Source organism: Chanos chanos, chromosome 7, assembly GCF_902362185.1.
Source record: "Chanos chanos chromosome 7, fChaCha1.1, whole genome shotgun sequence".
Lineage (NCBI taxonomy): Eukaryota > Metazoa > Chordata > Actinopteri > Gonorynchiformes > Chanidae > Chanos > Chanos chanos.
Window position 1 is genome coordinate 18,925,989 of NC_044501.1, and position 72,089 is coordinate 18,998,077.

General features: G+C 40.4%; 2 protein-coding genes and 1 pseudogene across 2 annotated transcripts; all 3 read left to right on the forward strand.

The window, feature by feature from the left end:
- The first annotated feature begins 1,340 nt into the window (after positions 1-1,340).
- On the forward strand, positions 1,341-4,195 carry LOC115816554 (UDP-glucuronosyltransferase 2B13 pseudogene; annotated as a pseudogene).
- A 13,781-nt stretch (positions 4,196-17,976) lies between these two features.
- On the forward strand, positions 17,977-30,817 carry gaa2 (alpha glucosidase 2). The gene is made up of 20 exons (XM_030779522.1): positions 17,977-18,089; positions 19,314-19,969; positions 20,241-20,386; positions 20,529-20,694; positions 20,789-20,885; positions 20,984-21,103; positions 21,219-21,337; positions 21,451-21,582; positions 22,618-22,728; positions 22,894-23,007; positions 23,245-23,329; positions 24,126-24,243; positions 26,396-26,532; positions 26,653-26,804; positions 27,074-27,222; positions 27,313-27,454; positions 27,680-27,778; positions 27,891-28,055; positions 29,931-30,077; positions 30,209-30,817. The coding sequence occupies exons 2-20, from the start codon at positions 19,322-19,324 to the stop codon at positions 30,269-30,271; spliced, it is 2,910 nt and encodes a 969-aa protein (XP_030635382.1). The 5' UTR covers positions 17,977-18,089; positions 19,314-19,321; the 3' UTR covers positions 30,272-30,817.
- Positions 30,818-36,425: 5,608 nt separating this feature from the next.
- micall2b (mical-like 2b) lies at positions 36,426-56,379 on the forward strand. The gene is made up of 17 exons (XM_030780104.1): positions 36,426-36,701; positions 37,152-37,200; positions 40,530-40,671; positions 41,937-42,058; positions 42,579-42,709; positions 43,625-44,080; positions 44,782-45,012; positions 45,601-45,773; positions 46,445-46,505; positions 47,517-47,728; positions 49,370-49,437; positions 50,336-50,459; positions 51,041-51,143; positions 51,403-51,476; positions 52,541-52,655; positions 53,402-53,448; positions 56,177-56,379. Exons 1-17 carry the CDS (start codon positions 36,559-36,561, stop codon positions 56,269-56,271), a joined length of 2,346 nt encoding a protein of 781 aa, XP_030635964.1. The 5' UTR covers positions 36,426-36,558; the 3' UTR covers positions 56,272-56,379.
- Positions 56,380-72,089: the final 15,710 nt, after the last annotated feature.

The window sequence follows — 72,089 nt, forward strand, 5'->3', positions numbered from 1 at the left end:
TTTATTTTTTTAAAGAAAATAGCCAGGTTCAGGTGAAAGAGTAAGGTCAAAATGACTGCATTACCCACAGCAACCCAATATTCAATTATAATGCTGTTATAAATTGATATGGATCAATTTATACCTCTTATTAGATTATACATTCTCTGTTTGGTTGTTACGCTTGCCTTTTGGGTGACAGCACAAAGAGAAGGAGAGGAGGATTGAGGGGGAGAGAAGAGAAGAACTAGGTGAGAAAGAGGACAGGTAGTGAAGACCACATAGTTATAATGCCAAGGCAGCTTCTGTTTTGACCACATTCATTGCAGTGGACTCCGTGATGATTTCACATAACTAAGCACTAGTAATTCATTAAAAGTATTATTGTTGCAAATTAATATCATATATAGAAAAATATGAATGTATTAATTGTTATCCACTGAAATGAGTAGGGGGTTGAACACTTTTGAAAGGCACTGTATGCATGTCACATGCTCATTAGAGGCTGAGCCCCCCTAAGCTCTGCTCCTAGAATGGCCCCTGGTAAACGTTGAAATTTTTTTTTTTTTTTCTTCCCTCATTTTGGGCGCCCCTAGCATTTGCCTATAACACCAATGCGATGGTCTGGGTCTGTGTTTATTGAATATAGAAGTCAGTGGAAATGTGTTCATCACAGAAGTCGTAACTGACTAGAGTGAAATGTGCTTTATTGAAACCATGAGAATATTGAATTAAGTGATGGACTCTAGTGAACTTAGGCGAGGAACTGAACGAAACATAGAGAACTGAGATGCATAGAACAGAAATGTGTTGTATTTACATGGCTTTGAGTTGTTCAGTGAAACAACCAGAGAAGCAGTCAGGAAGGAAACAAGACGCACCGTGTCCTCATTGCTCCTGTTTTTACCTGCTTGATAGTGGTTACTTTTTGTTACTATACTCATCCCTGGGACCCGTAACACACGGCAGAGCAGCAGTAGAAGCACAGGTTTAAATGTATGGTAACAGTATTGGAAACTGATGAAAAAAAGTTTCATCATGTTTATCTCTCTGGAGGTAAGTAGATGAGTCTTATAAGTACAAATATATCAGACATCACGATCTGACCTGTTTGGTACAGTTTTGTTTGGTGCAGTTTTGAAATTTGCTCAACGAAGACACCTGGCACATCAGTCTTTTCAACCGTCTATTCAAAAGATTGATTGAACTAAATAAATAAACTGTAAAACTGCTTTCTTTAACTTAAAAGACTTCCTGAAATGGCACTGAAACTGTTCATGGCTTTTTTATGATATCTGTGATTCCATGAAATCATGTATCATTTACTACTTGGCATGCATGACTAAAGGCCAGTTTTGACTGTACCTGTCCATTTTGGTATTGTTCAAGTTAATACACATAAAAGTGGTCAAACTCTTTTTGGATTTTGAGGATTTTGTTGAAAGCTAAACAGGCTGCAGTGTTGGTGCAGTTTTGAGTGCTACAGCAGCTTATGTTAACATGTACAGATCATGTTGAATTAGCTTTTATATTATTATGTGTCTCTTTACATATTTAAATATAAGACAGTTTGTAGGGACAGATAAAATCCAATATCTTTGTCCATGAACTTCGACATAAAACATGCAGACTGCAGAAAGCCCTGAATCACGGGCCGAATAGTTGCTCAAGAACACTGTCCTCAAGGGGGTGTGACCAAGACATAAAAGCCTGTCCTCTCCTCCTCCCTTCATTTTACACCTGTTTCCTTTAAGCAGTGCACCCTACGTTTTCCTAAACATCACTGCTGTCAAACATCACTTTATACCGCAAATGACTTTATTAATATTTGTATATTATTTTCATATTTACTTTTGTCTGCTTCCAGGTATGCCAAACAGAACTGAAATTGCCACTAAATACAGAATTCATTGAACCTAAAAAAAAAAAGTAAATAATCGTAATCGAAAAGGCTTTCATATTTGTGATTAAAATCTTCATGGCTACTCATTTGATTATAACTGTGGTGCTTATATTGACACCTCCAAAGATGCAGGTAGTTTTCATGTATGATTATAAAAGTAACAGGTTCTAGAGCAAAATTTATGAAGTGCTTGTAATATTCTTGTTGGAATTTATGCATTTGCTAAATTTAAGCTTTTTTTATTCATAAATTTCTGCAGGCCTCTGGAGCATTGGCTGTCTTTTTTTAGTATTTATATCACTTTGAAATATCTAAGAACCTTGAATAAGTGTTTTACTGGTCTTTGTAGTAAATGTACATGTAGTAGACTTTCCTAGTTTTCTCCATTTTTGCGATTTCATTTAGATTCAGGCATTTTTACAAGAGGATACACCTAGCTGAAGTAAGAAAACCTGAGGTGATTAATTTTTGTTGTTAATTTTGTTTTTTGTGTGATTTTGTGGGGTCAGATGACTTAATTATTTTGCACTTGATTCATGACATACCACACTACGTATGACACATGACATATTTCTACACAAAAATTGTCCATTTACAGATCTTTGGTTTAGACCTTTGTTCTTTAAAAAAATCTGCTGATCTACAGAATTGGCAAAAGACTGTAGTCTCTCTAACATCAAAAAGTTAAAGAAAAAAACACCCCCCCCCCCCTCTCTGTACTACAGGTACTTCAAGATGCGCATATCACATCTAATGTTGGTGACCCTACTGGCAGCCATAGCTCCTGTACTGCAAGGAGGAAAAGTTCTGGTTTTCCCCGTGGAAGGAAGTCACTGGATCAATATGCAATATATATTGGAGGGCCTCCATTTGAGAGGTCACAACATTACAGTCATAAGACCCCAAGACAGCTGGCACATCAAAGAAACATCTTCTTACTACAGTACTATTCAGCTGAATGTTGGTGGTGGACTGACTGAAGAGGATATTAAAGTGTATGTGAATAAACTGTTGCATATAGTCAGAGAAGGATCACATTGGGCCCATATAAAACTACAGATGGAAATGATCTCAGAAACTTCAGAAATGTTTGAGGATGTTTGCAAAATGGTGACCTACATGTTTGAAGACAAGGAGTTGATGCAGACCCTGAGAGATGCAAAGTATGACCTGGTCTTGACAGACCCTGCTTTCAGTCCAGGCACTCTACTGGCTCACTACCTCAAGTTACCTTTGGTTTATAATGTGAGGTGGACTGTCCGTGGTGAAGCTCATTTTGCTATAGCTCCCTCACCGCTCTCATACGTACCTCTTCCAATGTTGCAGTTGTCTGATCGTATGAGTTTTTTACAAAGAGTTCAAAATACGCTAATTTACCTGATGTCACCGCTTCAGATAATCATGTTAGAAAGGCCTTTTCGAGAGCTCTGTGAACGCTACTTCGGACCAGATGTGAACTACTTTGAATTATTTCAAGCAGCTGATATCTGGCTGATGAGGGTCGATTTCATCTTTGAATTTCCACGTCCTACCATGCCAAACGTCATTTACATGTCCGGGTTCCAGTGTAAGCCAGCAAAACCTCTTCCCCAAGATCTGGAGGATTTCGTGCAATCGTCTGGTGAACATGGTGTAATAGTCATGTCTATGGGGACTTTGTTTGAACAACTACCGCACGACATGGCCGATGACATTGCCGCTGCTTTCGCTGAACTGCCCCAAAAGGTGATTTGGAGACACACTGGGGATAGACCGTCTGCCCTTGGAAACAACACCTTACTGGTCAAATGGATTCCACAGAATGATCTTCTGGGACATTCAAAGACAAGAATGTTTATATCTCATGGAGGAACCAATGGAATTCAGGAGGCCATATACCATGGTGTGCCATTAGTGGGCCTTCCACTGATCTTTGACCAACCAGACAACCTTTTTAAGATGCAAATTAAAGGAGTGGCCAAGATTGTAGATATTGCAACCATGGACAAGAACATCTTCCTGCAGGCTTTACAGGAAGTGCTCAATGATCCATCCTATCAGACAAAGATGAAGATGCTTTCTGCTCTACACAGGGATAGGCCAATGAATTCTTTAGACACAGCCCTTTTCTGGATTGAATATGTTATGAGACATAAGGGGGCTGCTCATTTGCGTACAGAGTCCTACAAAATGCCTTGGTACACTTACCACTCCGTTGATGTCATGTTGTTTTTATTGGCTTCTGTTTCACTCATAGTTCTTATTTCCATTGTCGTAATCAGATATTTGTGCTGTAGCATATGCTTGAAAAGAAAAAGAACAAAACAGGAGTAATTATAAGTAGAATATTGCTGTTTTTTGTGTTAAACTTTTATTTGTCCATCAGAAAATGAAAAATTCTCAAAAGCAATACTATGCAATACTATGAACTAGCCTTAAAACACTGAAATTTGTAACCAATTTTTTTTTGGGGGGGGGGGGGGGGGGGTTGATTTTACTGTTTTTGTGTTAAATCAAGTTTAATGTTTTGCAATCAAGTTTTTCATTTTTCTGAGTTCAAGAGCTCTGCCCTACGTTTTCCTCTTACATTTGTGAAAGAATACCTCTGGAAAGGCAACAAACCATTGAAAATTAGTTAATTTTATTGCTTTTGGTCACAATTACACTGTTGGTGCGATTTAATTTTCTTTCTTGAATAGTTTGTCAGGTCGTAATTTAAAGGGGATTCATTTCTACTTCTTTTGTGTTTGGTTTGTGTTTTTGAGCATTCTTCATAGGGCTGCACAATATGAACTGAAATTACTTCATAACTGTAACTTGTTAAACAATGTAACATATGTCGTGCACAAATCATGATAAAATTTGTATGTTTGTACATCAAAAAAGTGCAAATACAAGTTTGGGTTTTAATTCCAATCCCTTGGATTCAGTGCTTTATTAAGTAGGTTTGACATCATTTTTGCTCCTATAGGCTTCAAGTGCATTTTATATGTAATTGTATATGATTTATAAGATTGATCCTCTGTTCTGCTGCAAACAAATAGACAAACCAAAATTTCTCCAGAACAAGTGAGCTCTTCCTTTTTTAAAATCAAAATTTCTATTATCATACCTGTCCTGTTTTGACGTGGCCTGTAAGGCTGATATTGGGCTCTAAATAAACTTGAACTTGAATTGAGCTTGTCATGAGGGTTTAGTTAAACTATGAAGTGCACACAGAGAGTACACTAGTAATTTGTTGACATTTGTTGTACATGCTTGCATTCTGTCAATAACATGGCCTCTTGTGATATACTTTATATAACATATTACTAGAGCTGAACCCGAATTTTTTGAACATTTGGAAATTTGTTCGTTGGGTAGGTATTGGGTTTTCAGTTTTGGGATTTGGATATTCAGGATTTATTTTGTTTGTTTTTTTACCACCTAAATGTATGCCATCAATAAAGATGAACTCCAAAATAGTCAGCACACTCTTGTACTATATTTATACTTTTAATTGCACTGTTAAAACGTGGACATATATACCATCTTAGCTTGGGCGCCTGACATCCCTCTCACAACAGTGAACGTCACGCTTCAGCTCACCCTGGCCTTTTAAGGGGAGAGAAAATGCAGAAGACCTCAGCTGTGTGTGAACTCTTTAAAATGAGCAATGAGAGGACAAAGGCAGTGTGCCAAATATGCAGTTTGAAATTGGCCCACCACAGTGGCACAGCAAGCATGAAAAATCACCTGAATAATGTTAGTAGTAGGCTACTGACGGTGTAAAAAATGGAGACCATACTAACTTGCAAACTTAGCTTAGCTAATGTCTGTCAAGTCGCCATGATGAAGCTTCTTTTATCCGCCATTTACTATATAACAGTGACGTTACACTTGATAAAAAATGTGCACTTACTTTGCTTGGAAAATAGTTACAGCTGATCTGAATACTTAAAATCAAACATAAGCAGTAATATGGGAACATCTGGGGCTAAGGCAATTATTGGCGTAAAAAAGGTAGAGTAGCCCAGCCTAATAATAACTTGTCCATAGGTGCATCACAGCCATCAACATCCTCAACCACACACAAAACTGCACAGCAGACCTTACAGTTCCAAAAACCTATATTGGAGAAAAGAAAGGGAGATAACAGATGCCATAGTAGAGTTCATCACTATGGATATGAGACCCATTAACGTAATCGAAGGTGAAGGCTTTAGAAAATTAATGAAGAAGATGGAGCCTGACTGCACAGTCTCTTAATGCACCAGTATTTCACACGAGCATTCTCTGAAGTGCAGCGATCTGCAGGACCAATTTTTAACTCTGGTTGAAAACTCAACTACATTAAGTTTCATAAGACATTTGAACCTCGGCGTACATGGTTGTCACCTGTCACTTTATAACTCAGGAGTGAGAACTATGTGCCTTCGTATTGGAAACCAAAGTAATGAAGGTGAGCCATACGGAAGTCAACATTGCACAACAGCTTGGAGAAGTGGTGGAGGCCTTTGCCATTCTGAATTACAAGCGAGTAGCTGTTGTTCATGACAATGCCAGTAATATTGTAACAGAGTTCTGTTACTGTTACTTCTGGGGTTCTACAAGGCATGCTGAGAGTGGATTTCTGTTTTGCAATAATGTTGCGACAGAGGTTTATGTTTGAGAAAAAAACATTGTTCAGTAATGTGTTGTGTGTGTGCTTGTTGTTTACAGTTTATTTACTGGGGAATGGCGTAGACATGTTTGTTACTGTTTTGGTATTAACTAGAGCACGTGGGTATATCAGTGGTGTAATTAGTTTATGTTAATTTTGATATACCAAATGCTGTTTGATTATCGCTTTGGTGACTGAAAGACCCCCAATAAAGCATAATTTGTCACAGTATGGTGCTGTGTATGAGGACACTGAAGAAAGAGTCTGCAGCTCAGGATACGACCTACAGCTGTGCATTAATACAGCTCTAAAACAGGACAGAATATGTTGCACAGTTTTGGCTGCCAGGAATCTTGTGGGACACTTCAAAAAAAGTGCAAAGGCTACAGCTGTCTTAAAGGCAGCAGAATGTAATAGCACACAAACTCATCCAAGACATTGCTATTCATTTGAACTCTACATATGAAATGCTTGACCGACTGCTGGAGCAACGATGGCCAGTGACAGCTGTTTTGTGAGATCCCAGCATCACAAAGAAAGGAGGTCACATCCTGGACCTGACAGGAGACCAGTGGAAACTGGCACAGAAGACAGCAGAAGTGCTGGGGCCCCTAATCATGCTCACAGAACTCCTATCACAGGAGGAGAACTTGTCGTTGTGTGCAACAGAGCCATTGCTCTTCAACTACGTACACATTATGTTATCATGCCTTGTATTCAGTTGTGAAATTATAAATAGTGTTTGAACATGACATCAAATGCAAATGAATAACAATTTAAGGCACGTTGTTGCATCCTACTGTTTATTCTACTGTTCGCCTTGCATGGAGATGGTGTTTCAACATAAAAGTCCCTCGCAAGTTCATGCATACTGAAGGGTAATTTTTGTACTGCAAGTAGAATATCGGTGTAGTATAAGGCCATGTATGGTCAACAAATATTTATACTTTATGTTCAGTTTCTCTTAAAACAATAGTAAAGGATTACTCATGATTGCTTTTCTGAATAATAACAATAACTTTTGAAAAAACTTTCTGTTCAAAGGTTCGACCTACTATGCCCTGTATGTCACTAACCGGGCATCTAGACATTTTACTTCAACTTAGATTTCAATAACTTACTTTTATCAGTGAAATGACCATAAAGGTATGATACATTTCTCAAAAAATTGTGAAATCGAAATAAATATCTAAAATGTGTCTGAGTCAACTTCAGAGGTCAGGCTTGGTCCTAGTGACTAATGGATGTGGACATTTCATTTCATCTTAAATATCAAGAACACCTTTGTATTGATGAAATAAACATAAAAAATACAGGTGTGAAACTTCCCAGAAATTTGTGAACACAGATTATATGTCAAAAAAGCGATTTTTGAAGTCAGTTTCAAAGGTCGAGCCTAGTCCTAGTGACCAACCAAAGGATGTAGATATTTCCTTTCATCTTATGTCAGTAACACCCTAGTAATGATATAATAAACAAATAAATGCAGTTGTGAAAGTTGTCAGAAATTTGTGAAATCAGAAAACATGTTCAAAAAGCACAAAACATTGTATTATGTTAGGTAGGTGGTGAAACATGAAAAAGGAGTGTTGAATAAAGATGGTTAAGTTGATCTCTACTCACAGTGTTTGTTTGTATGTGGGTGTTTTTACGGGAATGTGGATCTCTCAGATCAATTTGAGAAGTGCCTATGGTTTGCATGTTCCACATTTTATCATAAGTGTGTCATGCAGCGTGGGACTCGCACTGGTCTGGTCCTGTTCTTGACATGGTCTCGTCCTCCCTTGGTCTTGGTCTTGGTCTTGGTCTTGACTTGGTCTCAACCCCTCAAAGTCTTGGTCTTGTCTCAGTCTTGATACACTCTGGTCTTGGTCATGATTTAGTCTCGGTTTAGGTGGTCTTGACTACAACACTGGCATGTGCTGAGAAGGAGTTCAGAGAAATTGCTTTCCAAAAGATAGGTCAGAAAACAAGTAGGGTTCAGTACACAGAGTTCATGTATAGTGAAGGCAAGGCAATGGAGTTACACAACCAATCCAGAGTTCAGAACACAAGGAACAGGAATAATGAATTCTTGGCTATAATCTTAAACCAGGAACAGAGAATCTTACACAGAAAGACACAGCAATATCTTCCATGACATCTAACTCACCAAAATGCCGACTGAACTCTGTTGCCACTTTGTCCAGGTGAGCACAGTACTGTTCAGGTTGAAAAGCATCCTTGTCTTCGATGGCCTGTGACATTTTCTCTTGGCTTGGGAAAGTGTGTCAGCCTCCCGTTCTTTAAATGTGTGGTCCAAACACTGACCTTGACCTTGAATGCATTCACTGCACTTATCGTGTGGGGCAGGTTCCTCATGCTCCTCATTGCTTGTTGGCAGAAATGTCTTTATGTAAGGCAGCAAGTCAACAAATCGCTGTAGCACTTTGCTGTGACTCAACTCACTGGACATCAGCATGGAGAAGTAGGTCTCCATAAGCAGCATCGAGATCATCCAATAACACCTTGAATAAGCGGTACTGAAGCCCTTTTGCTCAAATCAAGTTTATCACTTTGACCAACAGTGTCATTACATGAGAAAAGTCCACGACCTTTCCAGCCAAGGCCTCCTGATGAATCACACAGTGATAATTCATGAAATCAGGAAAATCAGGGTCATTACAGCGCAGTGCTATAAAACCATAAGCTGCGCATTGCCAGGGTCCTATCAGTAGTAATTGCCACTAGTTTATGAATGGGGATGTCATTTTCATGGACATATATGTTTTTCAAACTCTTTTGTAAATATCCTCACCTCTTCTTCTCTCCTTTAAGTACAAAAGAGTGAAGAAGTCCTCCTTTGTTGTAGAATCCTAGAAAGCCATTCTGACAAATACAACAAGCTGAGCTGTGTCCATTACATCCAGGGATTCATTGAACAGCAGTGAAAAATATTCACAGAGTGACAAGTCCTTTAACACTTGTCGATCCACGTCCTCTGATAAAATGCATTTAAGCGGTACACCACAGATTGCCGTTTGATGTTGTCTTTGTTTTTGAAGTCGTTGAAAACAGTCTCTGCGGTAATGGCCATTGCTTCCCTGAATAAATCGCCATCTGTAAAAGGCTTCTTGTGTTTAGCCAAAAGGTGTGTTACACAAAATGATGCTTCACTAGCAGTGTTATTCTGAGCAGCAGGTTTTGTGAAAAGTGACTGCTGGGCCTTCAACTCCAATTTCAGCTCATCAACATTCCTACTATGGATTGCGCTCTTTGGTGGGTAGCTGTCTTTGAATCTCTGGTAGTTGGTGTTGTGGTGCTGCTCCGGATTTCCTCTTTTAGACAGTGCTTGTGTTTGGTAGCACAGCATACAGTACATACACACTTGTCTTTCACCAAGGTAAAAAGAAATTCCTCTTTCCATTTTGGATGAAAATTGTATGTTTTCACCTCCTTTCGTGGAGCTTCTGCCATGCTAACTAACTGTTAGCTACCTCGCAGGCTATCACCAGCAAGTGCTGTATACTATCTGCCTGGCTGCAAAAGTGCATTGTGAGTGATGTCAGCGGTAGTGATGGCTCAGGTCAATCCACCTTATTCCTGGGGGCGCTACTGTGGAAACGATTATGGGTGTAACTTCCAGTGAGGCAGCTACTTTGCTTGCTAAACTTACTTCATCATCATCATCATCATTTTCTGCCGCTTATCCAGGACTGGGTTGCGGTGGCAGCAGGCTGAATCTAATTCTCCTGACATGTCCTGGGTCTGCCCCGGGGTCTCCTCCCAGTTGGTCGTGCCCGGAACACCACAAGGAGGCATCCCGATCAGGTGCCTGAACCATCTCAACTGGCTCCTTTCAATGCAGAGGAGCAGTGGCTCTACTCCAAGCTCCTCCTGGGTGTCTGAGCCCCTCACTCTATCCCTAAAGGTGCACCCAGCCACCCTGTGGAAGAAACTCATTTCCGTCGCTTGTATCCGCAATCTCATTCTTTCAGTCACTACCCAGAGCTCGTGACCATAGGTGAAGGTTGGAACAAAGATCGACTGGTAAATTGAGAGCCTTGCCTTTTGACTCAACTCCTTCTTTACCATGACGGTCCAGTACAATGACTGCATGACTGCCACCACCGTCCCGAACCGCCTGTCAATCTCCCGCACCATTTTGCCCTCATTCGTGAACAAGACCTCGAGATACTTGAACTCCTCCACTTGAGGCAGTAACTCAATCCCAACTCCGGAGGGGGCAAGCCAGCTGCAAACCGCCCCAATGCGTGCTGGAGGTCTCAGTTTGATGGGGCAAACAGAACCACATCATCTGCAAAAAGCAGGGACGCAATCCCGAGGCCACCGTGCTGGACCCTCCTAACCCCAACTGCGCCTTGAAATCCCAATTCCAGAGTCCCCTGCGCTAACCAAGCCCAGAAGGCCTCCTTCTTCAGCCTGACGGCTTCCCTCACCGGTGGCGTCCACCGGGTCCTTGGGTTGTCACAATGACAGGCACCGACGACCACCTAGTCACAGCTCAAAGCTGCCACCTCAAAAATGGAGGCTTTGAACAGGGTCCATTTGGACTCCATGTCCCCAACCTCCCTTTGTATCAGGGAGAAGCTCCTCCGGAGGTGTGAATTGAAGACCTTCTGGACAGGGTCCTCAGCCGTTCCCAGTTCACCCTCACTATGCGCTTGGGTTTACCAGGTCTGTCTGGCAGCCTCCCCTGCCATCTGATCCGACTCACCACCAGGTGGTTATCAGTTGACAGCTCTGCCCCTCTCTTCACCCGAGTGTCCAGGACATACGGCCGCAGGTCTGATGAGACAACTACAAAGTCAATCATCAACCGTTGGCCTATGGAGCTCTGGTACCTGGTACACTTATGAGCCACCTTATGCTCGAACATGGTGTTCATTATGGACAATCCATGGCTTGCACAGAAGTCCAACAACAAAGCACCACTCGGGTTCAGATCGGGTAGGCCGTTCCTCCCAATCACTCCCCTCCAAGTCTCTCCATCATTGCCAATGTGAGCATTGAAATCTCTTTGTAAAACTACTGCTGGTGTCGCCAGTCCCCGGATGGTGTCTTCACTAGGACACTTTCCAGTGTCTCTAGGAAGGATGGGTACTCAAAGCTGCCGTTCGGCGTGTACGCCGTCATAACAGTCAGAGATTTCCCCCCTGCAACCTTTCATTCACTGGGACAAACTCCAACACAGCAGCGCTCACTCCAGGGCTAACAAGTAACCCCACACCTGCCTGTCACCTCTCACCCCAGGCAATTCCGGAGAAGGATAGAGTCCAGCCCCCATCCAGGAGTTTGGTTCCAGAGCCAAGGCTGTGCGTAGAAGTGTGCCCAACTATATCTAGTGGGTATCGCTCCGCCTCCTGCACAAGTTCCAGCTCCTTCCCCCCCAGAGAGGTGACATTCCACGTACCAAACGTTTCTGTACCATAAGTCCAGTCCGCCGGGGCCCTCGCCCCAACCCGCCACCCATGTGGCATCGCACCCAGCCCCTATTTCTCCCCTCGCAGGTGGTGGGCCCATGAGAGGACGGCCCCACATGGCTCATTCGGGGCTTAGCCCAGCCCGACCCCGTGGTTGGTCCAGCCACCAGGCACTCGCCTACGGGCTGCCCTCCCAGGCCTAGCTCCAGGAGGGGTCCCAGTCTCCCTATTCCGGGCGAGGTGCCTGTTTCTCTGTGGGTGCTGTTCATAAGGGCTTTAAGAATCGCTTTTTGTCTGGCCCCTCACCTCGGACCTCTCTGCCTTGGGTGACCCTACCAGGAGCTGCATGCTCCTGGCAGCACAGCTCCCAGGATCACAGGGGCTCACACACCCCTCCACCACGATAAAGTTGCAATTCTAGGAGGGGTAAACTTACGTCCAATAGTCCAAGTCCTTACGTCCAATAGTCCAACAACCACATTTAAAACCCAATGAATATAGTTGGTAACGAATGCTTGATCTTGAACAGAACTTACAACATCAATCAACATGTCTCAATCAAAATTATACAGCCAGAAGTACAGAAAAGAGTAGGAGTCTGTACCTGAATTTAAAGGGTGGCTGAAGCCAGTAATTGGGGGTGATTGTCAGGCATACTGTGCATACTGCAAATCAGATATGCTTGCAAAAATGTATGACATCAAAAAATATTGTGCTACAGCAAAGCATATCAATAAATCAAAACCGGAAAACCCCGCAATGCCGCAATGCAATCTACACTACCTCAGTCCAAGAAAGTGGATAACTGCAAAAGCACAGAAGCTACTGTGGCAATGGTCATTGCGGAGTATTGTTTGCTGCTAGCATGCGACCATTCAGGTATGGCTTGTAAAGCTGCCTTTTCGGATTCTGTGGCAGCAACAAACTTCCAAATGCACCACACCAAGTGCACAGAAATGATTAGGGGAGTACTCGCTCCTTATTTTCTCAAAAGGGTAACATCAGATGTGGGGATGAGAAGTTCAGTCTCCTTTTGGATGAGTCCACTAATGTCAGTGTCTCAACATACCTGGGCGTGGTGATTTGGTATTTCAGTGCTAAAAAAAAGAACAGTTGTGTCCAAATTTCTCGGGCTGGTTGAATTGGAGGTGGGCAATGCCAGATCAATACCAAAGGCAATAGTTGAGTTTCTTGAGAAGCGTAACCTTAAAAAAGAAAATCTTCAGGGTATTGGCACTGATAATAGGCGCTTTCGGACTGAACAGTTCTAGGGTCTAATTCGATAGGAACCACCCCCTGTGGAGCTTTCCCTAGAACTACATTCGTTCTAGGGCCTTTTTTCTGTTTGCTTTCGCACCACCAGTAGGAGCGCTGAAGTGACGTAGGCCGGCCGACGGTATAGCAGCTAAGAGCTGTTGTTTACGACTAACCAGGATAGCTGCGCATTTTGAAGTACAAATTTAATGACTTTTAAGACCTTTTAAATACCTCCAAAAGGAAAAAAAGAACCATTACTACGGCAAAAGAAATCGACAAACTAGACTACAGTATACACAATGAGTTTTATTGAATTTGAATGACAGAAATATTGATTGCACATTAGATAACCTATAACTGCCTTCTCATTAACGAAAATAAAACTGTATGGCGATAGACCCAGTCCAACCACCACAGTAGTAGTGAATGACTTGATGGGCATAGTACTTTTCGGGTGCTAGCATAGTGCTTGTGCCTGACCCTTGCTCGCAGCATCGTGGGTTTTTTTTTTTCTTCCTTTTTCCCCGCTGCAGCCCTCAAATCTTAAGCTGGATAAACACATTCTTATTTTAGGTTAAAATGCGGATCACAGCCACACAAGCGGACACACAAGCACCTACCGAAGCGGAGTGTATGCTACCTCTTCAATGTACAAATATACATTGGACGTTGCAAAATGGTCATTGTTGGGGGATATAAAATACCAGTAAAATAAAGCGTAAAAACTATGTGCCCCCTCCTACAATTCCAGACATTTTGAGACATGAATATCAAAAGCTAAATGAATACGTTCTAAGACTTTATATTTTGCACGGATCTTTAAAAATGGCGGTTGCAATCATCGTATACCTGCGTCTGGACCAGTGGCTGTACACCTACGTCACAAGGTTCCTATTGCGCTGCGAAAGTACCTACCCTGAAGTAGGAGCTGAAAAAGCCCCTCAAAACAGCGTTCTAAGAACTATGATCGTTCTAAGTTCCTGCAGTGCGAACACGCGAAAAAGGGGGTACTTTCTCCAACAGTTCTAAGAACTATGGAAAAGTTCCTCCGGTGCGAAAGTGCCTAATGTGTCTGTGATGACTGGGGTGCACAACAGGGTGCACAAGATTTTAAAGGAAGAATGTGCATTGCACAATTTGGTGTTCGTCCGCCATTCTTTACAATTGACTGTCAGAGCAGCATCCAAAGAAACCATCCCGAGGAGTGTCGAGTACTTAATCAGGGAAACCTACAACTGGCTTTCGATTGCCCCCAAACGGCGGAAGGTGGACAAAGCAGTGCATGCCACCATTCATTGTGGCCAGAAACCCCTGCAGATCACCAAACCATGTGCCGCATGTTGGCTATCAGTTGAGCTTGCGGTAACTCGTATATTGAGCCAGTAGAAAGAACTGAAACTCCACTTTGAGTTGACCAAGGCCAGTGAGCACTGCTACATGGCAGGTGTGCTCCACACCATGTACATGGACAAGACCAACTATGTCTACATGACATTCTTGAAATCAATCCTGTCCAATGTAGCGGCTGCAGTGAAGTCATTTTAGGGAGAGCAAACAGATCCTTTCAAGCTTTTGGACAATCTGGTACACCTCTTAACATCAATTTGCAGCAGAGTAATTAACCCTATGGCAAAAACTGATGTCCTGAAGGACACCACTGATGAACATCTCAGGCCATCGCCATACCTCGGGTACCTTTTCAAGAGCACAGTGTCCCAAACTTAGTCTTGCACCAGAGGATGAAAAGATCATTCGACGATGGTGCAGCAACTACATTGTTACTTTAAGCAAGGAGCTGTGAGCAAGACTCCCAGACAACCTAAAAGCCCTGTGAAACATAGCCTCGTTCAGTGATAAGGGAACGCTAAAGCACAATAAAGGCACCACTGAAATTATTAAAGTAGCTGAGCTACTGGGATACCAGCCCCAAATCATTGACAAAATTGTTTCCCAATGGAGAAACATCCATCTGTTTAGGTGAGACTCAAGTGAATAACTACAGAGACTCTTTGGGATTGAATCCATTTGAAGAACAGTGCGAAGCTGCACTCACTGCCTTCTCCTTGCCACACTCAAATGAGGAGGCTGAACGGCTGTTCAGCAAAATGAATGTAGACAAGTCAAAGAAATAGAATGTCACTGCACACTCTCAACTCCATACTCCTGGTATGGTATGGACTGAAACTTGCTGGTGATACCTGTTACCAGCATAAACCAAGTGAAGTTCTGCAGCAGTTTGGAACCACAGCAGCATACAGCTTTAAGGCCATTCCATCCTTTTCTGCTGGTTCCAGCTCAGTGACAGTGCAGTTGGACAGTGAAGATGAAGAGGACTTCCATGCCAATCTATGATTCATCATATTTATGTATGCAAGGAGTGGACTTTCTGGAACTGGCAGCAACACACAGGTGATGGTGGCAGTGCGCTCTGCAGTGTGAGTGCCAATATCTGGGAGAAAGCATTGAGCTGCTAACCAGCCAAGCAGCACAACAGCCTGGAGAGAGCTGGAAAGAGGTGCCAAGCACACACACTATATTTGAGTTAAGTTGCTAGCTGCAGTTGTTCAATAAGATAGCATATATGATGTACCTTGTTATTAGCTTGTACCTATGATTGCTGATCAGTCAGGTAGCATGTTAATTAACTACCAATACACTGCTTAAAACTGTAATTGTTTAGAATGTGTAGTTTTACTAGTTAATAAGTAAATAAAATGTAATTGTTCAATTATGTGTAATGTGTAATTGTTCAGTAATTCAATGTGTTGTGTTTAAAAATATAAATATTTGATCATAAAATGTGTTGTGTGTGTATATAACTCTTACAAATAAAAATATGTGATAATAAACAAACGAATCTAAACAAACAAATTTCAAATAATAATTTTCACCGAGATGGTATGTCAATTTGAGTAACGTCATTGTGTATACTGCGTAATGACGGAGTTTTACGGCATCACGTGATGACGTCATCGCGTAATGAAATCACAATGTCATTTGGCAACTTTTAACAACAAATCAACTTGCCTGTAGCAACTTCCCCTGAAAATTAGTTGGCAACACTGCCCTCAGTTTGTGTCGACATTCCAATCGTATTTTCAACTTGCACAATGGGTTTTTATATCGCTGTAGATTCAACAGTCTGAAACATCATTTCTGCTACATTATGTCTTTAACTATCAAAAATTAACATAACTCTGGCTGTTTAAAAATGGGTAACCCACAGAGATTAGCTTGCAAGCTGGCTAACTTACCTACCAACCTGAAGTTGTGACAAGTTCCATGAACTAACGTTACCAAATATTTTCAAAGCAGGTACAACATGTTTGTGTGGAAATGTATACCTGTGATGTCACATTACAAATATTTTTATAATTAGTTGTGGTTTTCATGCTGGCTTTCACAAGTAGCAAGAATAATCCTACCTTATCCTTCTTCTGACGACCTTGAGTGGCAAGGTTTTCTTCCTGAGTCCTTCCAAGAGCGTTTACATTCACGTGTGCCTAAAACACTAGGTTGTGAGTTTTATTCACACTGTGGGTGTATATGTTTGATCAAACAACTCCAAAACTGACACAAATTTATACTAATCAACACTGAAGGTTTATCTCTGCAGAAATAACACTTTTTGACTCTGGAAATTTTGCTGTGCACACATTTGTGGAAAATATGTCCAGGCAACGTGGAAATTGATTAAAGAACCGATCCAGGCCACGAGAAAACAGCGCTGTGATTTCAGTAGGCTAGGGTAGTGGGAGCTCCTGTGACACTGAGCAGACTTGAACATTTCAAAGTAGAACTGGGGTCTTATGAAGAGCTAATTGGTAGCTCTCCATTATTTAAGACTCATAAATTAGCTATATTAACAACAGCTATTATCAATGTCAGTGCAGGTGTCAACCATGAAATGTGAGTCTTTCTGTGTGAAGACTGTGATTCTTGTTTAGCTCAAAGCGTCCCCTGACAGTCAAAAGTCAATTTAGACTGTAGGCTACTATGTCGTAAAAAACAAAACAAAAAATAATGGATGCAATGCAACAGTAGAGCATAGGCCAATGTGACGTTCCTTAGATGTCACAGAGGAGTAGGATAAATATTTTATTTTCGTAGACTGACAGTTTCTAAACACGCAGTACATTTGAAAGGTCACAGGTCGCTTGAGCATTTTCAAGAAGTTCGAAGATCTGTGACATTTTGACACTTTCATGAGTTCATTATCAGTAACAATGAGCCTTCATCAGCAATAACTTTGTTTAATGTTTCATGCAATGACTCTCTTATGTGTGAATGTGCGTATTTGCACCTGTTATCTCTCAACCTACCTGTAATAAACGCGCACTTCGGAGAACCTTCTCCTGCCCAAGGTAACCAATTGATCTCCTTTTGATTCTTATTGTCCAATCAGACAATTATGTCATAAATCAATTATGTCATAAATCGTGAGCTCTGTCTCTCTCTTGTGGATATTTGTGATATTGCTATCTTCAGACCATAGCCCTGAATTTAAACTCGGCGTTCAGTGTTATATTTTTAATGAAGTTAAGTTAATCAGACATCCCAGTATCGTCGTAATATTCGCAGTGGTTTGGATTCAAGCGAGAAGAAGCACATTGAGAGACAAATAACGTGAGGAACTGCGTTCACTTAGTCTCACGTTAACATGTTGCTATTTCTCTTCCTTGCCAGGAGATGGCGAGAATGACTCCGCAGAGTTTTGAGCTCAGCGAGTGCGTGAGGAGCAATACGCAGAGGAACCAACTATGATTACCTTACAGCGTTGTTTGGAAGCTAGAGTAGCTTGGGAGAAGGCTTGGTATAGTCAGTGTATAGAGTGGTTGGATATCAGGCATGTAGCCAGAAGACAGCCTTCTTACTCTCTTCCACGTTTTACATCTCAGTTCAGCAGGTTTGTGAACATTTCTGTCATGTCACACCGTTATTTTCATGTACTGTCAAAGGTTTGCTTTAGCGTTGTAATCTTGGAACCTTAGCTCTTGCTCTAAGTTCATTTAGCTGGCTAACCACAGCTGACTGCGGAATCCAAGTGTCTCAGGGGAGTAAACTTTCCTAAATGTCTTTCAATGCTGAAGCTATATCGCAGTCTCCCATTTGCAGAACGAATTCATTTTTAAATATGTCATCGCAAAATATGATGTTAATTGTGGTGGCAGAGGACTAATGCATTTGGAGCAAGGGACAAGTTATAGGTCACCTGGCAGATCAAAGGGGATATTTATTTTCTTGGGACAAAGCATGTCCACTCTTGTTTACCAGTAAAACAGACTAGCATCGCTTTACAAAGCTTAACGTTATGACAAGCTCCTGTAACTAACTGATGACAATATGTGGTTGCTGTGATGGGTCTCGATTGTTTTACGAGTTAAGGCGGCCAATTAAGCAAGGTGACGATACAGTTTATGGTAGCACTATTAGAAATGACATGGCGGTGATCTGCCGCTGTTACATAAAGTCGGCGTGCAATACACGCCATTCTTTAGGGACATTATAGATCGTGAGACGGTGTAAACAAAGACTCCTTGGGCAAACCTATATTATTGTTATTTTTATTATTATTATTATAAATATATAAGAACTGATACTTGTCACAAGGTAAATTATCGCAATGTTTTTGTCACAACTGTCAGAAGGTAAATTGTCACAAGGTAATGAATTTTAAGTTGAGCGCTATTTTAGTAGCACGGAGCTTCATTGTTTGTTATTGAACCCAGCGACGGTCGTACTTCTCTCCCTATAGAAGCGCGTGAGGATGACGTCCGTTACCCATTGCACACAGTAATTTGACACTTGGAGGCCAGTCGATATAGGACATACCGTTTTGTTTGAGTAGAGTATGCTGTTGGTATAGAAGTTTTCAAACACACCTTCATGGAAAAGTCAAACCGTTTTTATCTGACATTTGATCCAGTTTCAACAGCGTTCCATAGTTTGGTGGTTACTTAATGCAGTTTTGTTCACTTCTGGCTCGAATCCAATTGAACCTCAGTTGACCTGTTGCTCAATGCCCTTGTCATGTGAAACAATGCAGATAATAGTTTCACCAATAAATATCTGTAAAGTGAGTCAATCCAATCTTCTCCTTTCTCTTTTCTTCTTTCCTTCATTTCTCCAGTCTCCAGAATGGTGTCCTACAAGCGGCTGAACCCAGAAGAGGTCTACCTGTCTGGGCCCGAGTCCCTCGCGCCTAACCCTGATGACCCTCTCGATGAAGATCCTAAAGAGGGTGATGCAGAGTTCCCTTTGTTGTCCAGGAGACCCCAATGCTCTGTGACCTCTGCCCTGCTCACCCTGGGTGGGTTGATAGTCATCGTCCTTGGTGTTTGGCTGCTTGGCACTGTTGTATGGCTGCGTAACCCTCCCTCCACAGACCCACACAGACCCCCACCACCCGCTTCGGCCACCCCAGGAGACATGCAGGAAACTGGGGCGAGGGGCCAGCCCGAGTCCTGCTCCCTAGTGCCGGAGGCATGGAGGTTTGACTGTTACCCAGAGAGAGGTGTGGTGGTTACCATGGAGATGTGCCAGGCTAGGAACTGCTGTTTTATCCCGAGGGAGGTGACTGTAAAGCCAGGATCCCAACGTCCAAACGGAGTGCCATGGTGTTTCTACCCACCGGAGTTTCCTTCCTACACCATGGTGTCCTTGAATGACACAGCAATGGGTTACGAGGGAACGCTGATCCGAAAGCAGCAAACTTATTACCCCAAAGACATTGAGACGCTGCAGCTGGATGTTCTGTATGAGTCAGACAACAGGTTACATGTGAAAGTAAGATTACAGAGTTTCTCTCTATGTCTCACTCGTTCTTTTTTTTTTTTTTGGTCCCTCCGCTCTCTATCACACTCACTCTTCTATTTTCCCCTCACTCTCTGTCATTTGCTCACTCTTCCTTCCATGACTATAAACTTACTTTTCTCATCCTTCACCGTTCCTCTTTCCCACGCTTTGGATTGACCTTTTTCTGGCGAAAATGCAAAGTTGAAGATGCTGGGAAACAGCTTAGATAACCCCCTGCCACCCTTCTCTCTCTCTTCCTCAGATAACAGATTCTGCTGATAAGAGATTTGAGGTGCCCATTGATGTGCCTGAGGTTAAAGAAAGAGCCTCCAGTCCCACTTACACCGTCGAATTCCAGAAAGAACCATTCGGCCTCATCGTCAAGAGAGCACAGAGTGGAGCTGTGCTGTAAGTACTCTGTGTGTGTGTGTGTGTGTGTGTGTGTGAGCGTGTGCGTGTGCACACTTATAAAGCGTTTTTGTGTGTGTTTGTGTGTGTATGAAGCATTTGTGTGGGGTTTGTTCTTTAAACGTGCATTTGCGTTTCTCAGGTTAAACACATCGGTAGCCCCTCTGTTTTACGCTGATCAGTTCCTGCAGATGTCCACATCCTTGCCATCTCCCTACGTCTACGGGCTTGGCGAACATCGCTCTAGCTTTCTGCACAACATCCAGTGGAACACACTCACCATGTGGGCTCGCGATGTCCCGCCTATGGTAATGACTTCAGAATGACCACTGCCTGTCAGTCCTTTAGGTTTGAGACTCATTTGTCTGTCTAAAGTCTGTTGCTCATTCTTTCTCTTTGTAGGAGCTGACCAATCTCTATGGTGTTCACCCCTTCTATCTGTGTATGGAACCCAATGGGACAGCTCATGGCGTCTTCCTGCTCAATAGCAATGCAATGGGTGAGTTCTGACACGCGCATGCACACACACACACGCACACGCAAAATGATTTCTATTCATATAAATTTAATTATGTAAATTTTCATAATTTCGCCCAGATGTGGTTCTTCAGCCTGCCCCTGCCCTCACCTGGCGTACGATTGGTGGGATCCTTGACTTCTACATTTTCATGGGTCCAGATCCTAGCTCAGTGATTGAACAGTATTTGGAAGTCATAGGTCAGCAGTTTTTCTTTTCTTACTGAAGAATTCACAGTATACAAATTACAATTCCAGGGCATGTAAACTGTTTAGAAGTTCATTAATTGGACTCTTTCTCTGCGTCTGTCTGTAGGGAGACCTGCTATGCCTATCTACTGGGCCCTGGGTTTCCACTTGTGTCGCTGGGGCTACAAGTCCAGCAACAGAACCTGGGAGGTTGTGAAAGAAATGAGGAATTACGGGATACCGCAGGTACACCGATCTTTTAGCTTTGCTTGGTCCATCTATGAATGCCTGTGTGTGGGTGCAGTTGTGAATTTAAAATGTGTTCTTTCTTCCCCCTGATCCTACGTCTGGTCTTTCAGGATGTGCAGTGGAACGATATTGACTATATGGACCGTGCGATGGATTTCACATTTGACCCTGTGAACTTTGCGACCCTGCCCGATCTTGTTAAAGACCTGCACCGACATGACCAACGCTATGTCCTGATGCTGGTAAAAAAAAAAAAAAAAAAAACAAGCTGAAAAAAAGAACATTTTCTAGTTTTATTCTGGAAAGAGGAACTTATAGAAACAGAGAAACAAAAACAGCGGGTTCCAGAAACTAGTAGCATATAGTAACATGTTATAAAAACATATAATTCGCTGTCATTTTTTGAAGTTCTGAAGACAATTGTTAATTTACCAAAAGTCTTTTATTTATTTTTTTAATTCAGCCATGATTGTATTTGCAGTTATAGCAGAGTGAAGGAAGAGGGTTTGGGGAGAACAGGAGAGTGAAGGTAGAGGGTGTGGGGAGAACAGGAGAGTGAAGGTAGAGGGTTTGGGGAGAACAGGAGAGTGAAGGTAGAGGGTTTGGGGAGAGTAGGAGAGTGAAGGTAGAGGGTTTGGGGAGAACAGGAGAGTGAAGGTAGAGGGTTTGGGGAGAACAGGAGAGTGAAGGTAGAGGGTTTGGGGAGAACAGGAGAGTGAAGGTAGAGGGTTTGGGGAGAACAGGAGAGTGAAGGTAGAGGGTTTGGGGAGAGTAGGAGAGTGAAGGTAGAGGGTTTGGGGAGAGTAGGAGAGTGAAGGTAGAGGGTCTTGGGGAGAGTAGGAGAGTAGAAATGGATAATCTGGAGGAGAACAGGGGAGTGAAAATGGAGGATCTGGGCAGAATAGGAGTAAAGAGCTGTTTGGGGCACGATGGCCAGTGAAAGAGGAACTGTAACCTGCATTGTTCCTGAACTGACATTAAAACTGCTTAATTTAGAAACTGGGCTTGAGTCTTGTGACACACTTCTTTTATCTGTGGCCTGCTGTTGTCTCCTTTTGTGGTCAGCTGACTGTCTATCCATAATCTACAGAAGAACTGCATTCTTTTGCTCATTCATCTTCATTTCAAGACAAGTTTAGCAGTGTTGGGCTAGACTTAATTTGCATTTTGAATCATGTGAAGGTTAATTATGGTGTAATTGTGTGTTGGATAGAACCTGATATAAAGTGTATGAGGTGTGACTGCTGTGACCACCCCTCTCTGATTTCTCCCCTCAGGACTGTGGTATCAGCAGTACCCAGCCTGCCGGCTCCTACTGGCCATATGAGGAAGGCCTGAGGAGAGGAGTCTTCATCAATGACTCTAATGGAGACACACTGATCGGAAAGGTACACACACACAATCTGAAGTCATCATTGAGGCAAACTAAACTCGGTGCCTCTCTTTCTTCTGATCATTGTCTACTGATTGAATTTGTAAGGGAAGTGTAAATTCTGTTCTGAATGCTTCATCTGCTGATTTAAAATATTCCATGACTTTCCATTCCCCTGCAGGTGTGGCCTGGATTAACGGCGTATCCGGACTTTTCCAACCCTGCAACGCATGATTGGTGGTACGAGAGTCTGCAAAAATTTCACCACAGAGTTCCGTTTGATGGTCTGTGGATTGTAAGTCAGGAGTTTGCGGGAGCCGTGTGTGTGTGTCTGTGTGCGTGTGCACGCGTGCGCATCCCTGCATGCGTGCGGAAGGCTTAACACTTTTCTCCAGATCTGCTTCTGTTTTTTTTTCCTAATCCCCCCCCCCCCCCCCCCCCCACAACAAGTGCTAACATCTGTATCCCTTTTTTCCTCTCTCTTTCTTCTCTTTCTCTCTCTCTCACACACTCTCTCTCTCTCCCTCTGTAGGACATGAATGAACCCTCTAATTTCTTTGATGGGTCAACGAAAGGTTGTCCAGACAATGAACTGGAGCACCCTCCTTACACCCCTGGTAAGGTCCTACAAGTTATGCTACCATCTACCCTAAACCAACCAACAGTCAGCTGCTTTATTACTGAGAAACTCATTTAGATTACTCATTACTCATTTAGATGTGTAATACTGAACCATAAAATATGTGTTGCCACATTCAACCATACACTTAACCTGCCAATCACAACAAAACAAAAACAATCCAAAGACAGTAGTGAAGTGACATCAAGCTTTGAAAATTCAGCTTCAAGTTTGTGTGGAAAAAGTCCCAGTAAGTCCAGTAAAATACACTGACACACAACCTCGAGTATTTCAGTGTGATTATACAAGCAGATCACAGATCCATGTAGAGGGCTATAAAAAAAAACAGAATAGACTGAAGCCTCGAATAAAATGTACTCTGAAGAAATAAATTTAAGTCGTCTGTATCCTTTGACTACTGTTGCTAGGTACCTATATACAATGTAACCGGCCCAAAAAGCAGGTGGATTAATGCAATTTCAGTTTGTCTCAGGACATCCAAAAAGTGTACTTCCTTCACTATGATACGACCTTCATATATCTATCAGCACTGAAACTTGGATTACCAGATTACAATAACGGAAATTGTCTATGTGAGTGCTATAAACCTGTTTTGTCGTCTGCTAGAGGGATCCTGTGTGAGTGTGTGTGTGTGAATGTTATAAAGCTGTTTTGTCATCTGCTGTAGGTATCCTGTTATTGTGTGTGTGTGTGTGTGTGTGTGTGTGTCTGTCTGTCTGTCTGTCTTGGACATGTGTGAATAAGTGATAAACCTGTTTTGTCATCTCCTATAGGTATCCTGGGAGGAATCTTGAGAGCTAAAACCTTGTGTGCATCTGCCCGTCAGAAAACCTCCACTCACTATAACCTACACAGTCTGTATGGACTCATGGAGGCTAAGGCATCTGCAAGGTACACACACACACACACACACACGCACACGGGTAATGTGAAAAAAATAATATACGATACTCATGCCCTTAAAAAGCAGGCACACCTGTATAAGGGACACCTCTTAAGTGTTATTGTATTTGTACACTGTAGGCCAAAAGTTTGGAGCCACCCCTAGATTAAAAAAAAAAACAAACAAAAAACTCAGGCTCGTATGTTTTTCTATAGAAAAAAAAACTTTCAGGGACAAAAGGAATGTCCACATTTAATTTTCACTTACTGGTTGCTGAACTGAACAGACTACGTAGCTGCCTTGGACATTTTTTTTTGAATGATTATTATGCACTGACTGCACTGGTACACAAGGTTAGCGTACTACTGCTTGCCATTGTCCAGTATCCACTAGTGTGTGTTTTAATGAAGGTGCCCTAACATTATCCATCTAAATCTGCTACTTTCCTTGTCCCAGATTATTTTTATGTAAGTAGTTGTGCACTGTATTGCTTTAGGTAAACTTTGCCTCTTTAAAACAATCAAAGATTTAAGAACCAGTGACTTCATTAAGAATTTAAGAACAAAATGGATGGATCGAGCACTTACAGGCAGTGAATGGGCGGACTGTCAAGGCGTTTTTTTGATTGGTTATTGAAAAGTGAGTGACATGCTCTATAATGTCAGCTTCAGATTCAGATATTATCAGAGACGATGCGTTTCACACACCCGTGCCTCAGCTTCTGCCGAAATGATACTGAATCAAACGAAAAGCAGCGTGTTTCGAAAATAATGAAATGGCCATCACAGTCTCCTGATCTCTCCCCTGTTGAGCTAGCGTGGGATGAACATGACAGAAGAGTGAGAGCTTTGTGTCCTGGAACTGAGAAAGAGTTGTTTGAATATTTGAAGAATGAATGGGAACACTCCTACTTTCAGAAAGTTTTGCATAGAATGCCAAAAATTTGCTCTGCTGTAATTAAAGCCAATGGAGGATATTTTGATGAAAGCAAAATTGAAACATGAACGTGCTTCTGTTTTTTGGGGGTTTTTTTTCCTTGTCAAATTCTTATTGAAAATTAATTTCTTTTCTGCCTACAAGTGTTTTTCCTCTACAAAAAAATATATGGGCCTGATTTTTTGGGTATTTTTTTTTAGATCGGGGCGTGGCTCCAAACTTTTGGCCTGTAGTGCACATATGTTGACACATGTGTTATTGTATTTGTGCATATGTTGACCTTCTTTTTACACTACTGCCGTATGTTTATAGTTCCACTTGCACAGCTGTATTACAAAAATCTCAGATGTATACCACCTCATTCAATGTACAGTTGTACATATGTTGGTACTCTTGTGTTTTTATCAGTATTTCATGTCACGTATGCCCCTATGCATTATTGTGGAAAGGTTAGTTATACACACTGCTGGACTAAACAAATATATGGGAAATCACATTCAGAAGAGACATCTCACACACACACACACACACACACACATATATATATATGTATATACACACATTACACACATATACAGCATATACATATACTGTGTGTGTATATATATATACATATACATATATGCTGTATAGAGATCTTGGCTGTTAATGAAGATCTTTTAATGCATTGTGTCTCTTTCTTTTGTAATATACTCACAATATGTCATGTGACTTTGTCCGTCATGTACTGACAATTTCTTGTAATTGCTTGTAATGTCTGGAGATTGGAAGTGGAAATGGTGATGATTAGGACTGCCAAAGTTAACACATTAATGTGTTGGGGCCGGGGGGGGTAGAAGGAGAAGGAGCTGGACACAGCATCCGTCAAAAATAGACTAGGTGGGTATTTTTCGTGAAAAGGAGTGGATAGCCGCTTCTGAAACACGCTGTGGCGAGTCACAAGCGTTGTCTAGAGTGGCTGCAATGAGCTTTAGAGGCCGTGTAGCAGCGGGAACGAGACACAGCTGCCCATGGTGGCACCCAGGGGTTAGTCAGTCAAAGTGAAAGTTAACATGTTAATAACGTGTTAAGTCGCTGTTAATGGATTAACTTGTGATTAACTCATTAACACATTAATAACGCATTAATTCTGACAGCCCTAATTATGATATTTTGTGTGCTTGTGTTACAGTGCTGTAAGTAAAAATTGTGGTATAATTTTGTGTGGTTGTGTTTGTGTGTCAGTGCTCTGAAGAGGATCCTGGTTGGAAAGCGTCCGTTCATCATCTCACGCTCAACCTTCCCCAGCCAAGGGGTCTACTCTGGCCACTGGCTCGGAGACAACAAGAGTCAGTGGAAGGACATGTATACTTCAATATCAGGTTCCCAAAATATTCCAGATGATTAGATTAGCATTAATTTGTAATTTTTATATATTAAGTTCTCTACTCTTCATAATTGACCTTTATAATTAGCTTTCATCCATGTCTTCTCTCCTCCAGGCATGTTGACCTTTAACCTGTTGGGCATTCCTCTGGTTGGGGCAGATATCTGTGGCTTTGGGGAGGAGACCACAGAGGAACTGTGTGTCCGCTGGACCCAACTGGGGGCTTTCTACCCCTTTAGTAGGAACCATAATGCAATAGATGAACAGGTACTGCACACACCAGTTCAGAACTAAAGAGACAAATCGATCTATACCCTCATAGGACAGATACCTTACTCACACATCCTGAGACCCATTTGTGTATTGTTTTAAATCTGTTAGGCAGAAATTGAAAATGAATTAGACAAATGTATTGTTAACACATGCCTGCTTTATGGTGCAGTGGCATAGGAACTTGTGGATACATTTGTGCCTATCAGCTGTTTTTTTTAATATTTCATAAATGTCCTCAAATAAAACTTTTTTTGTTTCAACAGGATCAGGATCCTACGGTGTTTAGTCCTGCTGCTCGTATGGCAATGAAGGAAGCTCTTCTCCTCCGTTACTCCCTCTTTCCTTTCCTCTACACACTCTTTCACCATGCACACATCAGTGGACACACTGTTGCCAGGCCTCTCTTCTTCGAGTAAGACACAGACCTGTTTTCTGTTTGACTAGAGACGTGTCTGTCCTATCCCGGGCGTGGTCATAACAGGTCAGGTGTTGTGTGTTTTAGGTTCCCGACCGACCAGAAGACATATGGGATTGATAAACAGTTCCTGTGGGGGAAGAGTTTGCTGGTGACGCCTGTTTTAGAGTCGGGCGTGGACTTTGTGGTGGGATATTTCCCTAAAGGTCTTTGGTATGACTTATACACGGTAAGAATCCCACAGCTGTCACTCTGTGTTTGACGTGTCCGTTTTTTCATGTGTACTTCCGTGTCATGGTCTTACCATTCATGTGTTTAATGTCATCATGGTGAGAGAGACATTGTTTTGACTGTTATGACCTTACATTATCCATTTTGTGTTTGTGTCTGCGTGTCTCTGTGTGTGTGTGTGTGTGTGTGTGTGTGTGTGTGTGTGTGTGTGTGTGTGTATCAGGGTGACTCACTCATTAGCAGCGGAGAGGAGATTAAACTCCAGGCTCCGCTGGACAAAATCAACTTGCATCTGAGAGAGGGAGCTATCGTACCTACACAGGTAAGTCTGTTTGTTTACGTAGGTACGTATGTTCTATTTAAATGTGTGTGGTTATGAACATGTACACAAACACACACACACACACACACACTCTGTGTTTTGTGTGTTTCAGAGGCCTAACACCACTCTGTGGGTTAGTACGGGTCAGCCCTTACATCTCATCTCCTGTCTGAGTGCGGAGAGCTCCGCTGAGGGAGACATGTTCTGGGACGACGGAGATAGTCTTGACACCTATGAGACCGGCCAGTACGCCTACATCCAGTTCAGAGTGGAAAAGGTACGCACCCAGTAACACAACCAACGTCACCATGTACATATCCCTTCTATAAACTCTCGTTTTTGAATTAGTAGTCACACGACCAGCATTTCACCCTTAGAAAGAATTCAACCCCTTTTCATTTTATTCACCCCCCTCTTCTTTTTTGTAGTGTGTTGTTGTGTTGCAAGCTCACTTCTCTCTTTCTCTATCTTTCTACTCTCATAATTAAGTAAAACTATCAATTAAAAAAAATTAAATAAGAAATGAAATGAACTCTCAATTAAAAACTCTCTTCTTGCTTAACCCTGAGAAACTTTGTTGACATCTTTAGTTTTAATGACACTCAGAGAACATTTACTCTGATATAGATTATGTAAACATATAGATCATAACTTTTTCATTTTATGGAGAAATCAAACTGGAATGCATAAATTACTTCAAAATTAACAGCGAAGCACATCCGTGATTGCTTTAAGAGGAAAATGGAAAAATAAGTTGAATTCAGGTTATCTTTTTACACTCAAAACTAGAAATAAATGAGAAAACTGTTAATGAAGAAAATAAACTCTTATTAAATTCTTTGACCTTGCTTAAGCTCAAGAAACTTTAATGACATGTATAGTTTTAATGAGACCCTGAGAATATACATTTTCTGATAATACAGACATAAACATGTGATCATATTCGTCAAGATAAGTCTGAATTGGAATACCACACTCTCTACTGACTGTTAAGTCAATGCATAAACAAAGACAATGGAAAAGGTCAAAAATTGACTCTTGTGGAACTCCACATACACACGCCTTATCTGAACGGCAACAAAAAATATTCCATCTGCTAGGTAAATATGAGCTGACAGCATACAAAGATATGATATTAGGTATGTATGTATTCTTCTTATGTAGGTATCAAATCATGCACTTCAGCAGTACAAAGTCAGACAGAGGACTTAAAACTTGAATGCTTTGGTTCACATGGGATTATGAATAAAAAGTGTATAGAGAGCTGTTTGAAGTAAGACGGTTAAAGACCTGTTCATGAGTGGCTACACTCCACAAAGGCAGCTTGGGAGCTAACCTGGAAATGTAAGTCAGACTTTATTTACTTAAAGAGATTAAGGCTAACTTTTAAAATGTTGCTAACTATAGAGGGGGTAGCTTATTAGAATGTCACATGATGGGTTATAAAACAGTTTTATTAGCCGTGCTATCTACAGTCTGTATAAAGGTAGGATCTCTGTGCTGGAGCCTGAGCCCTGCAGAAGGCTGTTTGTCAGTGTAACTGGGGATTATAGGCGTTTAAACATTGCTCATTGTGATTCATGTTTATGAATTGTCTCACTTTGAAATAGCTGTATGAAATGCAGAATTATTACCCTCTGCTTTAGCTGTGAAGAGTGTTTTCGATCTTCTCTGTTTTTGAATTTGCACTCCGCATACTTGCCATCATCTGCCTTTAAAGAATCCCTCTTTAAACATTTGAATTTTACTGTAATTCATGAATTGAGTGAGCTTCTGGAGAGTTTTATGATCTAATACACTTTTAACCAGTTTCCAGGTTACGCAGCAGTAAATATCAGTGCTACTAATTAGTACATGGTACTCACCAAGCCATTACCCTCTGCCGTACAGACACACATGTATAAATATCTGTCTGTACCCCAGTTTACAATTTATATATGCTTAAAATACACCCAATACAACATAGACTGCCACTGATACATGAATATATTACATTCATATATGTAACATCTAACTGAAAAATGTACACACAGCTGGTATTAGCAAATACACTGAAGTTGTTATATGCTGTGTTAATGGTAGTTACAAAATACTATTCACATTAATAGAAACTGTTATTAGCTGTGAACTACATTTCCCATGTTTCCCACAGAACACAATGACATCAGAGGTGCTACACGGTCATGAGGAAGCGTCTTACCTCACTGTTGAAAGCGTGTCCTTTTATGGAGTGAAGACAGAGCCGTCCAATGTCACGGTCAACTCTCAGGATGCAGAGTTCACCTATACAACCAATCAGGTGAGACATCTGAGTGGCCTGCGGTAAAAGGAAGGGACTACAGTATGGTCACTAATGCACCTGCTGATACGTTTTCTCTCTCTCTCTCTCTCTCTCTCTCTCTCTCTCTCTCTCCCTCCCTCTTTCTCTAGGTTTTGACTGTGAAAGATTTGGGCCTAAACCTTAGCCAGAACTTCACAATTAGCTGGACTTAAAATGGTACTGGATGTAACTGCTGTTTTTGTTTTTTAGATAATTCAAACACACTTTTTTTTTCTTTTTCTTACTTTTTTCTGCTTTTGCTATGTCACTTGTGTTTGCATTTTTAGTGTTATCAATTTTACTCTTATGTGATGGTGTGGAATTTGGAGAGGCAAAACCATTAGAACTGTGGTTTTCATAAATGTGTATTTTACTGTCAGTAGAGTGGGAAATGCCACCAGTGACTTTGACTAAAAGAAAACACCTCATTGCAGTTTTATCTCATGACAGATAGACTGTAATTTAGACTATAACTATAATAAATGAACAATAAGGAACATCTATGATTGCCTTAAACAAAAAAGGAAAAATAAGTTTGTTGCCTCTGAAATTTAATGAATTGAAGGTTATTAATGCGAGAGCTGGAACAGTACAATATTTATTTTTGAGTGGAAGTATTTCGAATTAATCTCACTGTCTCTGTTTTCATCACTGTTATTGATGATATCACAATAGCAAATGGAATCAGTGATGTTGAAAATGGTCACAATACAATGAATGTAAATTACAGAAAAGATTAGTCTTGAAACCTAAAGTTTTAAAATCTACAAATTATAAGACATCACCAGCAAAATGTCTAATTTTTTTGAGAGTACAAAAGTGAGAAGATTGGGAAAACTCATGACAAGATGAAGAGAGAGAGAAAACATTCACCCAAAGAAGAGAGATAATCGTGATTTTTTTTTTTTTTTTCCAAATCGGAGAAAAAAAAATCAGATGCCTTTTTAATACTTTAAAATGCCGCTTCTTTGAAGCAATATTAAACTATCGTTATTTTATTATGTTTTTTAAATATGCTTTGTGAATAACTGGATTGCCCTCTCCTGTGTGAAGTGTGATGAACTTGGTCATCAACATTTATCCAACAAGAAAGGAAGGACAGTATGATCACCCCTCATTTATCTGTATAGTCAGTGGTCAAATCATATTCAGGTTTATAAATATGTATATATTGTTCCCTACAAGCTTAATGGCACTTTGAGGACACTGGTGATGCTGGCGACTCTTTTGATAGTACAAAGGTACAAAAAAAAGTATGGCATGTTTGAACTTTGTCAGTACTAGTTTAGTCCTAGCCCCCCGAAGTCCCATATCCACCCCCACCTCCACCTTTGAGTTGTACGACATGTGTGACATGCCTAGGACATAAAAGATCCTCAGTGTTTATCATTAAGAATGTACATATAAATTATGTTGCATTAATATGATTGGTCGAAGCAGCCCTCACCAGCTTCTGTGCGTCAGTGTGGTGTTCAGTTGAACTTTGAATGAGGCCACTTAATTTTACCGCAGTGAGAGAGAGCGACTGAGTCTGAGTGAAGCTGTTCAGAGGAGTCGCTGACAGGCCGTCAGTAGGTTTGGGTCTTTCTTCTTTTGTTAATGGAGCTGTGCTGAAATAGACCTTGTGCCTTACACTTCATCAGTGCTGTGATTATGATACTATGACTGTGCTGAGAATGTATTAAACTGTGTCTCTCAGAACACAGTATGCTTTGAAATCACTTTCTTTTTTGTAAGAAATTTTAAAATGGTATGATTGACTCGCTGAATTGAGTAGTTAATTGTGAAGCTGATAGGCCAACTGCACTTTCACTTTTATTCATTTAGCGGACCCTGTTGGGTGCAGCTACAAAGTAGGCTTCTGCTTCTTCAGTGATTGTGTGTGAGCAAATATAAACAAGCAAAAAAAAGTGAATTCATGCAGTGAAATTCAAAACTCTAATTTGAAAGGGTCTTGCGGGGTTGAGTGCAATGGACGTTTTCCTGGTTTTTTTTGGTTTTGTTTTTGTTTTTTTGCTTGATTTTTGTGTTTTTATGTTTGTCAAAGATAAAGCCATTGTTGTATGGTGTCCTGTGAAATCAGCGTCTGCGACTTTGAGTGAGCTGTGTTACTGATGAAAATGAAGTTGAAAATGAATGTCCAATACAAAGGTGACGTTTACTACTTTACTTTCTTTCAGTTCCTGGTTGAAGATTGACCAGAGCTGGGGGTTTGTTTGTTTGTTTGTTTGTTTTGTTGTTTTTGAAAATCAAATTATTTCAGTCTCTTCTGTAAACTGTAAAATAAACGGAAATGTACAGAAGTAAGATTGTTTGTTCATTTTGGTGCATGTGTCTGGACGTCGCCCTCTAGTGTTAATGCGGTGCAGTGTATTCCAGTTCTCATCACAGAACGCATCAAAGCGATGGTTGTCATGGCCAGTCTTAATGGTCATCTCATAACTCACAGAAGTATTTGGTGCAGCATTTACCAAACAGAGTTATGTCGGGGATGGAAAAAGTAAAACGTAATTTATGTTCAATTTGTGTACTGATAATGAACGAACCTGTAATGAACATGTATATAGGCTTAGGTGTGAAATTTGTCATTTCTAATAAAGTTCTAATACTTTATCGCTTAGCCTCAAAGCTTATGCCTGGAAAAAAAGTTGCTGAAACGTGAAACCGGTTCTCTGCTATTTTCCAACTAAAAAAAACTGCCAAGGCAGCGAGTTCTTTCGTGCTTGCTCTTGACGCTGTCATCTTAGCAGTATTTTATGCAGTCATCACGCTGTTTCGTATGGACCCCACTTCTAGACTAACACTTGAGTTTGTATACAAGAGACATATCTTGTGTGTGTCCTCAAAACAACTGTAAATTGTGTCTGTCCATAGACTGGCTGCACTAAAGTATAAATATTTCTCTTTCAACTTTGTCTACCTCAGAGAGTGTTACACAAAGAGAAATACATTATAATGACTGTTTTCAAACTTATCCGCCCAGTTCCCCGGAATTCGGCTTTACGAAAGGAGTTTGACTGACGGCCAGTACAACTTCAGTGGTAACTCATACGGTTTAGCAAACCTCTTACATTGCCAGACGAATTGAAACCAACCTCATCTCAGACGTCAGTATTGGATTTTCTACTTCTCATGGAGCAATATGTCTTGAGACGTTACCATCCTAATTCGAAAAGATTAAAATCGAGCAAAAAATAAAAACAAGAATTTCATTTTAACTGGTGTCACAATCTTTAACAATAAACAATAACATTTGGACCATGCTATGAAAAGCATGTAAATGTTAATATAATTTTACAAATCCCACAAACTAATTGCACATAAACAGCAAATAGTTTATGGAATCATGAAGCGGCACAGTTAAATGAGTTGTTATTCTTTACTTCATGTTTAATTGACATGGCCTGATTTATGATTTAAATTTGGTTTAAGATGAGTTTTGTGAGTTGCCATAAATAGAAGTCGTTTTCTTTTTCTTTTTTTCTCCTTTTTCTTTCGATAACAGTATTCTTTAACCGTTATGCAAGGGCGTCAGTTCGTTTTGATCAGGCAAACGGCAAAGTGAAAAAAAGAAAAGAAAAAAAAAATCAAAAACAGGCATGAACCAAAGTTTAAAATAAATAAATAAATATAAATTTTAAAAACGTTTATTTAATTCAGTATGGATTGTAAAGTTCTTGTGGTGATCTTTACGAATTATTTACTGACTTCATCGACCAGAGACTGCAGTCTAACGATCTCAGCTTTGTAAACGCGCCCTGAAAGGCCCAAATGCCCCTAGCTTTCAGCGACGCTGACGTCATTATTGTTCATGCCGCTACCTACAAGGCTATCAAATTACTGCTGTATGCATATTGTATTTAAATGCATTGATTATGTATTTTGACGCAAATATGATGATATTTTGCACTTGAATTCAGTTAGCTAAATAATTATGCCTGGATCTGACAATGTAAAACAAACAATCTTGGATTCACTTATCTGGTGAACTCAAATTTACTTCCTGAAACACTCCGTTTCATGAAATTTTAACTCTTTAGTAGCTGTCTGCTGGAATGTTCGTGTTGATACAATTTAAATGGCCCTGAGATTAAGTGCCCTGTAACTGCTCTGCATTCAGTTTTCTCTTTTCTCCACAGAGGTTACATCCATATGTAGTTTCTCTGATCGTGTCTCATTGTACGGTCTGTCAGGATGCTGGGATTGACAAAGGTACCCCCTACCCTCGTGCGTGTACACAAGTGCGAGCAGAGCGCTCCACTGAGCTGTTCAGTGAATCTTGGGGGATTTTCTTGGCAAGTTCTTGGGAAAGAACCGTTGACTGCTAGCAAGTCCTCATAATAAAACATTTAGGCAGACATCGTTATTCTTGAATGTATCAGAATGTTTTCTTGCCAGCAGTATAAAGTGCTCTGTTACAGATTATCCTGCCTTTGCTCCGTCTCTCCTGTCCAGCGCATGGACTCTCAATTTGAGTTCATTGTTCTGTTTTAGGTGTCGATCTCTTCTAAAGAACAAATCTTCGTTTTGGAAATTTAGCCACATTTCCTGTGTGACTGGAGGCCATGAAAAATAGGCTACATCAGTGTGTTTGCATCCCCACACAATAGACTACCAAATAAGCACCTCAAAGGTACATTATGGTAAATGACAATGATAATAAATAAGAATAATGATTATAAATAAAAACATACTGATCAGAATATTCGATCAACACATGTTTCAAAGTCCAGGGACACATTTGGCTGTTTGGCAAAACTGTGCTCTGCTGCCCAATGTGAATGCTCTTTGCACCTGTGTCACAGCAGCTGGTCTGTCTAGCTGGGTCAAGAGTTATGAATTTAGTCTTTTTTTTCTCCTTTTTTCTTAAAGGCCAAACAGTTTGATTTGTAGTACCAGTCTGTATCTGAGTTAATTTTCTGTTCATTGTAGTCCGCAGTGAATGTAATCCAAAATTACCTCACAATGTGTTGGTTCACTCCCATTCCAAACATTGCCTTAGATAACATGCAGTTCATGTAATTTGTACTTTGAGAGAGATTGTGTGTGTGTGTGTGTGTGTGTGTGTGTGAGAGAGAGAGAGAGAGAGAGAGAGTGTCCATCTTACCTCGTATGGTTTTAATAGACATGAAAAAAAAAAAACGGTTAGACACACAGTTGATGTCTGAAAAACCTGTTGTGGTATTTTCACTGCCTTGGCATTGCTATACTTAGCTGCCCTATTCATTTACATGGTGTGGACTGATTTTCACTCACCAAAATGGAACCAGTCCTTCAACATTATTACCACAACAGTTGGAACAATGACATTGTTTTGCCAAATGTCAGGAGAAAACAGAAACACATACCCTGCCTTTCAAATCAAATAAATGAGTCAAGTTGCACATGCTCATGTAATCAAATCAGTAGCCGTCTCAGCATTTACACACTTCACACTCCTTTCATGGGAGTTCAAGTTCATTTTGTCTTAATTCTGTACATTTATTGAATTTATTAGAGCATACAAACCTCAGTGTGCTGATATAAGTTAATGAAAAATAAAACAATTGTTTTGGAATGATGACAATATTAATAAACAAAATATAAAAAGGTTATTCTTCACTCGTACTGCTGAGAGCTATACATAAAATGAAACATTCTGAGTTTATGCATGAGGAGTTTGGATTTTGGTTAATTGGCCATGTACATTTTGAACAATGTATTTACACGAAAGTCGTGCCCAATAATAAACATATAGCAAAGACTGATATGTCTCAATTATTTTGACATAATTAGTTAAAGTAACAAAATGTGTACTTCTACAGAGGAGGTATATTATTGTTACAGGTTACCTAACAGGCCCACATGTGGTGACTGTGTCTGTAGTTTCAGTCACAATGTGTAAACAACAAGTGGAAAGGTAAAGGAAAGTGCCAACAGTCTTGACTGTAGGAAACTGGTCTCAATGTACTGTTGACAAAACAAAATCCCACAGCAGGGATAGGTGGTTCTCAAAGGGCATTGTAACAAAATCAAATAGTGTCAGATAATAATCATGAGGAATTTTTTTTACAAAAGACTGAAGAATAGTAGCTGTCTGACAAAACACAGTGTGACCACACACACACACACACACACACAAATCTCTCTCTCTCTCTCTCTTTCACACACACACACACACACACACCAACTCACTACACTCCCGTACAAACTCAGACACTGAAAATAGTGAACTAAGCTTGAGGTCCACCCATTTTACGTCAGCGCTCCTCAGGTGTCGATACGCCTGCATGATTTCAGTTCGCACAATAGCGAACGCTCTTCGTTCGGAGGCGGTAGAGAAAATTAGTTCATTTAGTTAACCGAACACACTCACTCTGTCAATGTTTTAAATTGCATGTTTCGCCTGTCTTCTCAGTTTATAGGCTAGTGATATATTCTCGACTCAAGACGAAAGTTAAAAACCGGCGTTTCATTCACGATGGCTGCGATAAAAGCGTTACAGCAGTGGTGTAAGATTCAATGTGAAGGCTATCGGGATGTAGCTATCACTAACATGACAACGTCGTTTCGGGATGGTTTGGCTTTCTGCGCCCTGATACATAAGCACAGACCAGATCTGATGTAAGTAACAGTACTTTCTGAGAAACGATTTCTTAAAAGCCTAAGTCCTCAGTTTCATGTTCATTGGACAACGCAGGCAACAAAGTTTGAGCTTGTTTCGCTTTTTAGTATCTAATGGACCTCGTTTTCTTTTATCATGAATCAAAGCTGCTCGTTTGTTTCAGAAATTTTATCCAAGAATCGATTATTGTAAGTGTACACAAACTTCGTTAGTTTTAATTTCAACAGGAGAAATGCATCTGTTTAATTTATTACGCCACATAGCTCATTTTTAGTTTGGGAATAGGCTAGGCATGAACTTTGGCTAGCCTCATTTCTCAGTCCTGTAAACATTACTATTTATTGCGGGGAAGTCCTTGTAGTTGTTCAGCATTGGACAGAGTGAAGTTTGTTAAATGTTGCACATGTTTTCTTAATAGATTCGCGTCTCATGTTCTCCCTCCCTTGCAGAGACTTCGACTCCCTAAGAAAAGAGAATGTTTACGACAACAACCATCTGGTAAGAATTCTGGCATTTCTGAGAGAAAAGAGGAATTGCCCAAAACTAGAAAGACTACTTTTGCAAGCACAAGGATGTAAGACTAGTCATATACCAAAGTGCAATGAATCTACGTTTAAACTTCTCCTTGGCTGACAAACAAGTGTAATCCAATGTTTGAGAAACATGCGTCAAAAGTTACAAATTTAGCACGTCACCCCACGCTGAGAGTAACCACGCAACTTCAAATTAGTATATAGCTAAGCATTCTTCCAACTAATGGATGACTGTAAGTAAAGAAAACCTTGACTTCTTGCGCAGTTCTGGAAACTTTCCTTGACCAGCATTGAAGTGTACTTTTGTCTTGAAGTTTTTTTTTTCCCCCATCAGTGCCCTTACTATTCTCTATCACTGTACTCACAGCCATGCTCTAAATCTCTCACATCTGTATTCAATTTTTGTCCAAACCTGAAACCGTCAAATGTGCAGTTGATGTGGTGTTTTCTCCTGGGCTGAATTTTCCCATACTGTCTTTGATAAACATGACACACTCAACAAATTTTCCCATGAAGAACAAAATGACAGTTTTCCATGCGCGGTTACGCAGATTGGTAGATGTGTAAATAAATGTGTGACAAGTAAAGATGGTCCTGTAGGAACATTGTCTTTCTTTTTTTCATTCTTTTTTTTTTCCTCTTGTTGGCTAATTTGCTGACTCAGCAGGCATGATGGCTCATGTTTTCCAGCTAACTGAGAGATTTAGTTCATGAAATATCCCCACCTGGTCAGGGGCCAGTTTGCCTTCGGCTCACTGTTAATAATGCTGATTGGAATGTAGGAAGGCTAGCACAGATTTCTGATCGGAAATAGAAGCAGCAGTTGGAGACTCTAGCTCAAACAGCCCACACAAAGAGAGAGAGAGAGAGAGCAGAACTTCCACTGTTATCACTGCTGTAAGTGACCAAGACAGAGTGGGCTTTTTGTATTGGCCTTTCATAGCTCTGTTTGACCTTTCATCTTGGCCAATCAAGTCTGAAGACTTACAGACTGTTTGAAGAATGTTAGGTCATTTGCAACATCCTTGTGTTTTTGCAAACTATTTAAGACTTGGAGAGAGTGAGTCACAGCAAATGGATGTGGGACCATGAACCCTTGTTCTGCACTGCTGTCCATTTCAGTGGGTATGCTTACTGAAAGGGCATAGCAAGTTATTAAGAGAGCAAGAAAAAGAGGGAGGAAGAGAAATGGCCAAGGGGAAAGAGAGACGCAGACTGGTGGAGAAAATTGTGTTTGAAAGTGTGAGAGAGGGGGGGTGTGTGGGTGTTTTGTGGTCACAAGAAAGTTTGAAATTGACAGAGAGTGACTGATACATGGAGAGTTTGGGATTTTCCTTAGAAATCTTTTCATAGTCCATTCTTTTGAAAAGGGAGGAGAGAAACTGAAAGTAACATGTGTTTGTTTTTGAGATGCCAGTCACTGATTACATGTAATGGCTTGACTTTTGAACGCAGGCCATAGCACTAAACAGAACTGTTGAAATTCAAGCCCCTGTTTTTTCTTTCCCGCACTTAAACTGGCTTAGGCTTCTGAATCTCACACACATTCTCATAGTAGTTGCTGTAACTTTAAGCTCCTGTAGCTTTAAGCTGTGTTTTTAAAGTTGTTTATTTTTGGGCCGTTGATGATTCCGTCCCTCGTGTTCTGAGAAGGGAACGTACAGAGTAGACAAACCGGTATGTCTCCTCATAATTGCCCCTTTTTGAGCTGGAAAATAACTACAAATTCGCTGAGTAACGCTGTCCTTTAAGCGTGACTCCCTCACACAAATGCTTTACAAAAACAGTGACTTATGACAGCGGCAGATAAACCTCACAAGACACTTTGTCACACCATTATGACTTGTGTCCATGCGGTGATATGACTAGAGCAGGAAGTAGGGAAAGTGATATGGCTTGTTCTTTATGGCAGGGCTGTCATATTGGCCCTTTATAGTGTCAGAGCTTAAGAATGTGTCATTGTTTAAAGCTGTTTGGCTATGACAGTTGCCGTGAGATTATCTGCCTTTGACAGTCACCACCTGGTTTTAAGGTTTAGGCAGAGGATTTTGGAGTAGTGAGGGGTTGTTTTACTTGTAGTCTTCCCCCTCTGAGCTCTGTAGATTTTCCTGTTAGCTTTTTTCAAGGGAGAGGCCTGACTTTTTTTCCTTTGTCTACCTGTCTTTCTTTCTTTCTTCCTTTCTTTCCCTCTTTCTCTCTTTCTTTCTTTGGATGAGGGGACATTCTGTGTCTCCCACAAATCCTTGAATGCAAAGGAGGGATTCAAAACTTCAGTAAATTCGATTGGGCTTTTTAGTAAGACTGGCACCAATGAGAACGCGTTATTTTTTTCCCTGCCTGTGTTTGTATAAGCCACTAATTACAACACCAGAGATTGTCTTTATTTGCATGAGATTGACACATAAATGTTCATGCTTGATGGTGGTGTTGACAATTGCATAGAAGGAATTTTTTTTTTTTTGCTGATTCAATGAAAGGTCAGATGAATATCTTGTGGACTATGAAAATGAACTAAATGGTGTGTAGATTTGAAAAGAATAGTCCCACAGTCAAAAAGTTTGAAGTCTCAAGGAGATGAGGACTTGAAGACTTCCACTTGAGCAAAACAGTAAAAGTCAGCTATTTTGTAAAACAGCTAATATACAGAGGAATAAGGACACGTTCAGGGTGATGGAAGCATGTTCTGTGGACAGGTTTATGCATACAGATGTTTGGACCAGGACTGATGGTATAAAATATTTAGTCCATTCAGTCTGCTACAGGAATGTGAATTTATAGGTGGTTTAAAAGGCTTGGTCCCCTTCAGCCTGTTACTGCAAATTCAGAATTTACATTTAGATGTGAATGCCTCAGATGAACTCGCATCACCTCCGAAAGAGCTATCAGTTTGATTCATTTTAAGTTGCACATCCTGAAGACACAGCACATCCTGAACACACAACTCTCCCACTCTGCCTTTGGCAAAACTTTTTTTTCCACTCTTATGCTGAGGCGAATCACTTAGCAATAGAACTGAAAAGACACCATGAATACAGAACGAATAGTTCTTTTTCTGTTTTTCTTTTCCACCTCTTAGTTCACTGACAAATAGAAATAGGGCAGAGTTTGACATCGTTTCACATGTGGCTTTAAGAGTGTTGACATATATTACTGCTGGAAAGAGCCAGTTAGATTGTTGTGCTCATGTGCTGTTGAGCTTTCCTGTGTAAGTAAACTGTGGTTGTAGACCTTCTGTTTAGCTTAGGACGATTCTGGTATTCCTGTATAGGTAAAGTGTGTGGTGTGTGTGTGCAGGCCTTCCGTGTTGCTGAGGAGCAGTTGGGTATTCCTGCCCTGCTGGATGCTGAAGACATGGTGGCTCTGAGAGTTCCGGATCGTCTGAGTATTCTTACCTATGTCTCCCAGTACTACAACTACTTTCATGGACGATCTCCCAGTAAGACACATGCACACGCACGCATGCGCACACACACACACACACACACACACACACACACACACACACACACACACACACACAGGTTTCTTAGAACTACCAGAACTACTTCTATGGGTGATCTCCCTATAAGAAAAACTCTCTCCCAATCTCTCGCACACGCACACAGACGCACATACACGTCTTTAACTAATGCAGCTATGTCCATGAACAGTCTCCCAGAAAGAGAAACTTTATTCTTTCTCTCTTACACACACAGAAACACATACACACATCTCAATACTACAACCTCTAGAGAGTCTCTCAGTCTCACATATAGTGAGACAATGGTACTTAACAGCACAACAACTGCATGTACACACACACACACATACTTCACGCACATTTTTACATGTTGAATCAGGGTTGGATGATTTGGCAGTATCAGGTTGCCACTGGTACAAACAGCATCACAGTACACTTTCCATAGCCTGTCATGGATGACATCATATCAGTACTGGCTAACCATGCTTGGTATTTGGGAAAAAGTGCATAAAAAAAAATATGCCTGAAAGTCAGCCATAAAGGTGTGATGGTGGTCTGCTTAATTTGATGTGGTTTTTAGTACTTATTAAACATCTATTAGTAATTAGATGCTCAAAAAGATTTCTCCATTAAAGTCAGTAGAGATTGTGGAAATTGTTTCTTGGAGTTAGTAACGGTTACCAAGAAAGGCAGTACGTAACCATCAGTCATGTCTTTGCACTGATATGTTTTCTCAACAGGACAAAATAAAACTGTTTCTTTCAGTTGTTTGAAAAATGTTTGTTATCTGAATGAAAGGTCAGATTTCATAACTCATTAACTATGTTCCTTATGCAGCTTGTTCAGTAAAATGTAAAATATCAATCATGGATTTTGGAAATATTGGTAAATTTGATGATATATTTTTGCTGTCATGCACTTCATGTAACGACAACTTCAGTGGTTACTCTCCGGTAGTATGCATGCACACGCACACGCGCGCACACACACACACACACACACACACACACACCTTTGTCTCTCAGACTTGTGTTTACTTAACAGAGTGCTTACTTCATAGGTCATTACTGCATCTTATAGCATTAGCAGTACATCAGTCAATAAGGCACACACACACACTTATATTAATCACCCTGTTCATATCAGTTATTCAAGTTTCCCGTGTGCTCCTGATCACATATGTGAAAGTCATTTTAAATTAATGTTCTGATGCGCACGTGTGTGTGTGTGTGTCTGTATAGTTGGGGGTATGGGAGGAATTAAGAGACCAGCTGAGAACTCCACCGAGGAGCCATCAGGAAAGAAGAATCAGGCCGTCACAGCTAAAGTTTTCCCCTCACCTACACCACCAACAGAAAATAAGGTATATAAACTCAAACACACACGCACGCACAACCGACAGAGATACATACACCCCCCAAGTACATTCTGAGCTTTGTCATTCTCTTACACATTGCTTCATAAAAGAGGGCATGTATGTATACACACACACACCACCTGGCTGCTTTGTTTATACAGGGAGTACTAAAACCATTATCATAGTGCAGAATACTCTGGGTGGAGTTACTGTTACCTGAGAACCTGGGCTATTTAACACTACCTGTGGGGATTTTCTGACACACCCACACATGAATTGAAGCCCTAAAATCACGAGTTGTTCCGCATGTTTTTTTTGTTTTGTTTTTTTGAACGAATCTTGTGAACAGGAGGAAAAATCAAGCATTTTTTTTCCAAATTGTCATATTAGTGTGTGGACTGACATTAAAGTATCAATACACATTAAAGTATATGGTTGGAATGCAGTATAAATTATTTTAAGGAGAGGTTTTTGTAGGCCTTGTTGAATGTATTGATTTTTTTAAAATGTGGTTTTGTGTTTATAGAGAGAGGCTTTGGCTGAACGTTCAAATAAACAAGGAACGCTGAGCAGCAGTTGCAATGCCTGTCACAAACATGTCCACCTGGTACAGCGCCACCTAGTGGACGGGAAGCTGTACCACAGGAACTGCTTCAAGTAAGAGATCACTCTTAAGTGTTTACTTTGCAGATGAACAATAAAAGCAGAAAATATCCAGTTAGTAAGATCTGGTGACTTAAGAGTCAAGAGCTCAGTTTATTATTAAATAGAATTAAAAAACAAACCCTATGAGAACTGTCTGAAGACCTGGCAAAAAACTAAAAGGCTGCAAATTAAAATGATTTCATTACGGTCTTATTCATTCTTATTGTCATAACACACACACACACACACATACACACACACGTTTCTTATGACATTATGCTGTTCTGTTGTGTCTCTGGAAAGATCTGGGTAAACTCTGGTGCCGTGGTAGCAGCATATGTTTCTCAATGTTTTCTGCAGTATTGTTTTTAACTGCTGCTGAAAGTTCTGAGTGGTAGGAGAACTGAATCAAAAAGCTTTGAACATGTTCAACAAAAATCCGTCAAAATATTTTTGAAGTATCACAGATGTCTTATGGGGCAGCACAGTCAAAGTCTTCTGAGGTCAACTGATAGATCCATGAATTCGCAAAGAATTCATGTATTCACCCATAATAAACCTGCTCTGGAACTTCTAAAGGCCCATCTACAACTGCTTTGTGTGCACAAGCCCCTCCCATCAATGTGATTCATTGGTTAGTTTAGCTGTCCATTGTAAAGATTCCAGGCTGATCACCTTGCTCAGCCAGTGAATAAGGTAGGGAGCAGGTAAGCTCCCTGCTTTTTTATTCTGTGGGTATGTTTGTGTTGAGATGTATGTTGTTGTGTCATCTTGTTGACATTACTGTTATCTGTTTATTGCATCAGTTTGTCTGATTTTGTACGGTAATCCCGAGCCCACTGAGACAACTTCATAACAACTGCGGTTTTTATTGCATATTTAAAAGTGTCCTTAACATTTTTTTTTATTGTTGTTCCTATTTGACAGATGCAGTCAGTGCTCCAGTGTTCTCCTCTCTGGGACGTACGAATGTGGCAAAGAACCAGGGACGTTTATCTGCAAAAGCCACCAAAACGCCCCAAGCTCCTCCACCAATCAGAGCACAGTCAAATCTCCAGGAAGCCATACCTCACATATTTCTGTATCTCCAAAGAGCACACGCGCGTTTCCAAGCAGCAAGGCCACTGTGTCCTCTCCGACTAGCCAGAACTCACTCGCTCCTGCTGGTAGTGCAGGAAAGACTGGACCCGCTTCATCCAAACTGGGTCCCAGTTGGCTGACCACTAAAACTGAACACACCCCCACCCCTGCCCCTCGCTTTCAACCGACTGCCTCCCCGCGCTCGGAGACGGTCACTGTCACGGTTACGGTCCCCTCCAAACGTGACGAGACCCCAAAACCTCCCAGTATTTCAACACAGAGGAACCAAGACGCCAGAAAAAGGTGAGAGAAAGATCCAAAAATACGAATGCGTCTTTCCCCAAGCCATCGGTGTCAGAGGAGTTTCGTTTTAATTCTATTTTATGATTTACCTTCCTCTCTAGAACTTTCCTTGGTTTCAGTCAAGGCTCCTTGTTGTCTCTGCAGAATGGCATGGCAAAGATGGTCTCACATTATTAGCAATTTGGCATTACATACAACAAGACAATGAAAAGAAGAATGTCCTGCAGAGCTAGGATTAAATGGAAGTCCTCTGTTTAGTATGGGTTAAAAAATGGTCGTACATAATATTAATAATAATGCTCATAACAATAAGAATAAAAATAGTAAAAAGAATGGTAGTGCCTGTAGTGGAAGAGATGACATTGTATTGAGTTGCTGTCAGAAATATGTTCAGAACCATGTCTTTCTGTACAGATGTATTGATTGTGTGTGTATATGTATATATGAATGTATGTATATATATATGTGTGTGTGTGTGTGTGTGTGTGTGTGTGTGTGTGTGTGTGTGTATGTATAGCTATAGATAGATAGATAGATAATCACAAGATGTAGTAAACATAAGAAAACCAATAGAAGAATCAACATGTAATTGTTACTAGTGCTACATTTTAATTACTGTGTGGCCAGAAATGCTTTTGCTGTAATGTGATGAAATTTGTGTAGCAGTAACAGCATTTTTCTTCCACCTCCCCCCTCCACAGGTTCTTTGACAGTGAGGATAGCGTTAGTATTGGTTCTGATCCCAAGGCGACAGGAGCGGGTGGAGGGGCGGGTGGAGGAAGGGTATTCCTGAAGGTGGATAACATGTCCAGTGACAAGGAGAAAGAGAAGGAGAATGCCAAGTCTGTCATAGGCAAGATGGTGACTGAGGAAACCAACAAAAGCAGTGGTGCACTGTGGCGTCCTGTGGGCCAAAAGACAAACAACTCCAGGTCTGTCTCTCTCTCTCTCTCTGTCTCTCTCTCTCTCTCTCTCTCTGTCTCTCTCTCTCTCTCTGTCTCTCTCTCTCTCTCTGTCTCTCTCTCTCTCTCTCTCTCTCTCTTTTTATTTCTGTGTATCTCTCTCTCTCTCTCTATTTCTGTGTATCTCTCTCTCTCTCTCTCTATTTCTGTGTATCTCTCTCTCTCTCTCTCTCTATTTCTGTGTATCTCTCTTTGTCTCTCTCTCTTTATTTCTGTGTATCTCTCTTTGTCTCTCTCTCTTTATTTCTGTGTATCTCTCTTTCTCTCTCTCTTTTTCGCTGGCATTTCCTGGCCAAGTCTCCAGTCAAGCTGACTTTCATGTCTGTATTTGCATTTTAAAGCTAATGAAGTAATGTTTTCATTTGTATAGTAGATATTATTGTTATTCGGTGTGTGACTGTAATTGTGTATTTGTATGTGTGAGAGGGAAAGAAAGAGAAAAGGACTGAGTGAGACTGAGAAGTGGAGAAAAAATAGCTAAATATTGCCCCCCAGTGGCATTTGAGAGTTACTGCATGTGTTATCATAAACATACTTTTTTTTCTCTTTTGGCCATAGCAACGTTTCACCTGTGGACAATAAGGTTAATACTGGTAGAGTGCGTCTGAAAGCCCCTGATATAGACCTGGATGTCAGCAGTCCGCCTTCTGCCAACAAGGCCCCGGCCTGGGTCAGAACCAAAGACAAAGAGACATCCAGACCCGCAAGTGCACTTCTGACTAACAATAAAGGTATTAATGCATGCTCACATACAAACCCCATGTACATTCCACACGCATGATGTCTATAAACTTGTAAAAAAAACCTATGCATTTAACAGTGTTTTTATAATTATCACTGTCTGTTTATGCTGCTGAAGTTAATTACACAGCTGGGAACTACTGAAAAACATGGCATTAGGCATGAAAAAAATGACATGAGTGAAATAGTGTAATCTGAGTTTGAGGTTTTTATATGAAGTCTCATCAAATGAAAGTAAAAGTACAGTGTGATTGTGGTTGCTCGATTTTGACCATTTTTACGACGTCAGATAAAACACGTCTGCTTCAAACAATGTGTAACAGTGAGCTGAAGATGTGAACAGATTGAAACTTTCAGGGGTTGTTTGTGTTTATTCAGGGGTCAATGTATACCATGTGGTTCACACATGTGCGCTGTGGTTCAACTTACATAAGCCCAGTCTCGTTATTTAATAGCCACACTTCATACACACACACACACACACAAATGCTTCATATATAAGTGTTGAGCCAGCAATTACAGTGTATAGCTGGAGATATGTATGTTCTGGGTTAGTTTGGACTCCTGATCTAGAGAGGAGAAGATGAGTTAAATAAAATAAAAGCTGGGAGATCATGAGTCAAACTGGTGTAACCCTCTCTCTGTACTTTGTCCATGTCAGAGAATGAAACGGCACCGTCTGACTGGAGATCGATGCTGAAACCCATCCGTAAAGACGACACGTGAGTTGTGCTCTGTTCAGCATTTCTTATCTGTATCTGTTAAACTCATCGCTCACAGGACAAGACCTGTATATGAATAAAACCTGTTTGCAAGCGGGATCAGGAGGGAATATTAAAGAATAAATCAGATAATGTTCCCGTGGGACAGAGTTGATTTGTAACATTTGCTGTATTTTAAATTTTCATTAGACATGCTTGGTCCTAAGGATGTGGTTTTTGCTGGGTGGGGGTGGCTGGGTTGGGGGGGGGGGGGTGTGTAAGGGGTGTGTGTGTGTGGCTGTCTGTGTGCTTTCTGGGTCTTTGTGAAAATCTACTGGGTAAATCTTCCCTGGTTCAGAGCTATCTGTGCAGGCCTCCCACAGAGCGAGACTGTAAGGCTGAATAACTCCAATGGCTTTGCATTAACCCATGAATTATGTTTGAAAATCCGCAGTTTTCTTTCTGGTTTTTTTTTTTTCACTCTCTGGTTGTTAACTCTTTGGGGAAAGATTCTCTTTTGTATCCATCTGAATTCAACGATGAAAATAACCACTTAAAAAATCATTCCTCTTTTCATTCAGCTTTTATTTCATTCTGTCCAATCTTCATGGCTTTCGTTGATTTGAATGTATTTGCTCCTCAGACGATCCGTTCCTACTCCTCCTAAACGCTCTGTAATGATTGGTTGTCTTGGGGTCAGTCCACTCCTACGCTGCTGCCCCAAACCCACGGTGTGTCGCATCTGAATCTGTTCTGCGTACTTCTGACTCCCCTCCTCTGTGAGATTTAGACCTCTGCACCCCCCCCCCCCTCCCCAAATCTTTCACCCAATCAAAGGTGAGAGGAGAGACCCTCAGCATTTTGGAACTCTACAATAGCCAGAGGACCTCACCTCTCTTTCTTTCTTTCTTTCTTTCTTTCTTTCTTTCTTTCTTTCTTTCTTTCTTTCTTTCTTTCTTTCTTTCTTTCTTTCTTTCTTTCTTTCTTTCTTTCTTTCTTTCTTTCTTTCTTCCTTTCCTTCTTTCTCTCCAGAACTGCCGGTTCCAAAGGCTCCTCGTTGGGTAAATCGGAAACCAAGAAACCAGAGAACTCCTCCCCAAGACCCTGGGCACCAAGCTCCGGACCCTCCCCTGCCTCTCTGGCTACTCCATCTCCTGCGCCGTCAGCAGGCGGTGCAGCGTCTGGGCCTGACCGCCTCAAAGCTCCTTCTCCCAGCCCAGAGAAGAAAGCACCTGAGCCCTGGGGTGAGGATCCTGGGGGAGGGGATGATGGGTAGAGGTTTACAGCAAAGAGTACGGCTGGAGGTAGACAGAAGAGGCAAGGAGACTATGACTATTGTAAAGACAGATTTGTCTGAGATGCTGTATAGAATCCTTTGAAAAGCGCAAAAATGCTTTTCCAACCTCTTACAGATGTGTTCTCAAATCACAGTCCTGTTCAATAGATAGTAACACAAGCCATTACTTTGTGCTGAGGCTGCAATGGAGAAAAACACACACAGAATATCAGTAAAACAAACAAACAAACAAGAAAACAGAACTACAGTGTGACTCTATTGATCAAACTGAAAATCAAAGCTTCTAATCTTGGCCAGAGTGCACTTTCACCAGAGCACTTCACGTTTAAATTAGTGTTTACGAGCAAAACGTTTAGCCCACGAGGGCACACAGAGTAGAACTTGTGATGGATTAGAGGCTACTCTGTTCTGAGCGGTTACCTCAGAGACAATTAAAATAAAATTATGGTCCATTATTTCTGTTTTCTTTTTCCTTTTAATTAGGGTACAAGACACCTGCAACCTAATAAATCTTTGTTAAATAGAGTTATCTGTAATCATGGCTAAATTTGTCAAGTTCATCTAATTTGCAGTTAATTGCAAAAGTTTGTGCTGTTAACATATTATTTTTTAATCATTTGGTACTGGTATGAAGCACAGAGGTTTTTTTTTTTTATTGACCAGGTTAAGGAGGATGTGATGAACAGAGCGAGGGTCTGAGTGAGGAGGAAGAATTGAGAAAAGCAAGAGGCAAAGGAGAGAGAGAAGGCAAAAACAAGGATACAATGAAAAAGAGAATGAGATGCGATTTGAAGGGAGAGACTTGGTGAAGGAGGGAGAGAGAGAAATAAGACTGGCTCTAGAACTACACAAATTATACTGTATTAAATTGTAGTTAATTCATTACAATTTAATTAAATTGTATATAAAGTAATTAAATTGTATAAGACCACAATACAAATTTGAGATTAATTGCATTAGCGTAGCATGTAAGAGTGATTTGAGATGAATTATCATAACTGGTAGAAGGTTTGAGATGAAGTGAATGGTCATAGCCGTAAAAAATCTTGATCAAAAGAATTATAGGAGATTCGCTAATGATTGAGGATCGCAGTCGTTTTGCAAGCGTTGTGTGAGAGCGAGGCCTCGTTAAAAATGAGTCAAGAGCAGTCTGTTTCATTCTGCAAAAGTCAAATCACCTCCGAATTTTCCCTGGCTTCAGTCCAAGCCACCGTTTCTCGTCTTCTTCAGTATGTGCAGAGTTAGACTCGCCTTACGCAGCGTGTGTCAGACAGACTCAGTATGTTTATAAGCACTGTGATGCCCGTGATGTTTCAGAGAAAAGTCGGCAGTGAGAACGTGCGCTCTCAAACACTTCATCACTCTGGGCCAATCAGACGCTTCAGAACTTAGACAAGTGATGTCACAAAGGTGACGCTTTGTTTGTGTTCACACCAAATGTGTTCTAACGCTCTCTCTCTCTTCTCTCTTTTTATCTCTCTCCCTCTTCTCTCTTTTTATCTCTCTCCCATTGTGCCTGTCTCCCCCCCCCCCCCCCCTCTCTCTCTCTCTCTCTCTCTCTCTCTCTCTCTCTCTCTCTCTCTCTCAGGCACAAAGAATGGCAGCGTCTCATCAACTGCTAACTCCGCTGGGACACAAACTCCCAAATTGCACAAGGTGTGTGTAGGAAGGGTAATTGCTTGTTTTAACACTGTGTACACTAGTGTGTGCATGTGCTTGTGAGACAGAGAACATGAAACTCAGTAGACTAGAGTATGTTTAGAGTGTTGACTGGCAGAAAAAAGAAGGTTTGGAGCACAGTTGTTCAAAGCTCACTAAAAAAAAGAGAGAGAAAGCCAGGCCTGAAGAATGAATTTTAGTAGTCAGTTTGTGGATTCATGTTTTATATATGAAATCACCTGCATTTGTAATTGGCTTTTTATAAGAAAAGTTTGACTCTCAAACACTGGGGTTTTTCTATCAAAAAAGTGTGAACGATTAAAAATTCAGATGCTTATGTGTCTATATTGACAGCTTTCTCACTTACTGAGTTTAGATGACATGAACTGGGTTAATTGACTTTTGGTCATCTTCCCTGTCAACTGGAGAACTTCTAACTACAGCTAAAGCTCCTGTTTTGACCTGCATCATAGTCCATGCAACAACATGAATATAAAATAATATATTTTAATATGTAAGAATATAATAATGATGGTTTATCTGGATTGGGATCCTTCATACTGTACCATCATAGTGGATAAATGGTAATTCATATGTCTATGTAATAGTTATGGATATTTTAATATTTCAATTTAGGGTGTGTTTTAGTTTAGTGCAGATAGATATATACATAATGTGTTCAGTTTGTTTGTATGTGTAATAGAAATCAGATTTTGTCCTTTATCTGATTGTGAGACATTAACTGTTCTGTTTGTAGGTTATTGAATAATCTTGTTTGTGAGTGTGGGCTGTGTAGCAGACTACATATTTGATCTGGGCATGTTGTGAAGACAAACACTGAAGCCAGTTTAAGAGGTGTGTGTGTGTGTGTGTGTGTGTGTGTGTGTGTTTTTAGGGAAAGCCAGACTACATTCCCAAAGAGGAGATCTTCAGGGAGCTGAAAGAGATTGAGACAAATCTGAATGAGTTGGAAAAGAAAGGAATTGAGATGGAGAAACAGCTGAGACGCTGTGAAGAGGGTAAGGACACACACACACACACACGCGCGCACACACACGCACACGCAGAAACACACACAGTCTACTCAAAACAAAGCAAAAATCAGAAAGGACTAGAATGTCAGAACAAACATGAAATGACAACAATTTATAAGTCGTTTTTTGCAAGGCAAGTAAAAATGTCTTGTCCTCTCTGTGTGAGTGTATATGAGATTTAGAGATTTGGTATATTTTGATACCTTGTTTTTGTGGTGGTTCTTTGTCTTTAGGCCCTGTGAGATGACTATACTTACTGTTTCTCGTTGCACTGCTCTGTAATCAGAGTGAAATGCAGCATTTGGCCATTCTAACAGAGACTACAGCTGCTCAAAGTGCACCCGTCTCTGACAACACTCTGGTCAGAAGGCTAATTTACCAACAGATATTTGTTCACTCTACACTTTCCAGAGGTTTATAAAGACCACAGAGAGAATTTTACTCCCCCCCCCCCTCCTACTTTTGTTTAGTGGGAGGTGAAATGACATGGATCCAGATGGCTATGATTCATGTTAAGCACATGGATAATGTTGGGCGATATTTTTTGTTGTTGCTTTTTCTTTCAGAGGGAGAAGAGGACACGTTAATGAATGATTTAATGGTAGACTGGTTCAACCTGATCAGAAACAAACAACTTTACATGAGAAGAGAATCAGAGCTCGTCTACATGTAAGTGTGGAAGCATATCAGTGTGTCCTGAGAGTGTATGGAAAGGTTTTTGTTTTTGTTTCTGTTTTAAAGACTACTGAATCTCTCTTACTGACATTTTCATGGTATGTGCACGCGTGTGTTTGGGCCTTTTGTATGGGTGTATGTTTGTGTTTATAATTATGGGCTTATGTGTTTTATATGTTTATGTATTTATGCATTTATATGTTTGTGTTTACATGTTAATGTGTTTATGTATTTGTTTGTTTGCTTACCCCAGTGCCAGGACTCAGGATTTGGAGGAGGAGCAGCCCAGTGTGGAGGCGGAGCTTAGAAAACTGATGGATAAACCTGGTGAGTGAAAGAGACAGGAGAGTCTCACACACACACTAACATACATGTGTCCACTCAACGTCAGCTTTCTGAGAACACACCCATGAGTGTGGGTCCCACACACACCGACCACTCTCTGAGGTACACCTACACTGTAGCCATGCTATATAAGTGTACTATTGCAGATTGAAGCCCATCTGTTGGCATGCACAGTTTGTCTCCCATCCTCTACCCCATTCATCAGTGGTCACTTTCTCACCACAGGATCACTGATGATCATATATTATTTGGGTGGTGGACCATTCTCAACACAGCAGTGACACTGAGATGTAAAAACCACTGTGACGCTGCTGTGTCTGATCCAGTCTTACCAGTGTGACATTCACTACCATCACATCAGTGTCCCTGCTGGGTTCAGTCTTACCAGTGTGACACTCATTACCATCACACCATCACATCAGTGTCCCTGCTGGGTTCAGTCTTACCAGTGTGACACCCACTACCATTACACGACCACATCAGTGTCCCTGCTGGGTTCAGTCTTACCAGTGTGACACCCACTACCATTACACGACCACATCAGTGTCCCTGCTGGGTTCAGTCTTACCAGTGTGACACCCACTACCATTACACGACCACATCAGTGTCCCTGCTGGGTTCAGTCTTACCAGTGTGACAGCCACTACCATTACACGACCACTTCACTGCTGGGTTCAGTCTTACCAGTGTGACAGTCACTACCATCACACGACCACGTCAGTGTCACTGCTGGGTTCAGAATGCACTGCCACACAGACGATGCCTTCAGTGTGACTGTGGAACAGCCGTGTTGGCCTGGGTCCTGGCAGGATGAGCTGCACTGAGAGAGAACAAAACTCACTACAGTCTCTTAATTACAGCAGGATCTTGCCTGTGGAAACAGTGGTGTTCAATTTGTCAGGGCATTGGCTGAGTTTTGGCAACAACAAAAAAAAAAAAACCTGGAATATTCAACAGTGATATTTATGGCAGTGGTGTTTTGATTGTCTCTCTGTCGACAATGGTTGGACGAGTCGTTTGAACGATTGCTTTGTTGTTTCCCGTAGAACATCTGAAGACCGCTTCAGACCGTAAAAGAGAGGAAGAGCTGATGGCGAAGCTGATGGAGATCGTTAACGACCGAAATGCCATCATAGACGGGCTGGACGAAGACAGGCTCCGGTAGGCATTACACACCATCCCGTCCCAGACGGGATCCAACAAATGAAACGGGAATGAAACAGAGATTCGGTCACATTTCTCTGTTCAGTCATTAGTGTGATCAACAGGAACAAAGCAGAGATTTTTTCAGAGCAGTCCTAATTTGCCTTATTTTGGCCGTTGACCCGAAAAGACCTTTCTGTTAATCATATCATCACTAACACCTGCTCCCCCCCCTCCCTCCCACACACACACACACACACACACTCTGCACACCCCATGCATTCATCGTATATTTTCTATTCACTTACTTTTATGATTATTTTGAATGTTAATTTTTCTTTTTCCATCAGCTACTCCACTGTAGTTTTCATTGTCTCTCTGTTGACATATAACATTCATATACTGTAATCAAGCTCACTGCTTAAATAGCAATGGATGGCGAGACACGGTGTTCATAAGTATGTTGGCTCGACCTTTGCTGTATGGCTGCATATTGGGTGTATATTTATATCTGTTCTGTATTGCTTTATTTAAACATGAGTACGCCACAATGACATTTCCTGATTTAGCAATCTCAGATTTAATCATGTTCCTCGTTATCTTAATGAGACAGGACGGCGGTTCCGTGAGAGTCACTTTGGCCGATAAGAAAGTGAAGCTGCATTAGATTTTCAGGGAAACTTTTTTTTTTTTCACTACACTAAAAAATGGAAGGCTTCTAATGTTAGTCTTTTATTTAGATTTGTTTGTTTGTTTATTTTTAGGGAGGAGGAGGAGGATGAACAACTGAATAAGATGATGCAGAGTCTGGGTAAGTGAAGAATAAAAAAATACAACACCCCCCCCCCAAAATAAACCAACAAAACCAAATGGGGGAAAAAAAGTCAAAACCCTCAGGTACTCCAGTAAAGCTTCTGGGTATGTCTTTTAAGGCACTTCTGTTAACCACGGTGTGAAGCTGAAATACGTTCACGTCTCTGGTGTAGTTTTCACTCCTCCACGGCTTTGCAGTCCCCCGTTGAAGACAGGAAGATTTGACTGGTTTACGGAGTAGAGCCCCTGCGCTCGCCTCTGATCATTTGAACTTGTGATGTTTTCTGTGACATTCTCTTGACTTTTAGGATTTACAGGAAATTTTGTCCATAACGTCTGACTGAGGGGGGAAAATTAACACTCTCTCTCCCATTTTCCCTTTCTCCTACTCTCTCTCTCTCTCCCCTATCTCTTTCTCTCCCCTCTCTTTCTCTCTCTCTCTCTCTCTCTCTCTCCCCTCTCTTTCTCTCACTCCCCCCCCCCCCCCCCCCCCGCTCGCTTTCTGTCCCTCCCCTTTTTCCTCTCTCTCCCGGTCCCATTCTCTCCTCTGTATTTCTAAATATTTTGTAGAAGAGGACTTTGTCACAGACTTATTAATCTGTCATACTAGGCATCAGTCAAGAGTATATATATCAAACCTATACCCCAACATTATATACCCTAACAATGTTTGACTGAATGCCACAGAATACTCTGTTTAATCCACTGGTGTTTTACATGCCCGGACAGTCGTTTTGACAACATGACAGTGTTCCGTGTAACTGCTGCATATCTGTTCAGGAGCCTCTCTTTTTGAGAGGTTTGCATTCCTGGTCATTTATATACAAAACTGCTTCTGAAGTTTACTGTGAACTCCAAATGGCAGAGCTCACATAGACTTGTGTTTTTTTTCTTTAATTTTCTGACACTTTTTTCTGTCCTGAAGTTCAAGCGAAAGTTTCTTTTGGGAAGCGTTAACCCGTTAATCCTTTAGTCTTTCTACCTCCCACTCATCATAATCATAAACTTCACTCTAATTGGACTGCGTGTGCGTACATGTGCGCGGTCGTCCTATTTTAAAAAAGGCCAAAATAAGAGCAACAGGAAAAGTTATGCATTCAATTTAATTTAATGACCACTAATGGAAACTATCAGGACACATCCGTGGCTAATGATTCGCTTGCTTTTTTTTTTTTTTCCTCTGCGCTAAAATGCATATTAACGAAGTGTATAATTTACAAACCCAATTAAGCAAACCCAGAAACGTGGCCAAATGTCAAGGCCATTTGCAATTCATGATTTTTAAAAACACTGTGCAAATCTGTGAAAAGTTACTACTGAAATCCCAAGTGAGAAATAACGTTTTGATCCTAAAAGAACTCCATTTAATGCCCTGGATCTTTTGTAAATGACCTTATCAGGCTCCGAGTTCGGCAAAACTTTATTCACTTCTCAATTAAGAGCTTCTCTCTCTCTCTCTCTCTTCCTTTCTCCCAACATGTTTTTTCCTCTTTTCTTTTTCATCTTTTTTTTTTTTTTAATTAAATGTAAAAGTTTTTGCACATCATGAGAGTTAGAAAATTGTTTTGTCTAAAAGGCATTTAGTTGTCTATTCATCAGTCCCACTTAAAATCTTTCATTTAGCTTTTGCCTCTCAAACAAGCTGAGAAGTTTCTCCTTTGGTGGGTTGAGAGGTGCGTCTTTTATAAAGGCGTGTCCCGTGAGTGTTTGAATCAGGACACTGGGGCAGGGAGACCAGGCCAAGGCTGGTTGTTTGGCAGTGATTAAGAGGAGGAAAGGTGCAGTCTTGGCAAATAGGAGTTATGTGTACTGTAAAGTGCACTGACTGAAATGTACTTGACTGTGCTGTAAGTAGGCATGTGGTCTGAGTGTGCTATGAAATGTACTGAAAAGTGTTGAGAAGGGCGTGAGTGAGACCAAGGAAATCTCCTTATCGGTCTATCAGTATGTCACGTACGAAGTTCTGATCAGACTATTTTAGGGGAAGTCAGTAGTGAAATAAAAAGCTGAATGACTATCCGTTATCTGTGGTAACTGATTTGTCTAGGCTTGTTTCTACCCAGTTATATGACTTGTATTGATATTGAATAATTTGGAATTCCTAACAGACACGAGGAGTCTCTGTCAGTCAGACAACGGCTATACTCTAGATAATTCAGTACATTTTGAAAATTTTTGCAGTCGTTTGCAATTCATTTTAAACAGTGAATGACTGAGTAGTGGGTTCTTAGTCAAGCTGCTCAGCTAATAGAGTGCCTTTAATGTAATTCTCCTGGAAATGATGTTCTTTCTCTGTTTAAAGGAGAACTTATTATATGCCTTTTTGCTTTATCTCTACAGAGTGAATGTGACTGTGCTTTTGACATTGTAAAATCCAAACTTGTAGCATTGCATTTAATGTGTTAATTTAACCTGTAATGAGGAATCCGGTTTAAAAGACATATTTAAATATTAAAAGAAACGAAACTCACAGTGAATAGGAGAGACTAATTATTGTTGTTAAACAGAAATATAAACATAAACATTGCATTGTTAGTTTTATGTTCTCTAGAGGTAATGTATAATGCAATTTTTTTTTTCCCTGTCTTTCTCCATTTCCCCCCCCCCCCCCACTAAGCTTTTTTCAGTCATTACACTTAACTGACTCAAATGACAGATGATGTTATATGAAGTAATAAAAGCAAATAGAAACTCTGAAATCATGCACTCTCTCTGTCTCTCCACAGATATTAAGAAAGACAAAAACAAGAAAAAATCGCCCATATCCAAATGGTTTGGTCGGAAGAGTAAGAAGGAGAGTGGGGAGAAGGAGGCAAACTGATTCTCACAGGGATTTTCTATGTACCTCAAATTACTGAATAGTGTTTGTGGTGTACAATTATGTCTGTAATGTAAGATGCTTCTCAGCTCCTTGTCAAGTGTTTGTTTGTTTGTTTTTGTTTTTTACCCAGCGTTATGCAAATGTGCTGCTATACTGTGTGTTTGTTTCTTTGTTTGCTTTGTTTTCGTTTTTTTCTTAATTGAACATATGGATGACTAGTTAGAGTAATGTGTATGTGTGACACACACACAGACACACACACCTATTCTCTCCGTTACAGATACTGAAAATGAAACACTATGCAAGCCACTTTCAGTTGTACAGTTCACAGACCACATATACTCACAGTTACTCCCACAAACGACCGTGGTTATTTTGGTCTTAACTATGTGTGTCTATATGTTAAGAAAACAAAAGACCATATTTTATTGGGCTCACTGCCTGAGACCTTTTAAGCATGCACTCTGGGGATTTTAATCAGAACTAAAATGCTTACATTTATATGAAATGATATACACGTGTGTTTACGCCTAGTCGAAATGGCCAGTGGTTTTTTATGTGTCTAGTTAACCGGCTAGTTAACTGGACCCGAAACCAGTTGTCCAGTTAAGAGGCTGGTTGTTCATGCTTACTTTACACGCACTTTTCTCCTTTTAACTGTTTAGATTCTGATTGCTAATCAGGTATTAGATGTCATATTGAGTAAAGAGGAGTGTCATTTAATATTGATTCATATTGAATCAGAAATGGACGGACAGAGAAATGTCCGGCTTTTCGTAACACTATTTTTCTCATGTGCACTGCAATTCTAAAACTGTTAATATGGCTTGAAACATGCATTTTTAAATGCATTTTGTTGCATTTTAGACATTTTTAAAACTCCTCATTCTTTATCTGCATAAATCAAAGCTTTTATAACTGCTTCAATTTGCTGCTGGGGTTGTTTGCTTTGAAATGATGGAGGAAAATGGCACTTATATTTAGTCACCAGCAGAGGGCAGTCTGGGGCAGAATGTGCAACTGTGCAGTGTTAACGAGAGGAAAAGTTTGATCTGTCTAAGTTTTACTGTTTTTACAAAGGGAGTGCTCACCCTGGCAAAAACACTAGATATATTGCTGTACTTCTACCATACAACTGAAATAGATATAGATTTGTAAAATGTAGTTGTACTGTAGAAATACAGCAATTTATTTAGTAAACACAGAGCATTTTCCAAAAGTTTATGGGTTTTTGTTTTGTTTGTTTTTGTTCATTTATATTTTTAAGGGAATTATTACAGTGACTTGTTGAGGACTCGATGATCATGTAAGTAACATTTCACAATGTACTTCTCTATATTCTAAAACTTGCACTGCTTTGCATTAAGATGTTGATGTATCTGTGTCATATTTGCATATGGTCAAAAATCATTAGATCCCTTTATTTCATTATTTCTTTTCCGTTTTTAATCCACTGAATCATATGGAGGTGACCAATAAACTTGAAATTCTTATGGGACTAGCTTCACTTTGTTCTACACACAAAGAGTTCACATATTTTCACAGCTTTTTTTGAAGCGAGAGGTTGAAGAACTACTAAGTGTCTTTAGATTACAGAGATAAGCAGGAGAGGTAGAGGGAACTCGTTCATTGTGACGTCACCACGTTACACTTCAGTGTTTACACAGCCACTCCTCTCTGCTTTTCCATTACACTGAAGTGACTTCTCTGAGGTTTAAAGGAATGCAAGGTGTCCATGTCTTGTTTGAACTTAACTGAAATGAATTGAACTGAACTGAATTCAGTTGAATCGAACTGAACTGCATTAAGTTTCAACAGTGAGTGCAGAGTACATGTGACATGAACCTTTAAGTGAGAACAGGGAGAATGAGCTCCCTTGAGCTATGCGTTCACAGCTGTACCATTAACTCCCAATTATTCTCTGTGAGCCTCTAATGAGAATCTCGTATGTTCACACCCTCACATTACACTGCCTTATAGCTTTTATTGACACTAAAGATCGTTAAAAAGAAGAACTCTTTTTAACCCAACTGACAGCAGTGATCTCACATACACACACACACACACACACACACACACACACACATATATATATATATATATATATTTATATTTTTTTTTTTCCCAAGGGTCACATAAGGATGCTCTCTCAAAGCTCTAATGGATATGGATTCAGTGTAAAAGAAATTACACTCATTTATAAATTCCATGCAAGCAAAACAACAACCAAAAAGAATTATTACTGTAAATGAAACATTTATGTTTATGAGGGGATATTTTGTGATTTTTTCCCCCTCATTTGAGAACAGATGAGTCATTCAACCAGAATGGGGTAGGGGGGGGGGGGGGGGGGCACACAAGAAAACTTTTGCCAAATGGCCCAGAGATGCATGAGTAAAACTTACCAAATCTTGTAATGCCTTTTGGTTAACACATTCCAAAGCGCATAGACACTTCTTTTCCTCTAACCATCTCTTTCTTATGCCACAGAGTCAGTCAGCAGTAAGGAACAAGATGTCGACGTTTGATGTATTGTACTATGTGATGAAAGTGGTTTGGCATGAGCAACTCAGAAGGTGAAAACCCTTCTCTTATACATCTCTCGGAGTTTTCATAGAAGCTCTTTTCTGAAAACCAAGAAAACCTTTTGATGGCTTAGTAAATACCATAGTTTTTTTTGAGGTCACATCAGTGAGTACTTGTCCTTTGAAAGTGTGAAGTTTGTATTCTACAATTAAACGGTGATGGATTGACCTGTTTCTCTTCTAAATTGGAACTTTTTCTTGATTTAAACTCTATAATGAACCTTAACATGGTTTTTAGAACATTCTAGCAACTTCCAGTATGTGGCAGCACAATTCAGTGATTTCCAAAACAGTTTAGTCACACAGGTCTAACATTTCTCTCAAAGCTAATTTTGCCATTATGCCTTGTCTCTACTTAAAATACACAAACTTTTGTGTATGGATTTGTTGCCACTCTTTCATTTTTAGCTATCTTTTGCTTTACAGAGACGTAGAAAAGCACCATACAACACAGATTAGACAGAACAGCTAAAGCTGCTAGAATGGAAATGCTAAGATATGCTAACATATGCTAATGCACAAAGTATTCTCAGTGAAAAAGATGGATAGGATTACTAACGTTCAACTCAATCTCATTCACAACAAGCACTCACAACAGTGAATATCCCACTGTGTGCTATATGTAGAACAGTGTTTAATTATGCATCTATGTTAACTCTCTCTCTCTCTCTCTCTCCCCTCCTCTGTCTCTGAGTGTTTGCATTTGTGTTGATCACAGTGTTCACCATATGTGGATCATATGTAGACCGTTGATGTATTAAATTAGAACTTTGCTAAAATTAAAACTTTGTCACTGGTCAAATGTTCTATATAATGACTTTTTATGTATTTATGTATTGCAGCACTTATAACCACAGGTGTGACTGCATAAGCTCTGCCTGTTCAATTTATACATTCCGTTTATGTGACATTACCTTTTTTTTTTTTTTTTTAAGTGCACTAGTGTTGACTTTCCCTCTAGTACCTCATAAGGAAAATCTTAGAATGTCTCCTTAAAACGCCCCAGAGCACACATTCTCAATTTAGTGTAAAATTTGCGCTTGTATAAACCTCTCTACTTGCGCTGACGGCTCTATAGTACTGTGGACAGCTTTAAAACCTGTCCACTTTTTATTTTGTGTGTGTGTATGTGTTTCTCCTTTCAGCTATTCCACAGGTTTAAAAGAACATTTCCTTCGTGTAGGAGTCAGAACATGTGTAATTGTTCCTGTATGGTTGACTATTTGAACTCAGAAGTATACTTCACAAACAAAGAGAGGTTTTAATGAATTGAAACACACACATGGTAATTCTGTGTGTGTGTGTGTGTGTGTGTGTGTGTGTGTGTGTGTGTGTGGGTTGGGGTTTCTTTTTTGGAATAGAAGCTATTCATTGTGAGCAGAAAGAGCTCTGGGAAAGACATTAAAAAGAGGAAAATTCATCTTAGTTGACCTGGAGAGATACCCCATGTGTAACCCTGCGACACACACACACACACACACACACACACACACACAGACGCACACATACACACATGCTTGTACACTTTGAACATCTTACATATCATGTGGTTTCTCTCTGAACACACACACACATTTAACATGTTAAATGGTTTCTGTCTACACAAATACATACACTTATAACACACGTGTGTTCTCTTCGTGTGAGACAATTTTAAAATTTAAAAATACATAGTATTTCACATTTATCTTGCATTTATAGTATTTACTTTCAGTTGTTGTTCAGTGGAGAAGAGAAGAAAAGTGAAAGAACGTGAAAGGGACGAGAAAGAGAAGGCAGAGGAGGGGACAGAGTGGGGAGAAAGTAGGGATGGCAGCATGAACAAGCAGGAATGAAAGAAACATTGATGTGATGTGTGTTTGAGTAATGCTTTCACTGTGTGTAATGTCTTTCACTGTGTTTTTAGCTCTGTGTGTGTGTGTGTGTGTGTGTGTGTACGTACCTGACAGACTTTCAGCTAAAACACTTTAAATGTGACGTGCCCTTAAAAGCCTTAGCTAATAGGAATGGGGGATAGAGATAGAAAGAAAGAAAGAAAGAAAGAAAGAAAGAAAGAAAGAAAGAAAGAAAAATGAAGATGAGTGAGTGAGTCACAGTGAGTGATGGAGGGGGGAGAGATCAGGAGTGACTGAGCCAAGAGAATGAATGAGTGAGTGAATAAAGTGGGGATATTAAAAAAAAAGAACATAAATAATTTCTAATAATAAAAAGAAGCTCAGAGCATTGGGTATGGACATAAAAGGATCATTGTTATGAATCATATTCGATAGAACAGATGAGGGCAGAACCCCCCCCCCCCCCCCCCCGATGTGTCAGAGAAGCGCCTGATATATTTACACTCCTCTATAAAAAAATCAGCTTTTTATCTATTCAGTTTAATTTTTGTAAAAGTATCTAGGTGCTGAAACCCTCAGATCAGTGTATGCACACATCTATGTCAAAAGTTCTGTCTTGAGGAATGGATATGACGATTATCTGTGTAAGTATGGTATCGATTTCACTCCTGTGATGAAGACACTTATCAATAATCACATTACCTGGTTATGGAATATCTCTTATGTGTTAGGTATTGATCCTTATAAATCTCATCCCTGACTTTAAAAGGTCTCCTGTCCGTTTTCTAATTCCAGTCTTTACTTTAACCTGACCCAAAGCATAACTCTCTAACATCCAAGCTTTCACTCAGTGCATGTTCCCTAACCCTAATCACATTATCATTCTCTAATCACACCTGCCAAACCACACAGCCTGTCAGCTAATGCTCAGGTTCAAACCAGCCAGACACTTTATCCATACTACTGCTTAGTCTTACATAGTGTCCTTTCACTACTCCAACCACACCACTGCAAAATCTTCTCTTCTCCTCTCTTCTCTTCTCTTCTCTTCTCTTCTCTTCTCTTCTCTTCTCTTCTCTTCTCTCTTTGTAAGTGAGTTTATGTGTATGAGTGTGTGCGCGCGTGTGCGTGCGTGAACCTGAGTGTCATTATGTGTATTCGGCTGTGCATGAGTGTGTTTGCATATGTGCAGGAGTGTGTGTGTGTGTGTGTGTACATGCACATGAGTGCCTGTGCATGTATATTGGTGCATGGTTACATATGTGTGAGTGTGTGTGTGTGTGTGTATGAGAGAGGAGTAGAAAGAGAGAGGGGTGTGTGTGTATGTGTGTGGCAAGTGCATTTGTGCATTTTCCTCAGTCGTAATGAGAAAACTAAGTATCTGATTTTTATCTGAAAATCTCTTTCTTCTGGTTTTTCTGCAAGGGGAATGTTTGTTATTGTTGAGTTAACATTTTTTATTAAAGGTTCTTTTATGATTTGTGTTTGTCTGCATTATTCATATTTGATCTGTTACCGCATGTTTTCATTTTTCTTTGTGAAGACAAGCTTAATTGTGTATGACAAATTAAAATAATTAGTTTGGATTGAACATTTAGCAAACAAGGCAGCATTTTTATAAATAATCTGATTTTATCTTTTCTTTCCTTTGTTGTTTATTTTACCACACACAAAAAACATCAACATTCTAATCACTGAAATTTCAGATGGAACAGAGAGCACAAAACTTTTAATTTTTTATTTGAGGGATTTTTTTTTTAAAAAGGAAGTCAGAAGAAACATATTTGTTGCATGTGCAAACTAGCCTTAGATACATTCATATGCAACCTCTTTTAAGTTACGTATACAGAGATTATGACTTTGTTTTAAGAGTATATTAGTTATTTGAAGATAATACAGAGTAAATGAAACAAGAGAGAAGGATCAGGGAACAGATGTGTACAATACACATACCCACACACACAATTTTCACATCACTGCATATCTGCATTGTTTTACAAATCTTGTTAATTAAAGATGGGTTTAGCACTCTATTAGCCAGATGGGAATAATCTTAAATTTTTGTGTGTGTGTGTGTGTGTGTGTGTGTGTGCACGTGTGTGTGTGTGACTGGCTCTCTGTGGTTTTGAGTGTTAGAAACTGATGTGTAATTCAGGGTAGTTCTGCTTTTCCATTCAAAGGCAGTGAATCACCCCCACTGACGTGTGTGTCAGTGTGGACGCATAATTTCTCATTTGTCACATGCACACGCTGTCCTGGTGATAACTCAAAATCAAGGCGAATGACGAACACTTGCCAAACCTAACATGACTGGAGTAAAATGATTGCTGAAGATGGAGTGTGTATGTATTTGTATGTGAGTGAGTGAGAGAAAGAGAGACAGTTTGTCTGGTGTTTTCTCTTTCTTTGTTGTTGTTCAATGAAGTAGTGATTTGTCAGTGGTTAAGTCCATCTCTGTCTAATTCAGTGGAGTTTCTGTCTGAGGGCAGACAACTGTGACATTAATGCTCCAGACATGACCAGTTGAGCCCGATTTGGGCCTTTTCCATCATCACAGCCATCAGTCTCTGCTGACGTTTATTACTGTCTGACTAATCATATCCCAAGAAAACATGCTGCCCTCATTACGCCAACAAGACAAGGCCCAAAATATCATCCCTTATTGCTGAATTATTGCCCTCTGTATTATTCCATTTAGTAATGCATGGCCTTGCCGGCCTGTTAAATATAAATGGCAAAGAGAAATATGTCAGAATTTTTTTTCCAACAGGCAAAATGACAAAAAATTTATTTGCCAAGAAAATTAAGTGATTTGTGTGTAAGCCATTTATATATATTTATATATTATATATAAAACAGCACACCACACACACACACACACACACACACACACACACATATATATATATATATATGCATACAGTAGGTGATTTGTTATTTTTTAACAGGGGAGGTGGCCCAGTGGTCACTGACACTACTCTATAGTACACAGGGGGATGGCAGGTTAACAAGGGAGATGCATTTTGGTCACTTTGCATAACAAGGGGGATGGCATCCCCGCTCATCCCCCTACCAATCGCTTCCTGTATTTATATATATATATATATATATATATATATATATGTCTGTGTGTGTGTGTGTGTACATGCGTGCGCGCGCGTGTGTATATATATACTTAGATATAGATATATGCGTGTATATATATACACATATAACATACAAAATTTTAAGTGTGGAACGGGAAGTTAAACTTTGTTCTAAGAAATTCAAAAGATTTGTCTTCTGTATTTGTTCCTCCTCCTCTGGTATTCTCTCTTCCTTTGCACTCATCTTCTCTCCATATTCTCTCACCTCTCTCCTACCCCCCCCCCCCCCTTCCCTCCTCTTTCTCACTCTCCCATCCTCTCTCAATCGTTCTTTCTGTGTGTGTAAGTTGATTTTAGGCCTTGTAGGGGGAGTGCAGATGAAGACAGATATTCTGCTGTTTAGTAGATTTCATGGTTAATCAGACTATATTACACCTCTCTGTTGGTTCCTATTGAAAATGAGACACTCTTTCAGCCAAAGCACTTTAGAGCTCTAATCAGATCTTAACTCCTCTTACAAATTGAATGATATAATATTCCCCCTGTTTTTTTTCTTTATTTCAATTTCTAAAAACCCTCTGACCTTTTAGTTTTTGCCTCTCTAACAGGCGTGTAGAACTTCATCACGCTGGTGTAATGGAATTATCCGATATCTTAGCTGCTCTCTCTTGCAGGGTCTTCATGCGGACTGGACTTCCTCTCAGGCTGACTGATTGAATTTGAAGGAGGATACATCAGCCGTTTAAGCATTCTTCATGGACCTGACTGATAATGCTTTATCATATTATCTTGCCTGGAGTTGTTTGATAGGCTGGTTCTTCTCTCGCCTCTCTCTCTCTCTCTCTCTCTCTCCCCCTCTCTCTCTCTCTTTCTCTGTCTTTCTCTCTCCTTTTGTCTTCTTCCTCTAATAGTTTTGTATCACTCTTTTCTCCCTTGAAGCTTTGCTTCGACTCCTATCTTCTGCTATGCGTGTTAGACTCAGATAGGAAAAGTTAGTCTGTGCTTAAGAGATGAAGGAAAAGAAGGATTCTCTTACCTCGTTCTCAAGCCAATTTGACATAAGATGGAATTCCAGCGCTTTCCCTACATATCTGTGACACTTAAGCTTCAAAACGAAATCCTGTAAGCAGCTAGAAAAAAAAAACCCAAGTGTGCCAAAGAGTCAGAATAGAGTCAGAATAGAACCAGAATAGAATTGGTTTCCTTATGACAATTTGTCATTGAGGAAGATACCTATCATCAAAATTATTCTGGATGTGAAAAATGTTGTGAGATATCAGGTGATAAGACCTCATGCTCATACTAAATGCAAGGACTGATCACTGCCTAATTTACACTGATGGCTTAACAATGGATTAATTTACTAAAATCCATGTTAATTTGTCAGGTATAACACTGACCCAACATCACAGATAGATAGTTATCAGAAGGGACAGGGTCAGGGCTCTTTCATATCTAGCTACAATATTAGGAAATTAGAAACACACAGAAATAAGTGATATTGTTAGCGGCGCAGCAAGCAGGCACGGTTAACTTTTGTTTCACACTCCAGCTCCAATCACAATGCGAGATGCATGTTACAAAACAGATATAGATCCAGAAACGTTTATCTGTTTATTAAGTAAAACTGCACTCTTCACTACAGGCTATGCAGTATCTTTAATATGTTAAGTTCTTAATTTGCAGGTTCTGAATTTCAATTTCATCTAAATAATCAAAACGACAATAATTAAATAAAGCATTGCCTATCTCGAGTTGTCTGATGGTCTTTTAGGCACTGGATTGTCTGGCTAGTCTCAACACGATTTCTCCATGCTGTTTCAGCTCCCTGATCTTCGGGGTGGAGTGTAATTTTTGGGGTGTAAATTTCCTGCTACGCCACCTCTGTGCCCCATCTCAGCCTGATCTAACGTGATGTCTCCATGCTGTGTCAGGGTGGCGAGGGCTCATGGTCACAGCTTGTATTCTTCAGTGTCTTGACTAATTCACATTGATACCAGGGATGTCAAAAAGCCCTGTTTGTGCATGTGTGTATAATTTGTTTGAGTGCATAAATATATAATTTTTTGTGTATGTGTACGTGTGTGTTTGTGTTTGTGAGCATGTATGTGAGTCTGTGTGTGTGTGTGTGTGTGTGTGTGTCTGTGCACGCATTCGCATGCATGTGTGTATGTCTGTGTGTGTGTGTGCATTTGTATGCGTGTGTGTGTGTGTGTGCGCGTGCGCAAGCATGTGAGAGCATGTGTCATGGGGTTGAGACAGACTCTCTCCCCTCAGCGTGGACCAGGCGTTAATTAGTACACAGATAATCCAGCGCCCACTCAGTGTGAGGACAGACTAATTTCAAACTGCCTGGTATTCACACACACACACACACACACGCACACACACTTCATACGTCAGTAACACCCCAGTCTTTCCCTGTCATAAAGTACTGAGTCAATATTCACTTACCCAAAAATGTTTTTCTTATTTCTGCCCAACAAATCATCAAAACTGTTCTGGATTTTAGTTGTCACTGTATACTGAATAAAGTTTAGTTTGAAGTTCATTTATTGAAGACAGCAGAACAGCAAAATCATTTGCAAATAACACACAAAAGCACTTCAGACAGTTTCAGTGTGGTCCTTATTTATTTAACAAGAAAACACTTTAGAGCAACGCCCTGTACACATCAGGGTGCTCTCACCCTGATATCTGATCACCAACTGCCACACATAGCCACTCTCTGCTACTTAAATCTCCTCTAATTGAAAGTGGGGAGCAGTCAAGATGAAACAGGACATTACATCACTCTCCAAAAGAATATATTACATTACAAGTGCATTACACGCTCCTTGTCTGAATTTTAAACGATAAAGGCATAACATTCTAGCAGAATACCTCATCAGGCTACACTCTGATGTCATATCTTGTTTGTGTAAATAGAGGCCATTCACAGTTTAGCCTGAACATTACATCACAATGCACTTTGATGTCATCAGTTGTTTGTTCAATTAGTAGCCAATCATAATTTAACAGAATATTGCATCACAATAGAGTATAATTCCCTCATTTGTTTGTAAACGCTGAACCATTGACAGTGGAACATTCTAGAACATCATAATGCAACATAGTGTCCTCCCATGATGTCACAATGGAGCAGTCAATAGTACAGTAGTGTACTACACATTAATATAGTCCTCCTCCCTTGCTCTGGACTGTTTTTATAGCAATTCTGGTAAAGCTGTAATGATGAGGGAGAGAGGGAAGGTCACAGAGGGAGTAGGAAAGCAGCCTGGTGAATTATTGGGCCTTTCAGACAGCCCGGCCAAGTTACACACAGTCAGTGAATCATATATGCAGCTTATGAATAAGACATATTTTCTATTACTGTTTGGATTATTATAGCAGATCTTGGTGGCTTAAATTTGGAAAAGACAGCGGGAAGATCCTCCTGAGTACGGGTCATTTTTTAAAAAATGGGTTTAAATCTTAAACTAACTGTCGTGAAGATCCTGTTGACCTGTCTCACACAGTACTTTAGTCAGTGCTCCAACTGAGCACAAATTCAAAAGCGAAGTCTAGATGAGCAGCAGCCCTGCATTTTGAGAACTTCTTAAAATCTTATTTATTTATTTATTTTTTGGCCAAGTCGCCATATACTATCCATAATGACACATGAATATAAGATAGTATTATACAGCCTACTGAAGCCAGGGCAATATTGGATACACTCCGAACAGCCGAATATTAGACCATATTCATAAATTTAACAAACTGAAGCCTTTTAATCTGTCATAATTATACACAGACAAACTGACTAACTATGAAATTTGTGAAGCTCAAATTAAAGTGGCTGGTTTGATCCAACGGATTTTAATATGTAAACTAAAAGAGAGTAATGGGAGTGTTATGAATGATCCTACTTTTGTGATTCATTTATGAGTCTTTGTTGTTATGTTCAGTGGAGTTCCCATTAGGATAATATGCATTCACACTATCTAACTCTCTCAGACACATATTAAGACTACAGCCAAACAGTAGTACGTTAACACACACACACGCACATACACATACATGTACACAAATATACTAACACTGTATTCACACTTTGACTTGATTTGGTCATTGATATACATACATAACACATACAAACACATACATGCACGAAGACCATAACCCAAAATTATGACACTGAGACACAAACCCGCATGCGTATTCATACATACATACACACACTCACACACACTCACACACACACACACACAAAGACTGGACACCACCTTGTCTCCTTAATGACAAAAACAATTAGCTCTCCAAACGCTACCCTTGCCTCAATTTTGTAGCGCACACACACATACACACACACACCCTCACATGCATTTTCAAATGCTAGCACATGCATGCCAACATATATCATCTACGTTCACACACACACAGTCACGCACACACACGCACACACACAGAGTGCTATCCTGGTCTTAATGAAGTCCTCAGAGTTTAATTAAGTAGGTAAATTATCAGCAGTAATGTTAGCATTAATTATGCCAAATTGCAGCGCCAGAGAGAAGAAGAAAAAGGAGAGAGAGAGAGGAAAATGTCAATTCAGCTCTGCTCACCTGCAGAGAGAGAAAGAAAGAAAGAAAGGACAGAGGAGTAAAAAAAAAAAGATAGGTAGAAAGGTGTTTGTATGTAAGGGTAGAATAAATGAAACTGCAGTGTAAGACATATTACAATCGATTTTTATCATTGGCTTTCCCTCCTTATAACAAATACCAAAAGCATCATTATAAAAACACAACGTCAAAAATCCTTAAGTTACATGCATGCTTGTTATAGCTGAGCATGAACGCACACATTTACACATGAACAAATATATCGCTCTCTCTCTCTCTCTCTCTCTCCCTCTCTCTCTCTCTTTCTCCCTTACGTACACACACACACACACACACACACACATTCATCTACAGGCACTCATATACAAAACAGGCATGCCCATACTGGTACACACACACACACACACATACACATGCTTGTTCTAGTCTCTCCGGTTTCTAAGTCTTTGAATGTCACCATACTTTATCTCAGAGATGCTCCCTCTGCGGACAGACTCAAACGCCGGCATTATTAAATTATGAATATTAATAAAAATCAGACATGAAAAAGGTAATAATTCTGCTGGCCTGCAGAAATAATGAAGCTAATTTTGATAAATGGGATGATAACACAGCGGCTGAATATGGTGGTGAATTTATCTTAATTAATATCGCAGACCTGAACACTGCACTAGGTAAATGGGACTACAGGGGCCGGGAGCAGTCAGTACATACACACACACACACACACACACACACACACACACACACACTCACACACACACACACACACACACACTCACACACACACACACACACTCACACAAGCACACTCATACGCTTCTGTCAACGCTCATTTTTCATCCCCTGCCGATGTTCAGTACACATAAATGATAAAAATGCTGAACCCAGAGGGAGTTAAGGCTGGGAGGTGTGTGTGTGTGTGTGTGTGTGAGAGAGGGAACATGAATGTGTAAAATTGATGGCAAGTGTTTAAATGCAGCGTTAACTTGTGTGTATGGCAGTGTTCAGCTTTATAATATATGTGCAAATTGTGTGTTTGGATAGAGTTGCATTTGCGTAGAATACTGTGTGTGCGTGTGTGTGTGTGTGTAAGTGAGAAAGAGACTGTGTGTGTGTGCACGTCTGTAGTGTGAAGCATCTGGACTGCATTAGCATCTATGCATATGTAGTGTTTCCAAAGGCCACAAAGCTTTAGCCTTCAAGAAACATGAACCATTAAACACTTGTTTCAGTTTTCACATTCATGCTCTCTCTCCCTATCATCCATCTCTCTCTCTCTCTCTCTTTCTCTCTTTCCATCTATCTCAGGAGGGTGGTGCCTTTATTTGCTTAAAGGAGCTATCATTTAACAGACTTTCACAAAAGGAACACATTCACATACAAACATCAATACCATACATTGATACTAAAGTAAAACATCTGACATGGTTTGCTCTTTGATGCACTTAAGGAACAACACCAGTCACAAAGAAAGAGGGGAAAAGGGGGGAAAATGGTGACAAGGTAGCTGATTATTAAAATGTGGAACAATCAAGTTGGAATAAATTAATTAATCAGGCGGATTTAATTGATTCGTTTGGAGTCCTCGTGCGTTGTGTGATTCTGCACAAGTGTTTAATTATGAATTTAAATGAGATGATGCTGTTTAATTAGACTGGCCAATGAATGAGTTTTCACACTCCTGAGCATAATTAGAATTTGAGTGTGTATGTGTGTGTGTCTTTGTGAGTATGCCGCTGTGCCGGTGCTGGTGTGTGTGCATGTGTGCACGTGTGTGCGTGTGCGTGTGAGAGAGAGAGTCACTGATGTCCATGTTGGCCTCTTGCCAAAATGACATTAAGCCTCAGTGCCAGTCAACTGTGTGCCTTTGGTTAGAATGGTGTCTGCTAGCAAGAGCGGCCCTTTGTTCTGTGTCAGCGTGGTTTCCATGCTGTGACACTGGTTTAAAATACATACCCGATTATACTGATTACATAACTGAATGATTGTTTAGATTTTCTACTGCATCACTGCATGACTGGTTTGTGAGAGGTCAGTAAATTGACAGTAAAGCCTCATGAATGGTTTTCAGGAGTGCAGAATTGTGATTTCTGTAATAATCAGTCTCTTCATCTAAGCTCTACAATGATGTTTTATACGTTCTTAGCACACCCTATTAGTTCTTGTATGTTGTTTTGTCATTTTTATCTTCTTAGATCTATTTTTTCTCTGAATTTACCTCAACAAACAACAAGACATCATCTCTATGACCTCATGTCGGTGAACTATTTGTGTAATATTGTACTGAATTTATTGAAGCCGTTTAAAATACAAATGACTTTACTGCATTGTGAACATTCATTCATTCATTCATTTGTCTAAGCCTCTTATCCTAATTAGAGTCGCGGGGGGTGCTAGAGCTTATCCCAGCGTTCATTGGGCACAAGCGCCCTGGACAGGTCGCCAGTCCATCGCAGGGCATACGCACACATTCACACCTATGAACAATTTAGTATCACCAGTACACCTTACATGTCTTTGGACTTTAGGAGGAAACCGGAGCTCCCGGAGGAAACCCACGCAGACACGGGGAGAACATGCGAACGCCATACAAAAAGGAACTGAAGACCTTTTTACTGTGAGGGGACTGCACCACCATGCCGCCCGCCAACTGTGAACATGTTAAAAAAGGGGGGAAACGCAATGTAGATGTAATGAAAAAGTAACGTAAAGCATCTTGGCGGTTTGTACGGGTTGCTAAAGTCCAGATTGTAGGTAAGGTTAGTAGCGGTCCATGTTTGAGTAAGAGGCGGGGTTAGTGTTTTTGAATGGTTTCGCGATATTGATCGTAGTGTGTCATACAATTTGGGCACGCTTTTCACATGTTTGTATGTTTCTGCAGTCGTGAGACCAAGCTGTTAAACCCATGTCTTCAACAATCAACACTTACTCATGGCCTAAACAGTCCAAAGAAGCCATCGTTTTAATTGGTCATATATGGATCATTTCCCATAAATAGTTCTTCTCATTTAGTCTTCCTACATCACCTTGCTTGCGCTCCTGCTGACTTACCAAAACTGGAACATGCTTTCCCTAACAAACTGCTTACATCTCTCCAAATCGGTTTTTTTTTATTTTATTTTAACACGACAGTATTTTATTTATTTGGCCCTAGGAGAGAGGTAGCTACGGCGTGACATGGGATTCACAGTCAGCGGTCAAAAGACTCGCGTCTCTCAGATGTGCTTTAACAAGTGCCGTTTTATACAGAAACTGTGAAACTGGGCGATTTCAGACACTGTCTTGGGAAACGGCGTTCGATAAAAGTGTGCGAGTCGAATGCGTATACTTGATAACCAAGTATGTCGATTGCTCTCTGATTCCGTAACATGCTGAATGATGCGTGTTTCCTAGACAGCGTCCGCTTTTTCGTGCTGAGGAAAAATGGCCCAATAAGATTGTAAAAGTCAAATTTGTCACACGTGTCTCGCCACAAACGACAACTAAACTGGAGAGATGTTCTTGTCCCATGTCGCTGTTCTTGTACGATTGCGTTCACAACACAAAAGTCTTTTGATGTCCAATAGAAATAACATGCACTCACACGTCCTGAATATAGACTCTTGCATCAACTTTGAATTCGACTCTCTTTGCCTGCAAGGAAATCGGGTGACAGACGTTTCCAGTTGGTCGCTGATACGCTCCTCAATCGTGCTGGAACTGTGGAGAAAT

Bases quoted from the DNA above. Each gene is read 5' to 3' on its own strand.
- gaa2 (XM_030779522.1), top strand. From the start codon at position 19,322: ATGGTGTCCTACAAGCGGCTGAACCCAGAAGAGGTCTACCTGTCTGGG. The intron at 20,695-20,788 runs GTAATGACTTCA...TTCTCTTTGTAG, and splicing joins CTCGCGATGTCCCGCCTATG to GAGCTGACCAATCTCTATGG. The intron at 23,330-24,125 runs GTAAGGTCCTAC...CATCTCCTATAG, and splicing joins GCACCCTCCTTACACCCCTG to GTATCCTGGGAGGAATCTTG.
- micall2b (XM_030780104.1), top strand. From the start codon at position 36,559: ATGGCTGCGATAAAAGCGTTACAGCAGTGGTGTAAGATTCAATGTGAA. The intron at 45,013-45,600 runs GTCTGTCTCTCT...TTTTGGCCATAG, and splicing joins CAAAAGACAAACAACTCCAG to CAACGTTTCACCTGTGGACA. The intron at 49,438-50,335 runs GTGTGTGTAGGA...GTGTGTTTTTAG, and splicing joins AAACTCCCAAATTGCACAAG to GGAAAGCCAGACTACATTCC.